The 71,402-nt window shown below is 48.7% G+C and overlaps 1 protein-coding gene and 1 long non-coding RNA gene across 3 annotated transcripts; both read right to left on the bottom strand.

Moving 5' to 3' along the window:
- Positions 1-24,300: 24,300 nt before the first annotated feature.
- Positions 24,301-29,468, bottom strand: LOC124238451 (uncharacterized). Of its 2 annotated transcripts, none has more exons than XR_006888314.1 (5): positions 29,354-29,468; positions 27,063-27,215; positions 26,526-26,884; positions 25,665-25,782; positions 24,301-25,028 (listed from the first exon to the last, which is right to left on the bottom strand). It is a non-coding gene; the product is annotated as an uncharacterized LOC124238451 (long non-coding RNA). The 2 variants fall into 2 exon arrangements; XR_006888313.1 differs by having other exon boundaries at positions 25,655-25,782.
- Positions 29,469-48,627: 19,159 nt separating this feature from the next.
- LOC124238641 (palmitoyltransferase ZDHHC19-like) lies at positions 48,628-60,078 on the bottom strand. The gene is given in 9 exon segments (XM_046659824.1): positions 48,628-48,843; positions 52,439-52,643; positions 52,857-52,942; positions 56,045-56,150; positions 56,551-56,723; positions 57,597-57,736; positions 58,275-58,396; positions 58,745-59,107; positions 59,903-60,078. Coding segments are annotated over 9 exon segments (1,587 nt in total).
- Between the last annotated feature and the right edge of the window lie 11,324 nt (positions 60,079-71,402).

A 71,402-nucleotide genomic window follows, 5' to 3' on the forward strand; every position in this document is an offset into this window, starting at 1 on the left:
GAGAACTTAACCACTGTGCCACCGGGCCAGCCCTGTTTTTCATTTTATAGCCTTCTGTAGTATTTGAGATGTTTTCTTCCCCTTTGTGTGTATATTATATACATATATATTATATATGTATATTATACAGATATTTTTTAAGTGCCACTTTTGTTGCATTAGAAGTCTGGCTGCAAACGCCTTCCAGAAGCCTCTGCTTAAACTCTCACAATAGTGACTTTAAAATAAAAGGAATTTTTCATATTGCATGAGAAAGAACTTCCCTAACTACCTCTGTTCTAGAAATTTGAACCTGATGGACTATCAGCTTTGAGTGGTTTTTCTAGACTAGCAATGGTAGGCTTATGGTAAGCCAACTCTTTGGGCCTAATGACCCAAAAGTGGCCCAACTGATTTTAACCATACTTATATCTAGTTTTCGAAGCATTGAGCCACATGGGTACCATACTTGTTCATAAACACCTCTTTCTACTTGTGACAAAGTAGAGGATCATTAGGATCTTAAGAAAAATTTCTGAGGGGCCAGCCTGGTGGCACAAGGGTTAAGTTGGCAATGTTCCGCTTCGGTGGCCTGGGGTTCACCGGTTTGGATCCTGGGTACAGACACAGCACTGCTTGACAAGCCAGGTTGTGGCAGGCATCCCACATATAAAGTAGAGGAAGATGGGCAAGGATGTTAGCTCAGGGCCAGTCTTCCTCAGCAAAAAAGAGGAGGATTGGCAGCAGATGTTAGCTCAGGGCTAATCTTCCTCAAAAAAATTAATTAATTAAAAAAAATTAAAAAAAAAAAGAAAAATTTCTAGACCATAGCATATCTCTGTAACAGAATAGAATGTGAGCAAGAACCCAAGGCTTACCACACCACACCAGTGTTTACCAGACTCATTTCAAAGGAAGTGAGTTTCAGAATTCCCAACAGCCCACAAAAGCCATATAAACCTCTCTTTAGATGTGAAAATAATGAATCAGGAAGCTAGAAAATATGTGGTGTTCTCCTTAACAGTAAATTCCTTATTAATGATTCAAAACTTTGAATTTTTTTCAAAAATTTCCTTTCATTGTTTTTTTTCCTATATAGGACCTACTTCCAGATAGGCCCACAGTAAATACCATATAAAATCTTGTGAAATTGAATTGAAAGAAGTAAGCCTTGTTTGTGTAGTTCCTGTGTGAGTCTAGAAAGCGCACACACCGTGTGTAACTTAGTATTGTGGGAAGAAGCAGCGCCCTACCTTACGTCACGCTCGGGAAAAAAATTCTAGGAGGTTTAAAGACATAAATGTGAACAGCCAAACTAGAAAACAATTCAGAAAAACATCTTTATGACTTTGGAATACAAAATGATTTTTTAAAAAAGATATAAAAAGGGCAAACCATAAAAGAAAATATTGATAAATTCCATTCCGTTAAAAGTAAGAATTTGTTTTTATTCAAAGATCCCGTACAGCAAGAAAAAAACAAGCTACAAACCTATTTCTAACATAGATCCCCAACAAATTATTTGTATATGAGATATATATGACAATTTGTTAAGCGATTTATATATGTTATACATACTTTTTTTGAGAATCTGTTTTACAGTAAAAAAAAAAAAATCAAGAAAGGCAAAATGTGGATTTGGAGGTGGACTGAACTTGGCTCTGTGACTCAGTTACGAATCTCTCCAACCTCAGTTTTGTCATGTTATACATGACCTTAGTAGTAGTTCCTTCCTGGTAGGGCTCTCAAAGGTTTTTTTCGTGTGTGTGTGTGTGTGAGGAAGATTGGCCCTGAGCTAACATTTGTTGCCAATCTTCCTCCTTTTGCTTGAGGAAGATTGTTGCTGAGCTAACATCTGTGCCAATCTTCCTCTATTCTGTGGGACGCTGCCAGAGTGTGGCTTGATAAGTGGTGTGTAGGTCCACACCCAGGATCCAAACCTACAAATCCCAGGCCACCAAAATGGAACATGAGAACCTAATTGCTATGCTACTGGGCTGTCCTCTCTCAGAGTTTTTAAATGATAGTATGGGGGCCGGCCCGGTGGCGTAGCCATTGAGTTTTCGTGCTCTGCTTCAGTGGCCTGGGGTTTGCTGGTTCAGATCCTGGGCACGGACCCAGGCACCACTTATCAAGCCACGCTGTGGGAGGCATCCCACATATAAGATACAGGAAGATGGGCACAGAGGTTAGCTCAGGGCCAATCTTCCTTAGCAAAAAGAGGAGGATTGGTGGCGGATGTTAGCTCAGGGCTCATCTTCCTCAAAAAAAATAAATAAATAATTAAATAAAAATTAAGTGATAGTATGTGGACACACCTGACACACAGCAAGAACACAACAAATGGTTATTGATGACAACTATAGATAAATAATAGTGTCAGAGCAGGAGAGGAATCAAATTCAGCTCCTTCAATCCTCCTGATCTGAAGCAGGATTGTTTCCAGACCATGTGGCTAGAACTAAGTGGAGGCTGTGGAGGGCAGAGGCAAGTAGGTATTGACGGATGGAACTCTCCGTGTCCACTAGGCTGCCTCTTACACAGCTGATGATGTAAGCTCCCAGGTTATTTCTCCTGTTCTTTCTGCTTGCTGGCTCTGAGGCAGGAACTACTTCCTCCAGACAACACCTCGCACAATGAGTCCCTGCAGAGAGCCACCAGTCAAGCCCGGCCTGTGCGGGGCAGCGGCTGGGTTCTGGGGGTAGACACCTAGGAGGAGAGACCATCTCAGCTAAGACACCTTTCTGGAACAAACTTCCATCCCTGAGGCTGTGAGCCTCTCTCATCAGCAAAAACACTCCTTCCTGGGGGATAACCACCTTACATTTTTAAATAGGAGAGACTGGCTTATAAAACTTGCTGGGCCCTGACTCAGCAGCATAGGAAACAAGAACTCTTAATCTGAGTGGGTTTAGCTTCTGAGGGAAATTCCCTCAAATTATTGGCCCATTCTTAAATTGTCTATTTTGTTCATAATTACCCTTAGAAATGTCAAATAAGATAAATATACAAAAATGAAAAATAAGGGATTGACCAAAAAAAAAAAGAATGGTGCGAATGAGGCTGGTTTCATTCCTGATGCCCGCCCAAGACAATCAGGGCTGGGCCAGCTGAAAAAGTCCAGGGCTCCAGGGGCCACTTCTCCATGGATGGCCCAGAACCAGAAGTGCCCCTCCTTGCTGGGCCTGTGGAGCCAGGTGTCCCCTCCTCTTCTTTCTTTTTTAATTCGAGTTCATAATTGTTTACATCATTGTGAAATTTCAGTTGTACATTATTTCTTGACTGTCACCACATAAGTGCTCCACTTCACCCTTTATGCCCACCTCCTACCCCCCTTCCCCTGGTAACCACTGAACTGTTCCCTTGTCCATGTGTTTGTTTATATTCTGCATATGAGTGAAATCAAGTGGTGTTTGTCTTTCTCAGACTGGCTTATTTCACTTAGCCTAATTCCCTCCAGGTCCATCCATGTGGTTGCAAATGGGAGGAATTTGTCTTTTTTCTGGCTGAGTAGCGTTCCATTGTATATATACACCACATCTTCTTTATCCAGTCATCAGTTGATGGGCACTTGTGTTGCTTCTGTGTCTTGGCTATCGTGAATAACGCTGGGATAAACATAGGGGTACATATGTTACTCTGGATTGTTGATTTCAAGTTGTTTGGGTAGATACCCAGTAGTGGGATGGCTGGGTCATATGGTAGTTCTATTTTTAGTTTTTTGAGGAATGTCTAGACTGTTTTCCATAATGGTTGCACCAGTTTGCATTCCACCAGCAGTGTGTGAGGGTTCCCTTCTCTCCACACCCTCTCCTACGTTTGTTATTTTTAGTCTTAGTGATTATAGCCATTTTAACAGGCATAAGGTGGTCAGGTGTCCCCTCCTCTTAATAAAAACCTCAGTGCTCAGTGGCTGGGGCTGGATGGAGAGTGCTGCCCCATGGGGGCCGGAGCAAATGACCTCCATGGAATGAGCAGAGACAGCCCCATTCACACCACAAATAAGCTAGGTCTTATCTGATCCTGTCCGATTTTTTTATTCCAAAAGTATAGTCACCACGTCCCTTTCATTCTAAGGCTTTCTAAGGAGTCGTCTGTTTGTGTAACAAGAGCTTAGGTCAGGGAAGTTTGGTTCCTCTCCAAAACACTGAGGGAAAAATGGGCTTATTGTAAACGGTCCAAGCAACTTTGGCCCCAAGAGCACAGGCCATACAGTCCTAGAGTTCCGTGGCCCCCAGTGTGGACAGTGGCCCTATCCACATTGTCCCACTCTCACAGTCAGGGGCTCAGAGAGCTGGGTGGGATCAGCAGAATTTGGGAGTAGAACCACTTGGCATGGGGTTTCAGCTGGGACCAAATAGTTTCCCTCTCTTGTCCCCTTAACATCTTCACCCTGACTGCCTGCCACCTTGGCTCCCAGCCCTGGCAGGCCCCCAGACAGAGCAAGGATCAGACACGTACAAGGGAGAAGGGGCATCCAGGCTGGGTCTCCCCAGGAGGTCAGGAAGGGGAAGCCCAGTTTCTCAAAATGCACATGGCAAATGCCCGAGGGGCTTCTTCTGGGAATTTCATGAGAGGAAGTTAATCCACTGAGACATGAGTTGGTTAACTTCCTTCCTATGAGCCTCTGCTAGCATTTTGCCACCCTCCCAGTCTTTATCCAAACCACAAAGCATTGCCTTCTATGCCAGGAGAAGAATTCGCTGTATCAGGAAAATTGATTGCAATACCGTTCTCAGCATTAACACATCTCTTTATTTCAGATCTTTCTTTATGTCTCTGCCAGGTTATTAAAGTTGGACCTGAAGAATTATCCTCAAACTCCAGAGACCTGTCCTTGTTTCTCAACCAACTGGCCTTAAAGCAAGCGCTGAGTTGTGCCCCAAAGACAGAACGATAGGTTACGGTTTAAACTCTGACATTTTGGGGAAGTACAGGCAAAATCTGGAACTTTCACTAGAATATGTACAGAATTATCTTTCAAATTCTTCCCAATGGATTCCTTCCTCGATGGTTAAATTTGGAAGTGATCCCACAGGGAACTCTTCAAGGAGAAAGCAGTCTTTAGTTTTATCCCTCTGCCTTTGAGCAGTTAAAGAGCTCTGGAGTGCCGTTGTTCTAGAAGCATAATGCAGTTCACATATGTAATTTCCAATTTCCTCACTGCCACATTTAGAATAAAAAACAAAACAAGAAGAAACAGGTCAAATTAATTTTTCTAAAGTATGTTATTTCATGCAACATATCCAAAATATTATAATTTCAACATGCAATCAATATAATATTAACAAGATGTTTTACATTCTTTTTGCCACATGAAGTCTGAAAATCGGGTGTGTATTTTATACTTGTAGCCTATCTCACTTCCGAGGAGCCACATGTTAAGTGTTCATTGCCACATAAGGCTGGTGGTTACCATATTGGACAGTGCAGGCTTGGAGCATCAAGTCTGAATTTCATAGCTCGGCCTTCCAGGCCTTTCTTACCTTGACGTCTGTTTACCGATTCAGGCTTATTTACCCTTACTCCGAAACAGAGAGAACAGGTTTTAAAGAACTTCCCTCATTTTACATCAAATCCCACGTGAGCCCAGACATGGAGAGTGAACTGCCTGAGGTTACACAAATATTTAGTGGCAACACCAAGGTTTTCCTGACTTCTAGACCAAGTGGTGCCGTTGGAGTCAGGTAAGTAAAGTACAGTCATCTCTAAAAAAATGTTACTGGAGAGAATTACCAAATGAATGGTTCCCTGTCTGCTCGGCTGAGGGTTTTTAGTTGACCCCCAACTTCTTGGAATTAGTCATCCGCACAGCCAGCCCCATGACTGTCCAGTGGCAGGGTGACTGGCCTTGCACGGCTGTTAGGAAAGCAGCCTCGAGTTCTACATGCCACAAGGATTTGTAGAAGGTCACTCCCTGGGCAAAGCTGGAGGCTCCACAGAAGAGGCACCACCAACTCTCTGTCCCAGGCACTCAAGGCGAAGCCAGGGGCTCCTATGTGCTCCAACCTATGGATCCAAAGCAGAGAAAGGGAAACAGAAGTGACATCCAGACCTGCAGAAAGTGGGAGTCAGCGTCAGGCCCCGGGCCAGGCATCTCGAGCAGGCAGGAGGGAGACATGACATGGCAGCTCTGGAAGCCCTGGTCTCAGGACCAGGAGGGCCCGTGGGGTCCTGCCTGCAAAGGGGCCAAAGCCCCTCCACTGGGAGATGCCTTCAATACTCATTTCAGCGGCCTCTCCCAATGCTCCTAAACTTCAGCGCTCACCTGAGTCCCCTGGAGATCTTGTTAAAATGAAGATTCTGCCTCAGTAGGATCAGGGTGGGGCCCCTGATTCAGCCTTCCTGACCATCTCCCAGCTGATGGTTGCTGCTGGTCCAGGGACCACACTTAACCGCAAAGGCCTATCCCACCTACCCACGGGTGGCTGGCTAGTGACTGAGGAGGCCCGGGCAGGCTGGGTACTGCTGGGATGTGTTTCTGCACCGAGACCCACGGAGCTAATAATGAGAGCTAACACCGCCAAAGTGCACCCACCGCTCTAAGCCCTTACAACAACTCATTCAATCTTCACATGGCCTGTGAGCTAGTGACAATGATTATTGTCCCTATTTTCAGATGGGGAAACCAAAGCACAGAGAGGTAGGTGACTTGCCTCCAGCTGGTGAGTGATGGATCTGGGATTTGAACCCGGGCAGTCTGGTCCTTCTGCACATCAGGGCCGTGTAACCGAGCAGCCCTGAAAGACTCCGAGGCTCGGGCACCTTGCCTCAGCAGGGCGGTGACAGAGACATCTGCAGCCCATTGGCAAAATCCTTGTAAAATCCCTGCGAGCCTTCCCTTCACCAGCCTTGGCCCATAAAATACCTTTTATCTTCAAATGACTTCAAAGTTTGTTTGTATTTTTTTAAAAATAGAAGTTTAGTTTTTTAGGAATTCTGGAAGGGTGCTAAAAGCCATCAGTATGGGCTTAAGGAATTTTATCTCTAACTTCCTCACTCTGGGGGACAGGCCCTATTAATATGCTTCAAACATTGTTGCTTTGTCTTCTCTTTGCCGGGAGGCAGGGCTGTGTCATCCTGTTGGGCCCAGAGTTTTCTCGTTTGTTCTCTTTTGATCTATGGGCAGTTGTAGTGATGAGAGGAGCTGAGCGGTGGTGGGGCTGAGTGCTAGTCCAAGGACCAGGCTAACTGGGCTCCAGGCCTGCTCTGCCTCCAGTCAGCTGTTTGGCCCCGTCAGCTCACATCCCTTCTCAGGGCTCAGTTTCCTCTTTTGCGCCATGAAGAGTCTGGCCAGATGCTCTGAAGTGCTAGCACATGGCATCTTCTTTTTGAGGGTTCCTGATCTTTGGTAGCATTTTTCCAGCAGCTGCTGTTTTTTGTGTGATTGACAGTTCCCATCATGAGGGTGACTGGTTCTTGCAAAACAAGGGGTCCCTAGAGAAGGTCAAAAACAAAGGTGAGAACATTTTTGGTGAAAAAGTCTTGATACTGATTCTGGCTCCCTCTCAATGTCTGGGTCACTTTGATTTGTTCCCAACACTCATCCTTCCTCATGGAGCCCAATCGCCTGGATATCTTGTAACCTGCTTGACTTCTTCCAGCTCCCACTTCTATCCCCTTGCCTCAATTCCCTCACTGGCTCCCTATTGCCCACTCAACCAAGTCCACACTTTTCGTCCTGGCTCCAGGGCCCATTGTGTTCTGCTTGTGTTCTTCCAGATGCCTCTCACTTCTCAGCTCTCTGTGAGTGAGCCCTCCAACCTGCATCCTCCTTCTTCCCTCTATGCCTTTTTCATTGCCATCCAACTTCCTGGCATGCCTTTCCTTCCCCTGCCTGTCTAGCAAACTCCTACTCGTCCTGCAAGACCCTCCTCAGGGGCCGGCCTGGTGGCGCAGTAGTTAAGTTCGCACATTCCACTTCAGCAGCCCGGGGTTTGCCGGTTTGGATCCCAGGTGCAGACATGGCTCGGCTTGGCCAGCCATGCTGTGGCAGGCGTCCCACATATAAATTGGAGGAAGATGGACATGGATGTTAGCTCAGGGCCAGTCTTCCTCAGCAAAAAGAGGAGGATTGGCAGCAGATGTTAGCTCAGGGCTGATCTTCCTCAAAAAAAAGGCCCTCCTCAGGGGTATCTTCTGAGAAGCCTTTTAGGATCCAGCTGGGTAAAACAAGTCATCTGCCCTTTGTGCTTCCACTGCATCTCACACTGCTCACTTTCATTTTATCAGTGTGGACCATTCAGCTGCAAGTAACAGAATACCTGATTAACAGTGGCTTAAATAGTAGGAACTTTTCATTATCTCTCAGACAGCTGATGGTGGACTCTTCAGGGTCGGTTGAGCAGCTCAACTCTGTCATCAAGGACCTAGGCCCCTTTCCTTTTGTCATCCTCAGCATGTTGGGTGTGTCATGCCTCAGGGCCACAAGATAGTGGCTGTTGCTCTAAGTGTCACGTTATCACACCTCAGCATCCAAGAAGGAAAAAAGGGAGTAAGAGAAAACGAGCCTTTTTCTCCTACACTTGCTCTTGGCCTCCTGATGGCTGTCCTTTCCTATTCCTGGTCCCCACACTCTATCAGAAGCTCCAGTTTCAACTACTCAACCTGACCAGGCACCTTTAAATATCTATACTCAAGACCTTACCCCTTCAAGTAACTGAGGTCAAAGACCTCTTTTGTTCTTAAAAAACAAAATCACTCCCACGATATGAAAATCTTGAAAGGTTTTGACTGTCTGAGAGTTTTTTTGCTTTCCAATAGTTCTCTTGCATGTATGGCTTTTATTGTGAGCCACCTCAAATATGTTTTGGAAGTAGGTGTGGTATAAATAATAAATAAAGGAATGAATATCTGGAAGTGCGGCTGTTTTTATTTAATCTTGGGAGACTGTGGTTACCTCTATGATAAGCCCCTCCAGGCTGAGAGTAAACAGGATGGTCTGGCCCCTGTCCAGAATCTCAAAGCGACAAGCTGATATAGGGGATAAGGCTGGTAGGGAGAGGAGGTGGAGGGGGAGGGGTATTTGGGACTCGACCTTGCTTTTCTGTGCAGCTTGTTGGATGCATAGTGTGTGAATTTTGAAGAGAGATAAGGTCTGAGGCCTCATTGCTGACTCCCTGTATAATGGAAGCTTCCCTCTCTCTGGGCCTCAGTTTCCCAAGTGTATGACAAGGAGTTTGGGCTAGATAGCTTCACAGGGCCCTTCTAACTTGGGTCATATATATGTATTGGGGGAGGGAGTCTACGAGGTGCTTCCCAGAGGGGTGGGACTGTCCCTCGGGAGGTAGTGGAAACTGGCAATGTGGTTTCCTCTCAACCACTGTGGCCTTGGTCCCCCCAGGAGCTGGGAAGAGGGTCCACTGCCCCCCTGCCCGTCTTGGAAGGAGGGTCCCATTCTTGAGGCTGTTTTCTCCTTGGCAGGAGGCTAAACAACAGAGTCCCTGACACTCCCGCTCTGTGCTTTCAACTTGGGAACTGCCCCCACCATGCTCCAAGTGGCTCAGGGGTCACGCCCTTCCCCACCCAGCCTCAACCAGGACAGGGCAAGCAGAGAGGCAGGGAAAGGGGGCCAAGTGGGGATGCCAGGGTCAGCGGACAATTCCCAGGTGCCTGGGGATCCAAGGGGATACCTTACTACAGAGAGAGCAGCAGGGGAGGCCGGAACCACAGTGCCCTGGTGGAGGCAGGGAGAGCCGCTGTCTTTGCCTCCTCCTCCTGCCTGGCAGGGCTGGCTTTGCTGAACTGAACTGAAGCAGGAAGAGAGGGGAGGGGCTGGGAGGACTGTCTGTCACAAAACTTCTGTCTCCTCACCCTATCCATCTCACCTCAGCTCACTTGGGTGTGGCTACTAGCAGCATGGCTTTTCAGGACTAAGATGGAAGGGCAGCCAGGAGTGGGCTCATCAGCCGCTCTGACACAGGCCATTCCCTTCCCTGCAGCTTTGGCCCCAGTCACTGAGGAAGAGGCCACACTTTGGACTAGCTAGAATCCAAGAATCAGAGCCCTTCACTGCTATTCTTTTCTTTTCTTTTTTGAGGATGATCAGCACTGAGCTAACTTCTGCTGTCAATCCTCTTCTTTTTGCGGAGGAAGCTTGGCCCTGAGCTAACATCTGTGCCCATCTTCCTCTATTTTATATGTGGGACGCCTGCCACAGCATGGCTTGATGAGCAGTGCATAGGTCTGTGCCTGAGGTCCCAACTGGCGAACCCTGGGCCACCAAAGCAGAGTACACAAACTTAACCACTATGCCACTGGGCTGGCCCCGCTTCATCACTATTCTTGAATGTACCTGGAGTTCTGGTCCTTACCACATAACTGGCTAAGCTTCCCTCTCTTTGTCTCTCTCCAGGCTGAGAAATAAGCCTGTGGCTCCTAAGGGGCGGAATCCTCCCAACTTACAACCTTACGTTGTCGAGTACTCTCCAGCTTACACAGCACCTTCTACTTGTTATTTCATTTAGTCGCTGCAGCAAGTCAGCAAGACGGATAGTATGATCATTGTCTCCATTTCACAGCTGAGAAAATCAAGGCTCAAAGAGAATATTCATTTTCTGTTGTTGCTGTAACATATCAACACAAATTTAGCAGCTTAAAACCACACAAACACATCATCTGGATGTTCCGTAGGTCAGATGTCAGGGCACAGCACGGCTCAGCCTGTTCTCTGCCTTGGGTTTCACAAAATTGAAATCAAGGTGTTGGCAGGGCTGTGTTCCTATCTGGGGACTTTGGAGATGAGTCTGCTCCAAACTGATGCCTGGAGTTTGGCAGAATTGAGTTCCACGCAGTGTGGGATGAGGTCCCTGTTGGCTGTCAGCTTGGGTCATCTCAGCTTCTCAAGAGAGCCTGCATTCATTGGCTTGTAGCTCCCTTCCTCCATCTTCAAAGCCAGCAATGATGGCTGAGTTCTTTTCATGTTGGAAATCTCTCTGACCATCTCTTGTGCCTCATCTCTCTTCTGCTTTCAGCCAGAGAAAGTTCTCAGTTTTTGAGGGCTCATGTGATTAGATTGGGCCCACGGGGAATATTCAGGGCAATCTTCCATCTCAAGGTCTGTAATCCTAACCACATCTGCAAAGTCGCCTTTGCCATGTAATGTAACGCATGCACAGTTCTGGGGGTTAGAGTATGGGCATCCTTGGGGACCACTACTCTGCCCACCACAGAGGGTTTCAAAACCTGTTACACAGCTCGTAAGTGGCAGAGGTGGAACCTGAACCCACAACATCTGGCTTCAGAGCTTGTACTTTCCCCACCGCATCCCAGCTGCCTCAGGAACTTTTGGGGCATCATTTAATTCATCCTGTTTCTTTCAAGTAAGACACACACGGCTGGGCCCAGGAAGACAAGCATCACCAGAGAGCGATTCTGCAGGCCCTTGGTCATCTGGACTGCCCCTCACTCCCCGGGGCTGTCCGGGAAGTTATCTGAGGTCAAACCTAATTGGTCCAAGATGGGGCCTAAGGCAGGCCAAGGGCATCTCTGCCTGTTTATCTTAGACGTCTCCAGGAGGGCCTGGCATCGCAGGTAGATAGATGTACAGGGTACACGCAGAGCACACTCCCTCCTCATTCCATGCTGGGCAGAGTGGGAGAACGAGCTGAAGATTCGGAACCACACTGGGAACTCAGGCTGTGATGGACACGTTCCACCCTATTTCCGCCTCTGGCCTGAAGTAAAAGTATGCTTATCCTTCCCCATTGGGAACCTCCTCCCATAAACAGAATTCCAAAGACCTTTTGTTCATTCATTCAACACCTATTCATTGTGCACCTGCTCTCTGCAAGGCACTGTTCTAGACACTGGAGATACATCAGTGAAAAAAGACACAGAGATCCCTGCCCTCAGGAAGCCTCCATTCTGGCTAGTGGGGGCTGGACAGCAAAAAATAAACATAATAAACTAGTTGATTTTGTAGTATGTTAGAAGGTGATAGAACTATTGAAAAAAGAGAGCGGAGCAGAATGAGGGGGGTCGGGGGTGCTGGTGGGACTGCAGACTGCCGTGTTAATGTGGGGACAGGGGGGCCTCGTTGAGAAGGTGAAGTTTGAACAAAGACTTGAGGAGGTGAGAGAAGTGACCAAATGAATACCTGAGGGGAGAGCATTCCAGATAGAGGGGACAGCTGGGCAAAGGCCCTGAGGCAGAAGCATGCCTGATGCATTGGAGGAACAGCCGGGGGCCCAGTGGAGTTGGAGAAGATGGCCTTTATAAGGACTGGATTTAACTTTGAGTGAAATAGAAAACCACTGTGAAGTTTTTGATCAGAGGAACACCTTGTGAAAAGATTCTGAGTTTCCACGGAATGCTGATACAGGGGGCCAGTTAGAAAGTAAAGGTTTGGGGATTGTGATGGCAAACCAGAGGCAAATGGGTGGGCTGGAGTAGAGGCTTTATGCTTTGCATAATGTCGCCTTGGGAGAAGCGTGAGAAGCTGCGGAAGGTGGACCTTGGCCTTGGGCCCACTCAGTGAGATAAAGGGGTGGGTTGCTGGGCCTGCGTAGACTAGGCCGGTGGGGCCCGACTGGGGGTCTGCGTCAGGCTGCACGCCCTGGCAGCATTGAGCTGTCTCAAGCACACTGGATGGGGAGGACAGAGACCATACACTCCAGGGTCTCACAAGCTGAGCAAGCTGCATAAATGGCCCGGCATCCAAGCCAGGAGGCAGGAACCACCTGCTCCCGAGTCAGAGAATCAGGCACGGGTCAAACTTGGTGAGAGGGACCCTCTAGCTTCTCCTATGTGAATTCCCAGCCACAACGCCAAACGAAATGGCCACTGTCGTTGGAACTGTAAGTGAGGGAGATCCCGGGAGTCTGCGTAGAACCAGTTGTGGACAACGGTAATGTTGCGGTGCCCGTTGTGCGAAATGCAGGCCGTGGCAGTGTGATTGGTGTTCCTCTGTGCAGGGTGCTGTCCTGACTTCGTTATAAACCAAACCACACGGTTACAGGGGATTTCACAGTCTTAATCCCAGCTCCACGTCCTTCTGCTCCTAATTCTGCTCCTACTGTTCCTCCCCAGGAGAATTTAGTCTTCAGCGAGGAAGTCTTCTTCCTCAAGGGTCATCAGGACAGCACACACTGAGGGGGAGAGGTACCCACGTCTCCACTGGCAGGCATTCCAGTCAGGGGCCTATCAGCTGCCTGGGGAGCCAGGCCCCAGGGATGAGGCTGTGCAGCCTTTCTCCAGGGACTTGGGGACGCTGCATGCTTGATGGTAAATGAAGAGATCAGGATCCCCCTGGGGGCAACAGGGTGATGCCAATTATGCTTATATATATGAATTGCAGTGTAGAAAGACATCTAAAAAAAACGACTGGTTATATTTCCAGGGCATGGTTTTAGCGGTGATATTTTTTTTCCTTATAATTCATGCATATGCCAAGCACGTATATACGTTTTTATACCCTTCAATTATCCTATAATCAGTGGAAAACAATGAAAATATTGTATTTATAATTATGATGGCAGAAAACTTAATTTGGTTTGGGAAAGAACTCCCTGAATGGCGGTTGAAAGGGGATGGGTCCCCAGGGAGGAGGCTCTGCCCCCTGGGTCCCTGAGAGGGTCAGACACCTCAGGGCCTGGAAGGGCTGGCAGTTGCTCAGAGGCCTGCGGTGGAGCTGTTGATCTCTGCCCCTCACTGCCTGGAAGGGACCTTGTGGTTCTGAAATCAATTTTGCATTTCTAATCTCATTGTCCCTGCACCTGGCAGGCTAAGCCTGGAGTGTATGGAACGAACACTAAGCTGATTAGAGTGAGTTGATTGGGTTTCAATACCTTCCCTGTTCGGGGAGGATTTCATTTCCTCTGAGGATGGACGGGCACTGAGGTTTCTCCCCTGGGGATTCTGCTCCCTGGATCACACATGCTGTTCCCTTCATTCAACCCACACCTGGCAGGTCATACCGCCTCACCCTCATCTCCAGAGGATAGCCTAGATCTTATTTATTTTCTTTTCATTTCTATCATCCAAGTCATTTATATTTAATGCGTAAAATTTAAGACAAAAAAATCAGCAAAAAAGGACAAAAATTACCTATAGGCCCACCAACCAGAGATAACCAATATATTTTTGTCTCATACATAGATAAAAAAAATTGCCAAAATGAAGTAGCATCAAGCACACTGCTTGGGAATGTGGTTTGTCATGAAAGATACATTTTAAGTGCCTTTTCAAAAGTATTCAAGGCCTTTGTAGACGCTGGCATGGGCCAGCTACGTGGCATAAGGGTGTGGGTTACTGGCCTGTGTAGACCAGGCTGGTGGGGTCATGGATCTGTAGGTCTACACATGCATTTTCATGAGCACACACCATTCCATCGCAGGACTCAACCATATTTCCCCATCCCCCTGTGGTTGGATGACGCTTTTACAGCTTTCTGTCATTATCAACAATGCTGTGATGAACATCCCTGGACTCATCTTTGTCCTTTTCTTGTCGTTATTTGCTTAGGCCAAAATATACGAGATAAACTGCCAGTTTGAAGGGAAAGCAATCTTTTTAAGTATTTCTCTGTAAAACAGGTGAACTCTAAAGCCATGGGACACCCACTGCCTCCCCCCACTCCTCCTGCAAAGTCCAGAAGCTGAAGATGTTAAGAGTTGGCCTAGAAGAGCTCTAAGCCCCGCCCCACCCCACTCCTCCCCCACCAGACCCTCTGGTTCTGGTTTCTCTGTGAAGTCAGGGCTGGAGCCAGGATCTCTGGCTGTAAACCCTGTGATTGTTGTTCCATTGCCCCAGTCACCTCTCTTCCGGGTTTGAAGGGTCTTGAGTGTGTTCATGACGGGAGAGTGAATGGCCATGGAGAGGTGCTTTGGATAACAAGGCCCAGCACATGCTCTCTGAGGAGGTGATGTTTGGAGGAAGAAAGTATTTCATTATACTTCTCTGTTGATGTGTATTCCTCCCTTTGTTAGACAAGGACCATGCCTTGTTATGTGTGTCCCAGGGGTAAGTGCCTGCCTCATAGAGTGTTCAGTAGATGTGCATGGAATGAATGAATGAGCAAGTCAACGGAGGTGGTGGTCCCACCATTCTCTGCACTGTTCAGATGCGTGTAGATCTCTGAGCCCAGATCCAGGGAGGTGAGTGTCTCCCCAGGGCACCTCACCTTGTTACCTGAGAGTGAATAGGAGACCAGAGAGGTTAGCGAGCTCGCTCTACTGCAGTGCAAGTCGAGGGGCAGAGCCCGGAGAACCTAGCACAGTGGCTAACAGCAGAGGCCTGAATTTGGCTCTGCTCTTTATCCACTCTGTGACTTTGGGCAAGTTATCCAACTCGCCGTGAGTCTGTTCTGAAATCTAGAAAATGGAGATAATAGCACCTATCTCACTGAGTTGTTGTAAGGGTTAAATTGAGATACGGTGTGTAAAGAGCTTGGCGGGGAGGCGAGCTTGGCAAAGGCAAGCAGCTGCTGGCTGTCCCTGCAGTGCCCTAGGCGCCAGGGCCTGCTACTGGCTGAGAGAAATGGAGCGGCTGGCCGTCCCTTCAGGACTCTCCCAGGGGGTGGGGAGTGAGGGCCCGGCAGGAGGTGGAGATCTGGGCAAGACTTCAAGAGAGGGAGGACACAGCATGTGGGCACAATTCCTGCATCATTCCAGGCTCTCACCCACGTCCTGACTTCTTTCAAAAAGAACTAACGTAAAAACAATATAAAGACATTAAAGGAAATTTTAGAGGAAAAAGAAATCACCAACGATCTCAGCATTCCAGCCCAATGATGTTATTTTTTTCTCTGTCCATTCCTTCCTGTTTGTCCAAATACATATCTATTTGATATCGCTGCACTTACAGTAATCTATTTTATATTTTGCAGGTCACTTAACATTTTTATCCTAGATGCTCCTTCATAATCCTACAGTCTTCATGCATAGAATTTTTAATGGGAGCCTGATCTTCCATCAAGTTGATGAACCATCATTGATTTATTCATTTTTTTATTGCTGAATATTTAGTTTGCTTCTTTTTGCTTTCAAAGATAAACATATAGGGGCCAGCCCAGTGGCGCAGCGGTTAAGTTAGTGTGCTCCACTTCAGCAGCCTGGGGTTCACGGGTTCGGATCCCAGGTGTGGACCTATACACTGCTCATCAAGCCATGCTGTGTCAGCGTCCCACATAGAAAATAAAGGAAGAATGGTGGAGATGTTGGCTCAGGAACAATCTTTCTCAAGCAAAAAGAGGAAGACTGGCAACAGATGTTAGCTCAGGGCCAATCTAGGATAAACACATATTTATTGATAGCTTTTTAATTCCTTATGGCTCTGTTGTTCCCTAGTGGAACAATTTACACTTTTTGAGCAGTGTGTGAGCAGCTCTCATCAATTCTGCAGAGAACTTTGCTGTTTGTTCACGTGGCTGAATCTTGTTAACTAAATCTGGTACCTCATAGTGTTTATTTACTGTTTAGTTTCCTCTTGAAATAAATTGAGTTCATATTCTTTGCTCTTTATCAGTCTCTATTAGCTCTTTATGAACCTAATCTTTTGTCTTATTCGCTGCAAGCTTTTTCTCCAGTCTGTCATCTTTTCTTTTTCTTTTTCAATTTACATTTTTAAAAAATTATAAAAGCAATACGTGTTCATGGTAGGATCTCTGAAAAATAGAGGAAAGTATTAAAATATATGTTACCGCTTAGAATTAACTTTTATTATCCTGTTTCAAAACCAAGTGGAAAAAGATATTTCTGAGTTTATTGGGAAATGAGAATATGGACTGGTTATTAGATGATTTTAAGGGATTATTGTTAATTTTATTGGGTATGTCGTAGCAGGGTAAATATGTAATTTTTAGAATTAGCTTATCAGTTAAGATGCTTACTGGAGCATTTATAGGAAAATTGATGTGAAATCTCGGATTTGCTTTTAAAAACCCTAGGACAAGAAAAACAAGTAAAAGGTTGGGGAAAATTTAGACAAAGCCATATTGGCAAAATGTTAATATTTGTTTAAACTGAGCAATGGATATATAGGTATTCATTTTATTATTCTAACTTTGCATATCTTTGAATTCTTCTGTGATGAAAAGTTTAAAAAGTTAGCTTCCCAGGAGGTCTTCCAGGTGCCCCGACCTAAAATTCCAACCTGTCTCCTTGACTCTCATTTTGTATTTCAAATCCCTGAGTTTTGTTTTTTCCTCAGCATTTTATTACTCCCTCCCCTACTAACTGGGCTCTTGTTTCATCTGCGTAGTTTGGCTTATTATCCCTCCCAGCTAGAAGGAACCTCCATCAGGACTTTGCTCTGTTTTGTTCATCTCGTGGTACAGTGGTTAAGTTCGCATGTTCCGCTTTGGCGGCCCGGGGTTCGCCAGTTCGGATCCTGGGTGCGGACATGGCATCACTGGCACACCATGCTGTGTTAGGCGTCCCATGTATAAAGTAGAGGAAGATGGGCATAGATGTTAGCTCAGGGCCAGTCTTCCTCAGCAAAAAGAGGAGGATTGGCAGCAGTTAGCTCAGGGCTAATCTTCTTCAAAAAAAAGAGTGCCTGGAGACTCAGATAATTTTTGAATGAAAACAAAGTCACTGTTCACATTTTAAAATTACAGGTATTCATTTTAACTTTAAATTTAACCAAAGGAAAAAAGATACTGTAGCAGAAAGAAAGAATTACTGACCATCAGATTACAGTTCCTAAAAGACTCTTCTGAAGTCTAAGAAAACATATATGAAAACCGTGGAGGTTGGAGGCATTTGATTCTTGTCTTTATTTTTTTGCTCATTTCTTAGTCGACGTACGTTTAAGTTTCCAGACAGTGAAAGTTAGAAACTGCTTCATAAACGTCAGCATAAGTATCACTAATATTTAAAGAAACAAACAAACCTTATTTTTTATTTACACATACACCAAGAACAAAGTAGAAAATGTAGGCCTACTTTTAGAATGACTCTCTAGATAAAACAAATAGGCATAGACTGATCTGTGAGCAAAATAGCCTATAAAATATCCTAGCTGAGGAGACAAGCCACCTGTCATGAAGAAATGATTAGAGCTACTGTATTTCCTCTGTGGTTCCTTTTATTTCTTTTTTAAAGAAATCCATCACAGGCCTTCAATCTCCGGCCAGTCTGGAAACAGTTGTATCTCTGTAGACCCCGTCAAGAAGCAGGAGGAAAACTCCTTGCTTCCCAGTCACCAGCTTCTTCCACCTTCTTCCCCTGCCTCCCCGACCTTGGCCCAGCCAAGTTTCCCCAACGGGGGTTCTGGCTTTGTCCTCCCGCCTCCCAGCCCACCCTCGGCTCCTTCCCTCACCAACACACTGGTTTCCAACTCTAAGGGTCGGGCTCACGTGAGAAGCTGTAGAAAGACACTACCCCTGCCTCCCTGGCCGTCTTTGCAGATCCTGACCCTGTAGGTCTGGGCGGAGGTTGGGAGTTTGTCTTTTTTGAATCCCTCTGTGTAATTCTGATAGGAGGTTTAGGAGCCACTCCATAGGTGTCTTCCATTCCTCGTTACATACCTCAGAACTGGCCACAATGTGTGGAAATTATAAGTGTTTAACAAATGAATGACATGAAGGAAAATTTTTTAAATTCCTTGTATATGTGTACAACAGTCAGTGTCACCTCTTTTGAATCTCACAACTATGTTGTGAAGCAGAAGGTGAAGTGGATATTATTGTCTCCATCTCACAGAGGCCCAGAGAGGTGAAGGGACTCCCCCAAGGTGGCAGAAGGAGGGACCAGAGGCTGCCTCCTTCCACTACGCCAACTCCCAGAGGCTTAGGGCGAGGGGAAGAGTTTAAGGACGGGATAAGGAGTTCCCATCCCCATTACTCAGTGGGTAGAGGGGAGTGGAGAAAGGAGGGAAAAAAGAAGAAAAGAAAGAAGGGACCAGAAAAGAAGAAGTAGGGGAAGGTTAGAGGTGCCTAAAAGTGTGGAAAGGGAACAAGATGTCAAAAAAGCAAGACCCCAGTGCAGATGCCGGTGGAGACTAGACGTGATTATGGAGGAGGCAGAGCCAGAGGGGGAGGCAGGGGGAGCAGCACAGGTTCTAGAGAAAACAGTTCAGAGGGTGTTAGGCACAAAACCTGTTTCTGGGGAGCAGGCTTGTGCCACTGGTCCCTGAGTTTGATGTTCCCTTGGTGTCACAGCGCTGGGCCCAAGTCCCTGCAGAAAACACATCTGTCTGCTGCGCGTGGCCTCGGCCCCTGGCCTCCTGCCCTAGGACTGTGTGTTTGGGCAGCAGCACTGCATTTTTAAAACAATTTTTAACTTGCACACTCTACCTGCAGAACCAGAATGTCTGGTCAAGACCAGTTACATAACATCCTCCACCTTCTGCGTGCCAAGGGCAACTGGAACTCTGTCCTCAGGCAGGTGTGGATTAAGCCTAGCCAGAGAGGGCAGGAGATAAAAAGATGGGGTCCCCTTCCTATCTGGAGGCCTGAGCCCCCACTTCAGGAGGGGGAAAGCTGAAGCTGAGTAGGGCAGGACCCACCCTGGGTCTTCTATCCAGGAGCCCTTAGAATGTAGCTTTGTTCTGTTTTAAGGATTCCTGAAGGATTTAGGCTAGAAGGAAGAAAGAACTCACATTGAGGATCTGCAAAATATGAACACGTTACCACGAAGGTGTAAAGTTTTCTTCCCTATTTATTTAAAGATTATCTCTGATGAATAATGTAGTCCTGCCCAGGGCAGGCGGATGGACTATATGACTTCTGGAAGGCTCTGTCTGGTTCCTGGCGTGCTGGGCAGGTCCCAGGCCAGGACAGCCTGGTCCTAGTACTGTGCTCTGCTGCGAACAAGACCAAACCTCAAAAAAGTTTTGCAGAGTTAAGATGAGGAGCTGAGCTCATTGCAGTCTCCACGGCTCCCCGGGGGCAGGCCTGAGCAGACAGAAGGAGGGAATGCAGACAGCCATCAGGGTGGCTGGAATGCATGTAACAGAAACAGCCCAGAGCCCACACAACCCAGAGCGGTGGGTGGGAGATGGAATCCCAGCAAGCCAGCGCGGGCAGGGACAGCGGGGAGCAGCTGGTCCCACTCTCTCATTTTATAGACGGAAGCTGAGAAGTGACTCACCTGCTCACAGTCACGTAGAGAAGGGGTGGGGTGATGAGGCTGGTAGATTAGCGACAGGAAGTTAGTTCAAGTTCTTAAGGTCTTCCATGAGCTTCAGAATGGCGAAGGTGGGCCTAGCTCTGAAGGCTGCTAGGATGGGTTTGAGGGAGGGTTCGAGAAGTGCCTGCAGAGTTCTAAGCCCCGGGTCTGAAGCTAAGCCTTGGCTGCACGCCACAGATGGGAGGGCCTCTAAGAGGTGTGGAGGAAGAGTAATCAACGAGACTTAGAGATGGACCTCCTGGGGCCAAACCAGGGACCCAAAATGGCGGCTGAGATCTCCACCTCGACCTTTCTTCCCAGTCTCCCAAGGTTACCACCCAACCCTGCCAACTTTTCCATAATGCAGGAGCAAGACCCTGCCTGCTCGCCATTTGCCTCACCAGTCAACATGCAACCCTGGAGGCCGCTCTGGGCTGCGCCGGACCTCCTTCCATTCATACCTGTTTCTTCCTCCCTCCCTCCCTTCTTTCCATTCACCTGGCTCCCAGACAGGCTGGATGCCTTTTCAGTGACAGTGTAAAAGTCCCATTGGTCACCTTTACCTTGCCGTAGATCAGCCCCCCACATTCACTTGGACACCTGCCACAGCCTCCTCCCTGGTCCCCTGCCTCCCACCTCTGCTCCTCCAGTTCTCCTTCACTTAGCTGGCAACTACGGAGTGTACTAAACCACAAACCTGGCCATCTCACTCCCCTGAAAGCTAGTCATGGCTCCCCAGAGCCTCCAAGATAAAGCACCAACTTCTGGGGAGAGCAAGCGAGTCCCTCAGGAGCTGGCCTTGCCCACTCCAGCGTCACATCTCCCCCCCCCCCCCCTCCCCCCGCCGCTCCGTGCTTTGCTGTGCTGCTCCAGAGCCCACCAAGCCTTGTCCGCCTCTGGCTTTTGCACATACTTTTTCTTTGCCTGGGATGCTCTTCTACCCCCAGGTCCACGTGGGATATCTCCTACTCAGTCAAGTCTCAACCCGAAGCTGCTGCTTCTGGGAAGCCCTCTCTGATCTCCTCAGGCAGAAGCTGGCGTTTCTTTTCCTGAGCTCCTGCAACAGCCTGCACTTTCCTCTCTTGGCGCTCTCCATTCGCTAATCCCATTCGCCTGTTGGGCTAGGCAACCTCTAATAGGATGGTTCTCAATGATCCCTATCTCTTGGTATTTCTCCTGCGTAATGCCCTCCCCTTGAGGGTGAGTTGGGCTCATTGACTCCCTTCTAATGACAAGAATATGGTAGAAGTTAAGGGATGTCACTTCTAAGATTGGTTACAAAAAGACTGTGGCTTCTGATTCAGTTCCTCCCTCTCTCTCCCCCTCACTCTGAAGGAAGCAAACCACCATTTTGGAGTAGTTCTTTGGAGGGGCTCATGTGGCAGGGACCAGATGTCTCTAGCCAACAGTCAGCAAGGACTTGAGATAAGTCAGCTGCCACATGAGTGACTTGCAAGCAAATGCTCCCCAGTCAAGCCTCTGAGGTGACTGCCGGCCCAGTCACCACTTGGTTGGTTTTGTCATGGGACACTCTGAGTTAGAGGCCCCTGGATAAATGCACCCAGATTCCTGACCTGTAGAAGCCGTGAGATAACAAATGTTTGTTCTTTTCAGCCTCTAACTTTTGGGGTAATTTGTTACATGGCAACAGATAACCAGTCCACCTCTTCTCCATTGGCCTTGGAGCTCCTTGGGGACTGACTCGGTCATCTTTAGATCTGCTGGAGCAGCTCTCTGGGGACAAGGAGAAGATCCTATAAGTTTTGAGGAAGCAAAACCAAACAAAAGCAGAATGACAGGTTTCATACAACGGATCCAGAATCAGAATGACACCAGGCTTCTCAACAGCTGCCCTGGAAGCGAGAACACAATGGAACAAGATCTTCAAAATACTGAGGGAAAATGATATCCAGCCTCCAGCAATTACGAGTGAGAGCGAAACATTTTTGAGAGGATCTCAAAAATTTACCTCCCATGAACCACTTTCTCAGGAAGCTGCTTGAGGATGTGCACTGTCAAAACAAGAGAGTAAACCAAGAAAGAAGAAGGAACAGGATCCAGAAACCAAGAGCCAATAAAAGAAGGAGCAAAGGGACTGTCTAGTTGATGGTGAGGGGAGACCCCAGGATAACAGCTGGGGCCAAGGCCTGGAGGGGGCTCTGTCCAGGCTGGAGCAGACGCGAGGCTCTGGGACAGGCTGTTCAGGAAGATGCAACTGACAAGCCACCTAAGGTTTTGAACATATTGACCGGAGATTTACACACACGAGGGAGATTTTGGGGTTGAATTAGTAGCAAATACATAGAATACTTAGCAAATGAAAAAAGTAGGACAATTATTAACTCTAGCAAAAACAAAGTGTTGTGCAGGAAGAGTAGTTGTAGTATCCTGCACGAGCTGTGAATAGAGTTTACAAAGTCGAAAATATAAATAGTGAATATTGATCCAAACAAAATTACAACATAATTAAATGAGGAGGAAGGGGGTTGGGAAGTGTGCTGTGTGGTGGGGACACAGAGAGCGAAAATGAGCTAAATCCTAATCTTTCACAGTGAGAAGTCAATAGGTAAAGAACAAGCTGAAAATGTTGTAAGTAATTGCCTCAGGAGTGGGAAATGGGGTCTGAGTTGCAAAAGACAGTTGTTCTACATAACAAGTCTTACAGAACTATGTAACTCATTAAACGATGTGCAAGTATAACTTTATTAAAAATTAAACTTAAAAATCTACCACGATTTCTACATATAGAAGGTGCCCAGTGGGGCTGGCCCGGTGGTGTAATGGTTAAGTTTGCGTGTTCTGCTTCGGCAGCGCGGGGGTCCACCAGTTCGCATCCTGGGCGTAGCCCTACACACCGCTCATCAGACCATGCTATGGCAGCATCCCAAATAGAAGAAGAACTAGAAGGACTTGCAACTAGGATGTACAACTATGTACTGGGGCTTTGGGGAGAAAAAAAAGATGAAGATTGGCAACAGATGTTAGCTCAGGGCCAATCTTCCTCAAATATGAAAAAGGAAGTTTCTCAGTAAATGTTAACTATTACAGATCCTTCTGGATGACATTATCAGACAGCTTGCTATTCTTACAGGTGGGTGTGATGTCTTAGGACAGTTGATTGCAAATGACAAAGCCTCACCTCAAACTAGTAAAAGCATAAAAGGAGATTGTACTGTGTCCTGTCACAAACAAGTTTCAGTCATGGCTGGATCCAGGTGTTCACAAGGTGCCAGTAGAGATCTTTCTGCCTCCATTTCTTGGCTCTATTTCCTGTGTTGACTTCATTCTCAAGCAGGTTCATCTCACTTGTTGGCAAGCTGGCCTCCAGCACCTCCAGGTTTCTATCCTACCAGCTTTGTGATCCTAATGAAAGGAGACAGTCTCTGCCTGGTAATTATGACAAAATGCCCGGGATAGACACTCATTGATCTGGCTTGGGCCGTGTGCCCATCCCTGAACAGGTTGGTGTGGGCAAAGGGATAGAGCACTCTGAGGGGCTAAGTCTGAGTCATTTGCCCACCCCTGGAACCATGGACAAAGTGGGGGTGGAGTGGTCTCACAAAGGAAATCTGGGTGCTGTTATTAGAAAAAGAGAGAATTAATGCTGCAAAATCAACAGTGTCCCCTCTACTGAAGAATGAGACTGCTGCTTGCCATCATCAGTGCAGGAGCCACTGGTTAGGAATCTTCTGGAACACTATACAATTGGCCTATTTCCTCTCCTTCATGAGAGCCATTCAGCATTTAAAGACATGTCCCAGGTTCCCATGTCTTCTCATCTCCAGGGGAAATAAGCCTAGATCCCCTGATTTCCTTTCTTTCTTTCTTTTTTGTGAGAAAGATTGGCCCTGAGCTAACATCTGTGCCAATCTTCCTCGATTTTTTATGTGGGACACTGCCACAACATAGCTTGATGAGTGGTGTGTAGGTCCATGCCTGGGATCTGAACCTGTGAACCCTGGGCTGCTGAAGCAGAGTGTGCAAACTTAACCACTACTCCTCAGGGCCGCCCCCCACCCACCCCGATTTTCTTTGCATGACAGTTTCTGGACCCCTCACTTTCCTGGCTCTCTTTCTCTGGATGCTGAGTAGTGTCAAAACTCTAAAATGAGGTACTCAGAGCTGATTGAAGCTCCAGATGTGGCCTGACCAGCTCAGAGACCTATGGGGTGCTGGTCTCATTTCTCCTTGTCAGTGGAGCACCTTAAATGTGCACTAGCTTTTTTTAATGACTGCAATGCATTGTTGGCTCGTACTCAGCTGTGGCCAACACCTTTTATTATATGAGCTGTCATTAAGCCAGAGGTTCCCCATTCCACATTCATGCAGTTAGTTCTTTGAACCTAAATTAAAAACTTTGTCCTAGTTAAGTTTCAGTTTATAAAATGTGACCCATTATTGCAGTTCATTGAGATGTTTTTGAATATAGAGCCTGTCTTCAGTACTCACCATCTCTCCAGGTTTTGAATAATCCACGTATTTGATTGGCAGACACTCTCTTTATTTTTATCCAAGAGGATAATAAAATAAATTAGGGTCAAGGACGAAGCCCTCTGTCCCACTGCGCAAGCCCACAGGTCATGCCGGGATTGCCCAATCAGCCGTGGAGCAACCGGGCTGTGTTAGTTTCCTAGGGCCGCCAGAACATATTGCCACACATGGGTGGCTTGAAACAACAAAAATTCATTCTCTCCCAGTTCTGGAGGCCAGAAGTCCTAAGTCAAGGTATCGGCTGGGCCACACTCCCTCCAAAGACTCTAGGGAAGAATCCTTCCTGGCGTCTCCCTAACTGTTGTTGGTGGCCGGCAATCCTTGGCATCCTTGGCTTGTAGCTGCATCACTCCACGTCTGCCTCCATCTTCGCATGGCCTTCTTCTCTGTGTGTGTGTGTCTTCATTGTGTCTCTGTGCCCAAATTTCCCTCTTCTTATAAGGACGCCAGTCACTGGATTTAGGGCTCACCTTGATCCAGTAGGAGTTCGCCGTAACTAGATTACACCTGCAAAGACCCCATTTCCAAATAAGGTCACATTCGTAGGTACCGGGGTGAGGACTTGAACACATCTTTTTGGCGGACACAATTCAACCCACTAAACAAGCAGTATCAGTTTTCATCTCCCATGTCTCCTTCCTGACCTCCTGGCCCTGAAGAGCATCTCGCTCAGAAACCTGGCTGCAATCCAGGTGCCCACAGGATTCCGCATGCCCCGCCCCCAGCGTCAGTCAACCTGATCCACTAACCCAGTCTAGAGAGGTGGTTGCCACTTTTCAGAGCTTCTGACAGAATCTCCCCGTGAGGAGGAGGCCAGAGCCTCCCTGGTGTGGGGCGGGTGTAGGTGGAAGAGAGAGGCCATAGGGTGGCATGGTTAAGACCTCGGATTTGGGGACAAGACAGACCTGTGACTTTGGGCTGGCCTACTTAACCTTTCTTGCCGTCTCATTTTCTTCACTTGTAAAATGTGAGTAATAAAATTTACCATCCTTGTGAGGATCAAATGACAGCCCAGGGTGGCAGCAGCTGTTGTCCTTGCTGCTGCTGCTGCTCCGGCCCTTAGCTGCCTGGGATCATTTGAATCTAGATCTGAACCCACATCCCCAGCGTCCCCCGGAGGCGAGTTTCCTAACCTCACCAAACCTGGTTCAGGTTGCCCCGAGAAACCTCTCGGGGTGGTGGGAACTCTGAGGACACCCAGCACAGAGCTGGAGTCACTGGAAAGCCATCATAAGTGTTTGCTTCTTGCCCTTCCCTCCTCCTGTGAACAGAGGAAGTAACGTTAGTCTGACATGACCTGCTCTCAGTAGACTCAAGGCGGCTCCTTCGTGGCCACTCTCTTTTTTCTGTCCTTGGGGAGAGACATTGGATTTTATTTTGAGTCTGTCTTTATAGAGACTCTAAATTGTTTTTAAACACAAAATGCTACTTATAACTAGCATATGTATATCTCCGTCCACCAGGCCACTTAGTTCTTTGGGAAGCCCTCTGGAGTCACTATGTTTTTATGCCCATTTCACCCAGGCAATAACCAAAGGCAGGCAGTTAAAGAACAGCCCTACGGGCATGGAGTATCGAGGACTGGAGCAGGGCTTCGTTCTCCTCAAACTCTAACCCTATGCTTTGCCTTTACACCAACGGTTAGAGTTTTAAAAATAAGTTTAATTACATACATAAGTGAACTTTCTTTAAAAAATTAAAATATTACTGATAAATCTCAAGTTTCTTTCCCTGTCACCTTCACTCCCTGTCTCCCTCTCCACTCCCCAGGGGTAACTACTCTTTAGGGTTTGATACATATGCTCCAGAACTTTTAAGAATGTAGACATTTCCATTCCTTTATTTATATGTACACCTACACAAAACGGATTGTATTGTTTCTGTGGAAATGTTTTCGCATAGTTGGCATCCTGCACCACACGTGGTTTGGCAATTTGCACTTTTTTACTCCACAGCACATTTTGAGAGTCCTCCCTGTTTAAAACACATAAATCTGGTTTGTACCTTTGTTCCACTATCGATGCCATGCTTGACTGATCCCGCCCGGTCGAGAGCCCTGGGCACTTGCCCATTTCCCTCTGCTCCTGGGGGCTGGCGCCTTTGTTGAACAGGTGCTGAGCAGCCTTCCGGAAGCCTCCTGGACTCACAGACTTCCTCAGCTGGAAAGGCCAGAATCATGGGGAGTTCACTTTGAAAGCAGGGCCACCTGCAGACTCCAACTGTCTGGGTTCAAGATCAAGGACTTCCCCCAGGCCGCCTGCCCCCAGAGCAGGAAAAGTCCCCGCAGAGCCCCAGGAGCTTGCTGGGGCTCTCAGTTCCTCCCTGCTGGGTCAGCCTTCCTCACCTCTGCCTGTCAAGAGGATCTGTTAACAGAAAAGGATAAAAAGAGAAGTAAAATAAACACGACAGATAGGCTATAGGTCATTGACTAAAATGGCAGCAATAAAACAAGAAAGACAAACAACTGGCTACAGTGTAAATACAAAAACAGAGAGAGATTAAACCTTTTTTGACTAGGCCTTGATCTAAATTAAGACTCACCAAGAACAAGGCCTGAGGCTGGAGGCGGGGAGCACTTCCCTGAGGGAGCACCTGGGCTGGGTTCCTCTTCAGCCGTAGTCCCTGTCAGGGCCCGTCTCAGTGGACTCCCAGCCCTGAACTTCTTCCCGGTCAGCGGCTACCCATTTGAACCACCTGCGAAGATTTAAAAGAAACAAACAATTTCCCAGTGGTTGGGGGTAAATCAGTTGCGGGCTGGGGAGCTGTGAATTAACACTACATTGATCTGAAGGGTGTGCCGATTTCCATGGTGTAAATGCTCCCGCCATGGCCCATTTTAAGATGCTAACGGTTTACCAACTGGCTTGCAAATTAATTTATTCAGTACTCAAGACTGTAGTTTCGAAACGGCACTACCTTTAGAAACTCTTTGTAGCTTTTCTCACTTTCTAAGAATTTCCAATACACACCATGATCACTGAAAAACAGCCAATCAAAATTCAATGTTATTTATAGCCAGATAATTTATAAAGCAACTTTCTTTCAAAAAGTTTACAGCAAAAACACACAGCCACAGCGGGCTGTGGGAGTGTATTACTATGTTCGATGTGATGCGCAGGAAGCTTCCCGAGGAAGTATGCCCAGGGCCTACAGAGGGAAGAGAAGAGGAGGGGAGTCCAGCTTGTGGGGAGGTGGAGAGAGAAGCACCTGCTGACCGCAGGACTAGCGTTCACAGAGCACTTTCAGAGGGAATGAAGGAAGCTGAGATTCCGAGAGGTAAAGCAACTTGCTCAAGGTCACACAGCCAGGTCTCCACTCAGGACAACTGAAACCAGAACTATGCCTCTTTCCAAAACATACTGGAGGCCCTCTAGTGAAATCTGAGAGCCAGGCTCAGCTCTGGAACCTTTAAAGGTGGGGTCCATCCTCCCTTCGCCCTTTTCTTGACCCTCAGCCATGCCCTGCAGGGCCGACCTGACCCACCACAGGTTGATCCCACCTGAGCCGTGAGTACCCAAGGGGTGGGGAGAGTCTGAGCCTGCAGCCTCTTGACACGCAGGAGAAAGGCTTAATTCCCCATCTCTCTGCCATCCCCGGCAAGGCTCCCCAGGACGGGAGAGATGCAGGCAGGGTGGGGGGACAGGGGTAGGGAAGGCAGGAAAGCTGTCAGACTTTGTGCTGAGGGCTTGTGTGCTTTAGGACCCAGAGCTGCTGATCGTCAGGGCAGGCCCACACGGAGGAGCTGCTCCTTGCAGCCCAGGTTGTATAAACTATGAAGTCGCCAGGCAAGGTGGCAGTTCTCCTGGTGTAAGCAGTCTCACAGGGAGGAGGGCCATTCCCCCCCCCCCAACCCCTGCAGTGAGCCATGCACCCAGGGGCTCCCTACAGCTCACCCCTTCAGTAGCAAAGCTACCGTCCCCCTTTCCTGCACTGGGGAGTGTTGAGCACAGTTACTCTCTCCAGTCTTAGCTACTCTGGCTGGCTCTGGGCCTGCTCTGGTAGGGGGGGCTGGGACGGGGGGTGTGGGGTGGGGTGTATCCCCAAATAGCACTCAGCGTGGCCTGGGAGTTCTGACCTCCAAGGTCAGCACTGAGGCTGAGAATCCTGGAAAGGCTGTGCTCTGTACTCTCCTTGGCATGTCTCCTCCGGCAGGCCAGCTCTGGCCATAGCTGGGAGGAAGGAAGGGCAGGCTCCCTGTCCGCTGGTGAGGGGTGCCCGGTCCCTGTGGCAGCCTCTCCTGTCTCTAAAATTATATGTGGATTAAGAACACTCCATCTGGCAAGAGCAGATGGAATCAGGCAGAGGCATAATCAGGACACTGGGTTTTAGGTCTGTGGCTCTCAATATATCAAGAAGACAAAAATGAAAGACAAAGAGGCCAGGAGAGAGGTGTGTGACGTGGGGGGTTGTGTGTGTGGCGTTTATGTGTCATGTGATGTGGGGAGCAGACACTGACTCAGTGTGTGAGACAGGAAGGTGATTTTGCGGGGAGGAGATTAACCAAAAGAAATGGAAAATCGAGGTCAGCCTAGATGAGAGAACTGGAAAGTGGGGCAAACAGTGGGTGGTCAGAGAAAGCCAAGGACGCCCCCAAGGCTCCGAGAGCACACAAAGGTCTGACAAAGTCTGAACAGGGAGAGGAGAGAAGCCTGCAGCAGGGAGTTGCTGGAGGGCCTAGGGGCATCCCTCCCACCGGAGACCAGCATGCAAGAGGGAGAGCAGAAGAAAGTGCCACGGGTCAGTGAAGAATAAACACGGCTTCAAGCAACAGAAAACCTGACTTGCAGGCACTTAAACAAATAGTGGTATCTTTGTCTCACATCATAAAATACCTGCAAGGGGGTGGGGGTTGGTGCTCAGCACTGCCACGGCTGGCATCTCTGTGCTTCTCTTGGCCTTTCCTGTGGAAATATAGTTACTGCACTTTCAAAGATCAGGAACTTTCTCAAAGCAGGAAGAGAAGGGAACTGTGCCAGGCAGCCTGTCCTAGGAGCGCTCCTTCCATTGAAGTCCCATTGGCCAGAGCTGGTCACATGGTCTCCCCCAGCCAAGAGGCAGCCTGGAAAGCACAGGGCAGCCGGGACTGTGGCTCAGCCTTGCTGGCCACTCTGTTGCCCCAGGCAAAATCAGAGTTCTGTTAGCAAGGAAGAAGGGGAAATGGATGTCAGGGAGGCAACCAAGCCCAGAGGTGAGACCCTGAGTGGCAAACATTTTTGATAAAGACTAAATTAATATTCCAATGTTGAGCTAAAAGTCTCCAGAAAGAGCGAGGTCCGGCTTTGGGAAGGGCCATTCAAGACCCCACAGCCTGGCGCCTTGATGCAATCAGGTCAATCATCACTAAATGTCTTAATTACTCTTCACAGCAACCCCGTGAGGTAGATGCTATTATTTCTCCCACACTGCAGACAGGAAAGGAGAGCTCCACCCTTCGCAGGAACACATCTGAGTCAAGATTTTTTAGGCTCTAATCCAGACACTCAGCTTTTTGGTCCTAAACTCTGCCTGCTCCTCATAGGAAGCTGGCCTGCCCCTCCTTCCTCGAGTTCCCGATCCCTGGCCCCTCTCCTTCCACCAGTAAGGAGGCCTTTGAAGTCAGACAGACCTGTCTTCAAATCCCCATTCTTCTCCTTGTTAGTGTGTGGGCTTGGGCAAGCTGCCTGGCTCTCTGCGCCTCCTCAACCTCAAGAGGTTGTTGGATTAAATAGGAGACGATGGATTCGAGTGCCCAGCAGGGTGCCGAGAAAGAGCAGGTGTTTGATGATATCGGTGACTTCTAGATGTGCAGCAATGTGGAAATTCAGCCACAGACCGTCTCTGGTTTTGCATAAACAAGATCACATTATTTCCCACATGCTTTCCTGACAAAACCTAACTCTTTATAATCAGGAGTCAAGAAGGTTTGTTTTCCTTTGCCATTAAAAAACTGACTTGGTCCGAAGTCTTCAGTAGTTACTTCAGTGAACATTTATCGAGCATCACCAAGTACCAGGCGGTCTGCTGCCAGGAGGCCTCGTCCTCGCCCTCTGGGAGCTTCCAGCCTAGCTGCAGAATGGCACGTGCTGGTAAATAACCCTAGAGCAAGGTGCGGCGCAGTGAGACAGCTGCTGTGAGAATTCAAAGTGTTGGGACTCCGGAGGTGGCGGAGGTTCTGGGTGTGACATGGTGTGGTCATTCCTTCCTTGGGGAGCAGCCCTCCAAGGCTGCCGTGGAAGAGGTGCTGCCAGGTCGCATGCCCACGCAGCTGGCCCTGGGTGCCGCCATTCTGTGACCCCCTCACTGGCCCCTCAGATCCTGCGGGGAATGCAGCTGCTGCCTCTGGGAGATTCGAGCACGGCGTAGACCCTGTGGGAGATAGCCTGACAGGCCTCCTCCAAGCTAGTGACTGTGTGTCATGGCTCCCTACTTCCACCTGAGGAGAGTCAGTTCTGTCAGGTGAGAGTCACCAGGGGTGACTGTGGGTTTCCACAAGCTGAAATGGATGGCAATTTCCCCAGTGTGAGAAAGAGCCACCCTGGGATAGTCTTGAGGGGGTTGATAACAGCCTGTCCCTCAGTGTGTCTTCTGCCTCACCACAAGCCACCAGCAGAAGGTTCAGGGGCTAGGTGAAGGGGTGGGAACCACAGTTTGCTAACAATCCCAAATAAGGGAGTTCCAAGGACCCTCTGGTCTCAGAGACAGGCGCCATGGACAGGAACCAAAATGAGATATATAATAAACTGTATTGTACACAGAAATATTTATGCTGGGCACCAGCATGAACGTGAGACATTGAGTGACATCCTTGGGCGGGTTGGGCCCTCCAGAGGTCACTTAGGCCATCTCTCTGCCTCTAACTATTTCAAAGCAAATGCAGAAAGTTCTGGGGCGTGGGGCATCACTGGACATCAATCGTCTGGGAAGCCACCTCGCAGGTCTGGCTGGAGATGTGCAGGGCTGACATTGCTGCTTCCCGCCTGCCGCTTCGCTGCCTGATGACAACTTATTTTGACCTTCCTCAGAGCCTAAGAACGGATCTGTGCCAATGCCCCTGTTTGGTTGGAGGCCTCCATTTCTGTGCGCTGCCTTTGGGAGCAGATCTGACTGGGGGCAACTCAGCCCCACTTCTTCTGCTTCGGCCCCACCGACCAGGCCAGAAAGATATAAGGCCAGACATGAGATTCTGCTGGCAGCGGTGCCAGAAGTCAGGAAGCTGTAATTGTGCCGTGGTTAACCCTGCTGCCCTTGCCAGGCCAGACCTGAATGTACCCCTTTACAGCCCATGGTCACAGGGTGGGTCACAAACCCTCCTCTGGAGCTCAGGCTCTGGCACGAGGCCTTCTCGAAAGCCCCTCCTTTGAAATGAGTTTAAAGTGTGTGTCCAGGTCCCTCCAGTGGGGTCCTGAGCAATGAGTTGCAGCTAGAGCCGGTCTCCTGGCTTGTCCATAAGCTCCAGGGAGGCTGGAACTTTGCAATGAGCCTCTGTGCACCCTCTTTGCACAGAGCCCAGGAATTAGGCATTCAGAGGGTATGGGCAAAATTTCAGCTTGGCCTGTCCTCTTTTAAAAATGACATTTTTTGGCTACTATCAGAAAAATGGAAAATAACAATATTAGCCAGAGGAACTGGAACCCTAGTGCACTGTTGGTGGAATGTAAAATCGTGCAGCTGCTATGGAAAACAGTATGGTGGTTCCTCAAAACGTTAAAAATAGAATTATCGTATGATCCAGCAATTCCACTTCTGGGTATATACCCAAAAGAATTGAAAGTAGGGTCTTAAAAAGATATTTGTGCACTCGTGTTCATCGCAGCAAGATTCACAATAGCCAAAAGGTGGAAGCAGCCTGTGTCCACTGACAGATGAATGAACAAAATGCGGTCTATACAGACAACAGAATATTATTTAGCCTTAAAAAGGAAGGAAATCTGACACGTGCTACAACATGGATGAACCTTAGGGACATTATGCTAGGTGAAATAAGCCAGTCACAAGAGGACAAACACTGTATGAGTCCAACTATATGAAGTACCCAGTGTAGTCAAATTCACCGAGGCAAAAAGTAGAATGGTGGTTGCCAGGAGCTGGTGGGAGGGGGAATAGAGAGTTGCTGTTCAATGGTGATAGAGTTTCAGTTTTACACGATGAAAAGAGTTCTGGAGATTGACTACATAACAGTGTAAATGTACTTAACACTACTCAACTGTACACTTAAAAATGGTTAAGATGGCAAATTTTATGTTACGTGTATTTTACCACTATTAAAAATGTTACCACTACCTTTTTTAGAAAGATTAGCCCTGGGCTAACATCTGCTGCCAATTCTCTTCTTTTTTGCTGAAGAAGACTGGCCCTGAGCTAACATCTGTGCCCATCTTCCTCTACTTTGTATGTGGGATGCCTGCCATAGCATGGCTTGACAAGCGGTGGGTAGGTCTGCACCTCAGATCTGAACTGGTGAACCCCGGGCCACCGAAGCAGAACATGTGAACTTAACTGCTGTGCCAGCAGGCCAGCCCCCCAAATTTTACCGTTATTAAAAATAAAAATTTCTAGAGACATTTTTGTTGTTTTTCTGCATATAAAAGAAACATTTATTAAAAATCTTGAACTTATAGAAAAGTGTAAAGAGGTAAAGATGTAATAAATCTCATAAAGAATAAAGAAATACAAACTCATAAAGAAATAAAAATTACCCATAAACCCCACTACCCAGAGACAACAGCTGCTAATAACATGATAGATCCTTCTGTATTTTGAACATGTGTGTACATCTATCTATCCATCTATAATTTATATCATTCAATATATACAATTATATACACTACTTTTTTCACTCAATGTATTATAGTATGTTCAAAATCTCCTATAATAATATGATTTTTAGTTGCTTCCTGGTATTTGATCATATGGACATGACATAATTTATTTAACTAGTCTCCTATTTCTGAATATTTAGGTTATTTAAAGTTTTTCAATATTTTAAGCAATGCTGTGATGAACATTCTTATGTATATATGTAATCCATATTTCTGATCATTGCCTTAGGATAACTTCCCAGAAGTGAAGTTGCTGAGTCAATGACTGAGAATTTTGAGGAGGATGGCTCACACTGACTGGGGCCTCATCTAACGACCCAGTCTTATTCACAGGGCGTGGCTCACCCCATGCTCTATGCTTTGTCCCTTCCAGTGCTCATAAGACCTCAGACTTTCTCTCCTTTGACTTCGGTTAGATTTGACTCCTGCAGGTGCTGGGGAACTAAATGCTCTGGAATTTAAGCAAAGAAAAACAGGGTCCCTGTGCCCTATGGGCAAGCTCTGTGGGTTCAAGCGACATCTTACAAAAAGTCCAGAATCTCCGCTGTTGAAAGGGACTTAGAGATGGCCTCATCCAGCTTGTCATTTTACAGAGCAGAAAAATGAAGTGTACAAGAGTACGATATTCCCTTTTCTTGGTGGATGGACTGAGCTAAAACTGAGCTTGGTCCATCACCCCAGGGATTGCTGGGTCGCGGCCCAGAGCAAATTCCCCAGCTCACTGCACGAAGCACCATGTCCCACAGCAGCTGTGGGGTAAGTTGGGGCCATCTTTTGACTCAGCCTGAGTGACAACCTCCTCATGACCACATGCTGGCACTCAGGAGCAGCCAGTAAAACTCTTGCTCCAGGCCAGCAGCTCAGAGCCTTCTCCTACAGTAAACTCAGAGACCCAGGTCTTAGATTTACAGCAGAGGCATCTCCTCCTGGGCGGGCACGTGGGTGGGTGGTCTGCACGTGGCCAGAGAGAGGCAGAGAAGACCCAGAGATGCCCTGTGCAAGAAATGGAGTCGGGGAGGGACAGGGATGGCATCCTACCTTCACTGAGCGCCTACCCTGTGCTGTGCACACACCTGATTTCCTCAGAACCACCCTAGGATGTAGGCATCAGCCCCCTTTTGCAGATGAGGCTGAGGAAAGGTAAAGAACTTGGCCAAAGGTCAAACTGATAGCAAATGGCAGTCAGGATTTCAGCCCAAGTTGACCGGCCAACAGCTGCAGTGTTCTTACCACAGGGCTCGTTCCCCGTGAGGACTCTGAACACGCTTCAGCATACATAACAAAGAGATACACGTCATGCACAAGTGTGGAAACTGTTTCACGTCACAGTGAGAGGGAAGCTGAGTCAAGTGTGTCAAGAGGCAGCAGTGTGGTCCCTTCTAGCTCCAAGGCTCCATGAATCCTGGAATTCTGGTAGGAGTAGGAGGACCAATCCGAGGGCCAGTGTTCCAGGACCCTGATGATGAGCACAGCAGCTGTGGTGGGGGAAAGGGCATTGCCCCGGGGGTCAGGGACCTTGGTGCCACTCTCAACTGAGTCAGGCCTGTCGTGTAAACCCCTTTACCTCTCCTCAACTCTCCTCCCTCACCCTCCTCTGGCCATCACACTACTCACTCATTCCCTCTACAGCAAAACTCCTCCAAGTTTTGTCTACACTTGTCTCCAAGTCTTTTTTCTGATTCTTTTTAAAAATTTGCACTTATGAATTACTTCTTAATAAAAATGACGCGGGCCGGCCCGGTGGTGCAGGGGTTATGTTCGCACGTTCTGCTTCGGCGGCCCAGGGAGCAGACATGGCACTGCTTGGCAAGCCATGCTGTGGTGGGCGTCCCACATATAAAGTAGAGGAAGATGGGCATGGATGTTAGCTCAGGGCCAGTCTTCCTCAGCAAAAAGAGGAGGATTGGCAGCAGATGTTAGCTCAGGACTAATCTTCCTCAAAAAAAAAAATGTATGTTACATGTTATAAAGAATCTTAAAGCAAACCTATGTACCTGCCAGTTTAAGAAATAGATAATACCGAGACGTCTGAAGTCCCCACTCACATCCCTCTCCCCTACATCCAAGAGTAACCACTATTCCAAATTCAGTGTTTATCATTCCCTTCCTTTTCATTAAACTTTTAAGTATTTATTTATTCCTAAACTTTATATAAATGGTATCTCCTCATATGTGTTCTGCCACTTTTTAAAACTTGTTATGGATAGAATTGTGTCCCCTCCCAAAAAAATGATGTTATGAGTCCTTACCCCCACTATTTCAGAATGTGACCTTTGTTAGAGAGGGTCTACACAGAGGTAGTCAAGTTAAAACGAGGTCATAGACTGGACCCTAATCCAATATGACCGGTGTCCTTATAAAAAGGGGAAAATTCGGGCACAGAGACACACACACATGGAGAATGCCATGTGAAGGTTGGATCACGCTGCCAACAAGCCACGGAACTCCCAGAAACGAGGAGAGAGGCTTGGAACAGATCCTCCCTGGCTCCTTCCAAGGGAGTGTGGCCCTGCCGACGCCTTGATCTTGGACTTCCAGCTTCCAGAACTGTGAGAGAATATCTTTCTGTTGTTTAAGCCCCTGAGTCTGTGGTATTATGGCGGCCCCAGGAAAGGAATGCATCATTCAATACTATATTCTTGAAATGCACCTGTTAATGAATGAATCTGAGGTTTATTCATTTTCTCTGCCATGTTCCTTTATATGATATACCACAATTTATCCATTTTACTCTGAAAAGCTATAGGGCTTGCTTACAGGTTTCTTGACATTGCAGCCACACTGTCCTGAGCCTCCCACACAGCATATCCTCCAGGAGCTGCAGCCCGGCCCAGCGTGCAAATCCAAGTCTTGACTGGTAGCAACCATCAGGGCAATAACCTACCCTCAAGATAACCCTAACTGCTCTCCCCTTTCCATCCGCTGGATGTAAAGTGGTATTTCCTAGTGTCTTCAATTTGCATTTTCCTGATTCCTAATGCAGTTAAGCATCTTTTTATGCATTTACTGATAATGTATGCTTTCTCTCTCTTTTTTATTAAAGATTGGCACCTGAGCTGACATCTGTTGCCAATCTTCTTCTTCTTTCTTTTTTTTTTTTCTTCTTCTTCTCCCCAAAGCCCCTCCCACCCAGTACATAGTTGTATATTCTGGTTGTAGGTCCTTCTGGCTCTGCCATGTGGGATGCTGTCTCAGCATGGCTTGAGGAGCGATGCCAGGTCCGCACCCAGGATCCGAACTGGGGAAACTCTGGGCCGCCAAAGTGGAGCACTTGAACTTAACCACTCGGCCTCGGCGCCAGCCCCTCTCTTTTTTGTTTTTTTGAGAAAGATTAGCCCTGAGCTAACATCCGCTGCCAATCCTCCTCTTTTTGCTGAGGAAGATTGTTGCTGAGGTAACATCCGTGCCCACCTTCCTCTATTTTGCATATGGGACGCTGCCACAGCACAGCTTGATGAGTGGTGTGTAGGTCTGCCCTCAGGATCTGAACTGGTGAACCCCGGGTTGCTGAAGCAGAGCACGCGAACTTAACCACTATGCCACTGGGCCGGCCCCCAGCTTTTCATTTCAATGTAGTAGAATATATTTGTCTTTTTTTTTTTTTAACAGTTAATGCTTTCAAGAAATTCTTTGTGCCCCAAGGTCACAGAGATATTCTCCTGTACTCCCTTCCTAAAGGTTTATGTTCTGTCTGTCACATTGTTAACCGACCTGGAATTGGTTTGGAAACTGCTGTGTAGCCGGGATCTAAAACGGGAAGCAGCACCTGCTCTGCTTTTCTCACAGGGTTGTTGTGAAGATCAGAAGAGAAAATGTGTGTGAAAAGGTTCTGAGGACTGTAAAACAAGATACAAATCCAGGTGTCCATAATGCCAATTTGATGAAGAGTGAGACAGCCGTTTAAGAGAAGGGGGCCCTGGATTTGCTAATAAATTGGTCTCAAGTTAGGCTGTCAATAGGCCAGGCAGAAATACAACCACCATCCCCCTTCTGAGACCAGACGACCCGTTTGACTCTTACAAGAAAGCAAGTTCCAGTGAAACTGCTGGGGCTGGTCTCCCCTCCACCCACACTGCACCCTCCACCTGCTTCCTTACATTAGCAAACGAGGTTGCAAATGTGGCCCTGAGTCATAGAGAAAAGATTAAATTACACTCAGGAAACCCCGCTCACCAAATAGCAAGAATAAAAAGAGGCAGAAAGATGCCTGTCAAAAGCAGCAAAAAGTGAGCGTGGGTGCTTCACAGGGAGCCTGCGGCAGCCTCCCCACAGACTGACGCTCTGCCACAGCGCCTCCTCCACCTGCAGAGGCCACAGCAGCTGCAGACGTGCCTGGCGACACGACTAGGGTCCTCAGCAACCTTCCCAGAGCCCAGGGGGGTGGGGCTAACTTCTGGGAGCTGGAAGATTCCAAGCAGAGGAGGCAGGTTTGAGTGAAGAGGCCTGGTTGGAGGTGAAGGGCCAAGAGCCTGAGGGAGGAGGGGAGCAGGCCCACGGGGGAGCAGAGGAGGAAGCTGACAGAATCAAACATACTGTGGCCTGCAGAAGATGGCATTGTTCATGCTCCCTGAAGCACAACATGACTGAGAGCCAGAGCTTAGGCAAAGTCCCGGGCCAGGTGCCTGCTACCCAGGCCTGTGACGCTGGCCGGATGTACCTGAGTTCCAGGACGTCAGCCTTGGGAAGGGACTGGAAGGAGGGAAGGATACTAAAGGAGCTCCAGGAAATGTCTGGGGGTGACGGATGTGTTCAGTATGTTGACTGTGGTGACGGCACAGGTGTACACATATGTCAAAGCTTATCAAATTGTACACTTTCAGTATGTCTAGTTTAGTCAGTTATATCTCCATAAAGCTGTTAAAAATCACAAAACAGTGTGGTGGTCATTTTTATTACATACACGTGTTGACAGAAGAAAGACTGGAAGGATGTTCCCCCCAAATGTTAATAGCGGTTAGTTCTGGGCTTTGGGATTACAGAGGATTTTAATTTTCCTCTTTGTGTTTTTCTTTACTTTTAAAATTTTCCAAAATAAACATGTTTGACTTTTGTAATCAGAAAAAACAAAAAGTGTTTCCTTCAAAATAAGAGCAATCTCTAAGTCGCAGGGATCTTGCGAGGCCGGGCCACGGGGGAGCCGAAGGGCTCCGGGTGTGGCAGGTCCTCTGCAGGAGGAGCTGCAGTAACCTGCACGACCGGCCTCAGCCTGGAAAAGCCGGCCCTGGGTCAAATCTTAGCTAATTGTGTGCTGAGTGGCCTTGAGCTAGGTACTTGCCGGTTTGGTGCCTCAGTTTCCCCAGTTATAATATGGAGATGATGGTAGAAGCCTCCGAAGGTGGCTGAGAGATTCGGTGAGCCCACACAGGGGCTCTTAGCGTGCCCACCGCACAGTAGACACTGGGTGAGTAGTAGCCGCTCTTCCTTTCCTGTCTTAGCTTCAAAGTATAAAAAGAATAGAATTGACTTGAGAGCTTTATTATTTTTTTTTAAAGATAAAAGTACAGGGAGTTGAGTAATATCTGAAACAGAAAGCCAGTTCTGGAATGGAAGGTTTTTGAGGTTTCTCTTACCAGAGATCTTCATCTCTGGGCCAACTGTAACCACGGCTTATGCCCTCCTTCTGCCCCCACCGAGTGTGCCCCCGTCCACTCCTGCTGCTCGTCCTCCCTTCCCGCCTCCCTCGCCCTCCCTCACCGGATGGTGTGAATTACCCGGGCTCCCTTCTGCTGCCACTGCGTTTTGGAGGCAGAGGCCATACCTCGCTCTTCCCTTCTCTTATTCCTTTCCTGCAGACCCGGGCGTAACCACCCACGCCCTCCGTGCCCCCCATGCCAGGCCAATCTTGGGCTGGGCCTCCCCTGCAGGAGTCTGGATGCTATCCTCAACTGCCTCATCTGGTGCCCTGGGCAGCTTGCTGAACTTCCCTGAGTCTGTTTCCTCATCTGTCTGTGGAGTGATGACTCCAGCCCACCTGGCTCGTGCGGGAATGTGCTTCCTAACGTGTTCAGTAAGCCTCACACGACAGAGGTGAGGCCACGTTATCCTCAGTTGGCACCAGTCCCCGGGGAAGAGGAAACCCCCCTGACGCCCCACCCTCCACGAGAGGGTGGGCTCCAGCCCCTGGGGATGGTCACACACTTCACTGTGACCACCCTTCAAGTCTTACTGAAGTCTCCTGCGGGCTGGTCATTTCAGCTTTCTCAAGCAAGCTCCCTCTCCCGCCCCTCAGGGGGCCGCAAGTTCCTCGAGGCCAAGGCCACCTCATGCATCTTTCGGTGTCTCTCCCTTTCCTTTTCACCTCACAAATCCACGCCCAGCGTGGAGCTGGCTCGTCATGCGCTCATTGCTTGTTGGTTCGTTTTATTTGAACCAGCATTTGCGTCTCTGGCAACCCAGGCACGAGGCGCGGCTGTTAAACTTTACGGTGACAACAGAACAAAGGCCAAGGGACAGGCCAGCAACAGGTCATTGCAAAGGTGAAAGCACGCGCTAGGGGCTTTAAAAGAGGCACCAGGGCGAAAGATCTGCGATGGCCGCTTAAGTCCGAAGGGCCCCTGAGCTGGCGACCCCGCGTCACTCATGCTGTTTGTTGGGGGCTGCGGCAAGGACACAGACGGACGGTCGGTGTCGGTGTGTCTGGGTGAGTGGGTGTGGATGCACTTGAGGAGTTTATAGCTTTCCTTTGACTCAAATCCTTCTCACCTACTCCCAGATTGGGTGTTAAAGGCCGGTAGGAGGCCAATTTGAGGCCAGACCAGTGGTTAGAAGAACCTCAGGGTAGGAGTTATGTAGCTCCTTGTCCACGTTCTGGATCCCCGTGGTGGCGGGCCTGGCAGGCCTCTGCCTGTGTTTCCTCTCTGCCTGGTTCTCCTTCTCCCCATCCTCCCTCCCTAATCCCCAGTCGGTCTCGCTATCTGCCCTGCCACAGGCATGAGGTCAGCCAGTCTGATGCAACCGTTTCTGGTCCGAGGATAACCCCTGCCTGGCACAGCCCACCAGTGGGGAGGTGAGCTCTGAACCGTCAGCCCAGGGCCCTGTGGCCCCGTGGCTCAGCGGTCCTGCGAGGAGCGCTCTCTCTAGGCCCCAGGGCCCCACTGGAGATGGGTCACGGCCATTGATTAGCTCCTCCGCTGCCCCTCCGAGTGGCCCTGTGCCTGTTTCCGCCTCCATAAAGCGAGACAATAGCACCTGCTCTCAGGATTGTCGTGAGCATTAGGTGGCAAACATCATTTCCCGAACTCGGTCATTCCATTTCCTGTCACAACTTTTACTGTACCTGCACATCACTCGCTCTATTTCTTACTTAGTTTTGGTCACTAAATCAACTTTGAATCACCTCACTTTGTAAAAAAAGACTTTGCTGACGAACATAGAGCCCATGCTGTTGCAACACGCTTTCGGAGAGCCTGTGGTAACAGATGGGTGGCCTGAGCCCACGCCCGTGCCCGCGAGGCAGGTGTGCAGTGGCTGTGGGCCCTGGGGAAACTGCTGCCTTGGGGAGTCACGGGCCACCTGGAGAGCCAGGACGAGGGCCCTCTAGCCCCTGGCCAGGAAGCAGAGGGACACAGGAGACAAGGAGCCCTAGGCCTGACTGTGAAGTGAGATGTCGTCTCACCCTGGGAGTCCCACCATCGTGCCACTGTCATAGCACAGACCTCCCGCCAGCCGATGCCGGAGGACTGAGTGCTGGGAGGCCTGAGGCCCAGCGAGGGAGTGAGGGCAGACTCGCTCTTCATCACAGCTCAGGCCTCTAGAGCTGTGAGGCCAGGCAGGGCCTGACTCCATGAGCTCCGAGTGGCCCATCCTAAGGAGGACTTAAGGGCTTGGGGACTGGAGCTTTATCTCTTCCAAAACAAGTCAGTTAAGAGGTGCAGTGGGGTCTGCATATAGCAACCCCTCACCGTGCTCTGCACCTCAGCACAGAAAGCAGTTCACACCATCCGCTTGGCACCTCACAGCTGCCCTGTGAAGCAGGCAGGGCAGCTCCGGGATGGTTACTCCACAGAGGAGGAAACTCGGGTTCGGACAGGCTAAGACGTGACCCCAGGACAGTATGGGGTGGGAGGCAGTGTGGGATATTTTCTGAGCACCTACTGTGTGCTGGCAGATTCCTATACCTTCCCACATGTAATCCTTGGGGCAGTCCTGTGAGGTACGGACTATTAGCCAAGGAAGCAAGGTTAAGAACCCTATCAAGGTGTAGCAGCTTTGAATTTGTGAAGAATTACAGGCGACCTCCAACTTCTAACTGGGTTATATTCCAAGATGTGGTCAAAAGACATTTGCCCCCTGAAAGGGTGTTATTATAGTATTTAGGGAGGGCCGGTTAACAAATAGTATTCCAGAATCCTTAATGTGTGCAATGAACATTAGAACAATACCATTGTAATGCCAGTAGTCAAAACAGAAAAGCATTTGATAAAAAATTACTTTTTTATTTATTTTGACTGCCTGCCTGAAAATCTGAGGCCAGACAGAAGAATGGACATAATTTCCCCTGCCCTCCTATTTTAGAGTTTAAAGAAGAAGGGGGTGGGGGGAAGGTGATATGCGGGGCAGCATGCTGTGGGGAGCAGGCTGGGGGAAAACGGACAGAGTTAGTTGACCAAATTGGGAAGTTGTGATGGGAAGAAGCGGGTCCCCAGGAGCCAGCTCAGCATGAAGGTGACAGCAGGATGACTGGGGACCATAAATTCTCTCCCCTTCAATGAGCTGCTTCCCACGAGAACAAGAGCTCCAGCCTCCACGGAAAGATGACAGAAGGTACTGGGTCTGCTGACTGCGGTGGAGTCAGGGTGACTCAGAGGCCTCAGGACAAGGAAGGGAGAAGCAGCAGTTCTGCCAGTGGGATTTTCTAGGGAGGAGAAATGTGTTTTCAATGGGGAGAATCAGAAATGGGTTTAAGCCCCGGCACCTCCTACAAAATTCTGGTGGGGGTGGCAGGAGTGGGGTCTGCCAGCAGCTGGAAATCCCGCTCAGTCCTCGGAAGAGCAGCCCAGAGCTCTGCCTGCTTTCAGCTCTGATGCCGAGCCAGCCGGCTCCACTAACTGCAGCCCCACTAACCAGCTGTGCGACTGGGCACGGTGCTTAACCTCTCTGAGCCTTACCTCCTCCTCCATGAGACAAAGGTGACAAACTTTCCAACCAGGGCCATTGTGGAGAACGGACAAGCTAACACCCACAGAGCAACCCACATGGCGTCTGGCCCACGCGGGGGCCTGTAATCAATGCCTGCCTGGCTCCCTTACTTCCTGACTGAAGCTTCAGGGCCATCAAGGTGTGGGGGCAGCAGCTCTGGCCAGAGCCCCCTTTGTTCCTGGTCACGAGGCTGCAGCTGAAGGGTGGAGGAGGTCTTTCATGACGCGAAGCGGGCGTAAAGAGATGAGAGGAGTGACCCTAATTTGAGGTCAGGGCCCAACGGCAGGTCAGGCTGCGGGCGGCCTCTTCCTCCCTTTTGTGTAGCGCTCCACAGGGCGGGGGTGGGGGGTGGGGGGGGGCCTGCGGGGGGGGGGGCACAGCTTCCAGGGCAAAGCAGAGCAGCCCCGCCGCACCAGTGAAACTGCCATAAACCCTAGTCCCGGGTGTTCTCAGGTCACATCAGAGCTGGAGGGAGCCGTGGATCCTCTGGTTCCACACTCTCATTGCACAGATGAGGAAACAGATCCAGAGAGGAAAAGGGCTTTTCATAGTCACACAGCCAGGCAGAGGGGGAGCTGGACCTAGAAACCAGGTGTCCTAACACCCAGACCAGAGTCCCCCCAGTTAGCAGACATTTGCTCCTCCATGAGCTTTTGATAAATCTTCCAGTCTTTTAAAAATACATATATATAATTTTAAATTAACACAATTATACTATACATGAACACTTTTTTTTTTTTTAAGGACTTTATTCAGGGGCCAACCCAGTGGCTCAGTGGTTAAGTGCGCACGTTCTGCTTCGGCAGCCTGGGGTTTGCTGGTTCGGATCCCGGGTGAGGACATGGCACTGCTTGGCAAAAGCTATGCTGTGGTAGGCATCCCACGTATAAAGTAGAGGAAGATGGGCACGGATGTCGCTCAGGACCAGTCTTCCTCAGCAAAAAGAGGAGGATTGGCAGCAGATGTTAGCTCAGGGATAATCTTCCTCCAAAAAAAAAAAAAGGACCTTATTCATCAGCAGTATGGATTCTGGAAGCCAGATTACTTATTTATTTATTTATGTTAATATTTCTTTCTTCTCCCCAAAGGCCCCCAGTACATAGTTGATATTTTAGTTGAGGGTCCCTCTGGTTGTGCTATGTGGGACGCCGCCTCAGCATGGCTTGATGAGCGGTGCTAGGTCCAAGCCCAGAATCTGAACCAGTGAAACTCTTCTGGGCTGCCAAGGCAGAGTGCGGACCTAACCACATGGCCACGGGGCCGGTCCCATGAACACATTCTTTATAAAAATTAATTTCATTACCTCCTAGACACATTGTGATTATTCAGTGTTAGTTGAATGACTGAGTGAATGGATGGATGAACTCTTATTCCCAGTATCCCAGTTCAGGTCTCAGTCATTTTATCAGCTCCTCCCTGGATGCTGGCAGTAAGCCCTTGATTGATTCGCTCTCTAGACGCCCCGTCACCCAGTGCCCTCCCTCCCCAACCCCACGCAGCCCTACCATGGCCCCCACAGAAGGACGCAGGGGCAAGGAGGGCAAACAATGCTGCTCAGGGATCCCTTCAGTCTTGCTCCTCTCTTGGTCAAGGCCAGCTTTGGGACATCCTTTGGACTAGGCTTGGGACAGGTCAGGGACATCCAGATGCGTTTTCCTCTGCATCCAGGCCCTGGTGCCCCGCTCAGCTGCACCTTCACACTAACCAGTGGGCCTCTCACTCCACGGCTGCTTTTGCCTCTGCTTTTTTCCTCCTCCCCTGCAGTGCTGGGACTTGGAAAGACCCCGAGCCTCTGGTGGGACTTCCAATAATTCTATCATCAAAACTCAGGGCCAACTGGATGGGAGAGCCCTTTCATAATGCACACGTATACCAAATCATGACGTTGTACACTTTAAATATCTTACAATTTTATTTCTCAATTATACCTCAACAAAGCTGAAAAAAAGAAGAAAATTAACACCAGAGCCTGGGGCACTGTAGGGCCAGAGGTCATGTAGATGGAGGCTCAGCCGGGCCCAGCACTCCTGAAGGCAAGGGAACAAGTGAGTTCTCCAAGAAGGGGTGCGCCCGAGGATGGGACCTGGAAGCCTTCCTGGTAGGAGGTGAGAGGAAGAGTCTAGACAGAATGTCCTGGAGTCAGGACAAGAGTCAGAAGTGTGTCTGATCCCTGAGGTCACGGGAAAAGAGAGTTTTCAAGAATGAGGGTGTGGTCAACAGCGCCAGTGCAGCTGAGGCTGGAGGAAAAGAGACCTCTATTTCCTGAGGTGGATGTGCCCAGACCCTCTCAGGACCAAGCGCAGGGCCAGCTGTGAGCAGAGGCCCTCAGGCTGGATCTGGTGCTGAGGAAAGCTCCCGCTGAGGCTGCAGGGGTGAGCCTGGGGGGGTGTGGACCCTCCTCCAGACCCCGGGGACAAGTGCCCGAGACCCCACTGAGCAGAAGCAGGGTGGGATGGAAACCAAACACATGCTCCTTTAAAGCCACCTGAAATCCTCATGTCAGGAAAGTTTGATTTCTGGCTTCTCTTTCCTGCAGCAGGATATTTAAAGAAAACAAATCTTTAAAAGCTTCAACTCCAAAGCACAGAGCCCTCTGTGTGCCTATTTCTGGTCTCTGCTTCAGGAAGAAACCTCCCTTACTCTTTGGTCTAGACTGTGTCCAAGGAAGATTGAACCTCTTGGTCGGGACAGGGGAAGCCCCCATCCCTGCTGGGGGGTCAGAGGGAGCCAGCCACAACCAGACCTTGAGGCCTTCCAGAGGCTTCCACTTGAGCACACCCTGAGGCCAGGGGACTGGGGAGAATGACAGATGGTGGTGCCAGCTGGGAGCAGAGAGGGCCACCTCCCTGCCCCAAAGCCAAGTCTGGCCAGCTCTTCCCCTAGGGACAGATACTTAGTGGGGAGGAGAGGGAGCTGAGAAGCACGCAAGGAAAGTGATCCAGGCTCTGTCTGTCTAGGATTTAAAATGAGATGGCCTGCTTCGGCCTTGGCTGCTTCCAAATGATCCAAAACATTTGGCCCAAGGAGGGGACATGGAGATAAAAGACAAAGGGAGTTACTCCTGCCAGGTCCTGGAGCCCGAGTCTGGCTCCCCCCAAGGATCCCTTTACAGCAGCCCCACAGCCTCGCCAGCCGCCCTGTGCAAAGAAGTGAAAGTGCACAGCCTGTTTTCCCGGCACGCGCCCAGCGGCCCACCGCCCCACCGCCCTGCCCTGTAGCCCGGCAGGGGCTTTCACTTCCCTTTTGCAGATGCAGGAACAGCGGCTCTGAGAGGGCAGGGGCTTCTCGTGCCCACCCTGCCAGGAAGCAGCAGAGCCTGCCTCCCCACCAGGCCTCCTGGTGCTGGCTGCGGTCTCCACAGAGCCCCACTGCCCCAGCCAGGAAATGGGCAGGCGGCAGTGTCTTTCCATTTCTGTTAGTGGCTGAGGCACAGACATCTAGGAACTCCTGGGTGGGGGAATTTCTCAGCCCAGATGGCCAAGGGTCCTGCCCAGGTGTCAGTACCTTTGCCTGGTGACCTAATGCGCCCCCTGCTACAGATGAGCTTCAGGTGAAGGACCCCAATGGGCCATGGAATAAGCCCTGCCTGGGGCCCTGTCCACCTCAGGGTTTTTCCCCAGACCAAGGACCCTTCTCCCTGGTGGCTGAGTCATGGACTCCCAGGAGGTCAGGGCAGGAGTAGGACTCTCCAGAAAACTCTGTCCTTGCAGATAGGGCCATGGAGACCTGAGCACTGTCCAGGTCACACCCACAATACCAACAGCAGCACCTTCCTCAAAAGTCGTTTTGAGGACTCAGTGAGATAATGTGAGCAAAGTCCTCAGCCCACGGGTAGCGATCCGACTGGCCCTGGCATCACCGTTGTCAGGGTTGAGAGGCGCCCACCAGCGCCAAGCCACCAGGCCTCCAGGAGAAGTCAGAGGGCCCTTCCCATGGCCAGTTGGTGGCCAGGCTGGGGCAGAGGTCGGGACCGCCCCGCCTGGCCTCTCCCTGGCCGCGTGTTCAGGGGGAAGCCCCGCTGAATCTCGCCCCCACCATCGTGGTTTCCTTACTGAGAAATAAGCTAGATATTCAGGAGGCCCCTTTCGGTTTGGGAATCTCCGATTTCAACAGCAAAACTGCCTGGACCCAATAGCAGCTGGGAAAGTGCGTGCCCAGCCCACGGAGGAAGTCCCAGTGGGAGGCAGACAAGGGTGCCCTGTGCGAGCCCTGGCTTGGCCCGGCCCAGAGCTCTGTGGGCTTCCACGCCAGGCCCAGGGGCTTCCAAGAATCATAGTTAAAAGTCATTACGTGAAGGTTGTCAGACAGCTTACTTTGTGTTCCTGGAAGCTGTAGTCCAGGAAAGGAGGGGGAGGGCGCGGGGGGAGAGACGGGTGGAAAGGTGAGAAGAGGTGAGGCTAAGACAGAGGCGGGGTGGGACCTGGCCTGGAGCTGTCCAGAGGCCACAGGGACAGGGACCCAGGGCAGGCAGGGCTCTGAGTGAGGCCGACACAGGCCCAGAATGACCATAGCGTTTGACTTCCTTCAGCCTGGGACACTGCCTGACCACAAAACAGAAGCAACAGGGTGCTTTCTTCACGGGAAACTCCCTCCCCCCACAGGAGAGCAGAGCCATGGGTGGTCATCTCGCTGCTCCCTGAAGACTCTCAGCCCACGCCTCCATCCCCCTCTGGCCTGGAGACACCAACATTGGCTGATTTTCTGTAAAACACCACCACAGGCTTCCCCTCTGGGGCAGCACCCTTCACCTTTGCTGCCTGGCCACTAGGGAACCCACACCACACTGAACAGGAACGGGCTGCTGCTGCTGCGGTGACTGGCCTCCTGAAGCCCCCCACAGTGACAAAGTCCTGACTTGGGCATTACCTCCATTGTATTGTGGTGACAATCACTACCATTGATTAAGCACCTGGCACGTGCCGATGCCTGCACCACCCTCCCCATGTGCACCGCAGTGAAACTTCGTGACAGTGCAATGAGATGTGAGTATTAATCCCGCTTTACAGCAGCGGCACCAGGCAGGCTGGCTTCAGAGCCCACGTCTTAACCACTGCTAATACCATAGAGCTGCCTAGGAAGCACCGTGTAAGGGTACAGGCCGAAGGAGTTTGGGCTCTGCCACTTGGAAGCTGTGTGACCTTGGGGAAGTGGCCTGTTTGCTCAGCGCTGGTTTCCTCGTCTCTAAAACAAGAACAACTTCAGAGGGTTGTCGTGAGGGTTAGAGATTATATGAACCACTCAGCACAGGCCCTGACCTGGGTGGCGCTCGGTAAAGGTTGTTACCCAGAAGGGGGCCCTGGCAAACCTTCAGCCCCAGGCCACTTCACTCTAGCCCCACTCTGTGTGCAGGAACAAAAGAGGACGTGGTGCTGATGAAGCGTCCCCTGGGTGCCAGGCACTGTGCCCAGATGCCCAGGAGGGTCAGTCACCAACGGCCTGCGCCCTGTGAGCTGTTAGGATTCTGGCCCCTGATCCCACCCAGCAGCAACCTCCTCTGCCCTATCTATCCTGGCCCCGTCCCACCCTTAGTCCAGCAGGGCCTCCTTGGGTGGGGTGGGCAAGGCAGGGCCGAGTGGCAGGCAGCAGGGCATCCTTATCGCTCCCAGCACAGGGCTGGAGAGAGTTAAGCCCGGCCTTCTTATCAGCTCCCCAGGCCTCCATGCTGAAAGGCGCTGCCTGGCCTGGCTCTGAGGCAGGGGGGCCAGAGGGCCAGGCTCTGTGGTGCGTGCCCAGGTCCTTCCTCCTCTGGAATGGACCCCAAGCAGGAACAGGAGAGGCAGCCTGAGAAATAGAGAGAATGCTGCCTGGCTTTGATATCGTGTCATCCTACGCAATCCCCTCCCTCTCTAGTGCCCATCTGTGAAATTGGGGATGAAAGGGCAGCTGGATATGGTGACCCCTGAGTCCCTTCCAGCTCTGAACAGTTAGCATCCTGTGACCACCTGGGAGGTAGCCATGATGATCACCCCCGTTTACAGATGAGGAACCTGAGGCCAAACAGAGGGAAGAGACTTGCTCCCATAGCACACTAGTTGATAGCCGAGCTGACACTTCAGCCTCCTGATTCCCAGTACAGTGCTCTGCCTACCCTACACACCTGACCTTCTAGAAGGCCCACAGAAGAAAGGTCTGGAGATGACGGAGAAGGGGTGGCTGTTTCTGGGCTCCCATCAGAGGTCCAAGCCCTCCCCAGGCACAGGCTGGGGACCTCTTAAAGGGGCTCCAGACGTGGCCACCAGGCAGCCCTGCAGGGTTGGGAGTGACTCCTTGGTAGTGGGCCAAGGGAAGGCAGGGTGGCAGGGCTTCCTGGGTGTGGAGAGCAGGCCCTCTCGCTGGGCCCTGATAACACCCTTCCTCTTATCAGTGGGTGAAGGACCTTGAGGGGGCTGTGTGGGAATCAGAGGGCAGGTTCAGCATGAGCAGGGAGGAGGAGGAAAGGGGAGGTGGGGGAAGCTTGGCTGAGGCCTCCAGCCTGGCAGGAGAGAACCTCTGGGGAGGGGGCCGGCCCAGTGCTCAGGGGAGAGCATGTGGGGGAGTCAGAGGAAGGGGTGGGCTAGGGCCCTCATAGCCCTCGAGGGGCAGAGAAGCCTGATCCAAGGGACTTTCCTAAAGAAATCCTAGAAATCTCTGGTGGGAGGGACCAGAAAGAGCCAGAATCCCAGAGCAGGAGGGGTCAGGGCCGCCTATCAGTGTCAGAGGAAAGTTATGTCTTTGCCCAGTGGGGAAACTGAGACCCAGGCTGTTGGGGGACATGACTGACACGTGGCTGAGGACTTGGAAGGCCTGGCCTGAGACTGGGGGAGTCCCCCGTATAGCAGGGGGCAGGGAAGCTGTCGATGCCATCCTGATGACCAGGCACCCGGCTCTGAACCAGGCAGGGCAGTGGAGGGACAGGCAGCAAGGCAGGGCGGGACTAGGGGTCCCAGACCCTGGGGGACCCTGGGTTTCTCAGCCTCCTGCAGAGCAGGGCCTCCAGCAGGTGCCACTCCGACACCAAGCCTGTTCCATGAACATCCCCCTCCAAGCCTTGGCCCAGGTTCCTGGGTCCTCTTCCCATGAGGCCCCGGCACAGACACCCACAGGACACCATTTGGGAGTGGGCCTGTGGGCTTCTGCTCAGTGCTGGGCAGCCTGGGCTGAGCTGTGCCTTGGAACACACACACACGGGAGACCCACACAGATTCGGGTGCCACACACACACCTGGGGTCAGGGGCTCAAAACATCTCATGCCCTCCACCCCTGACAAGCGATCATGGACTGCGAGCTTCCCAGACAGATGAGGCTGCTTCAGCTTTCCTCATAAATGCAGGTCCCAAGAAGTTTATTTAATTTAATTAATTAATTAATTTATTTATTTTGAGGAAGATTAGCCCTGAGCTAACTGCTGCCAATCCTCCTCTGTTTTTTTTTTTTTTTTTTTTTTGCTGAGGAAGACTGGCCCTGAGCTAACATCCACACCCATCTTCCACTACTTTATATGTGGAACGCCTATCATAGCATGGTGTGCTAAGTGGTGCCATGTCTACACCCGGAATCCGAACAGGCAAACTCCTGGCTGCCAAAGCAGAATGTGTGAACTTAACCACTGCGCCACCGGGCTGGCCCCCCAAGAAGTGTAAATGTGGCCACGGAATCCAATGAAAGCAAGTCCACAACTTGACTGCCTTTTCGTATGTCAACGAACACACTGCACCCCTCCCCAGAACCTAAGGTCAACCCTGAGGTAAGCAAGATGAGAGCTGAAGAAATGCTTGCAGCCCAAGGGAACTTGGAACAGGGGAGGCTAGCACCAGGGCAAAGTGGACACAGGGGAGCTGGAGTCCCTGGGGTTGAGCAAGGCTGCCCAGGAGCCCAGAGAGCCAGAGCCAGAGCCACGGGTGAGGCAGGGTCCAAACACAGAGGGCCCGAGGCCACCACGATCAGGGTGGGAGAGGAGGGGGGGCGGCCTGCAGGGGAACTCAGTGTGTAGAGACCTGGAGCCATGTCCTGCACAGAGGTCACCCACCTCCCCAGGTGGGGCTGACACTCCCCAAGGATGAGCTCCTGCCCCAACACACAAGCACGGGTGTGCACACACAGGCGCACACACCTCCACGTGTCCTGGGGTGTTGATCTGCCCTGTGGTGACATCCTTCCTTCTTACCCTCACCATTTCCCAATTTCTCCTGGGTACAGGGTGCCAGGAAGCAGTGTCCTGGTGCCCGTTCTCCTCTCCTAAGGAGGCAGTTCTGAAACTTCAAGGTGGCAGGATCACACCGGGCACCTGACAAAAACTCAGATTCAGATTACTGCCCTCCCCCACCCAGAGATTCTGAGTCGGTGGTCTGGGGCCCTGGAATTCTGAGAATTCCTTGGAGGAACACTGGGTGGTCTGTTAGCTGTGTGATGGAGAAAATGATTATCATCATACTGGCTGCTTTCAGTGTGTCCCTACTGTGCGCCTCGTGTTTGCATGAACCACCTCATTTCATCCTCTGACGAGCTTCCAGGAAGGTGCCATTATTTCCCATAACCAAGGTTACACGCTGGCCACTACAGGCGCCAAGTTTGATGTACTGCCCTCTCCCTGCCCACCAAGGCCTGCAGACACACATAGCCTAGGGCCCCTCCACAAGGACAGGACATGAAACAGCATCTGACTCCTCAACAGGAGGGAGTGACGTGGGTGAGAATGGCTCAGAGGAAAGATGCAGGGTGGACTGTGATGGGGAACACGCGCACTCCACCTCCCTGGGATGAGGCCACGGGAGGGCCCCCTCCTCACCTGAGGGCCAGCCCCAAACTACCCAGGAGGCTCCCATGCTGTACTGCCAGAGCAGGCCACTCTGGGTGAATTCCTGGGCAGCATGCGCCCCCTTCAGGCAGACAGGGGAGCTGCAGGGCAGAGGTTAGGACTTTCCTGGGAGGACATTCAGGCACTGCTGGGTTTTCTCTTCCATCATCTCCAGCTCTGCTGTGGTTGTTATGGTTGCCCCATTTTAAGGATGATAGAAATGTTGAGTATCTTGCCCAAGGTTGCAAAGCCAGCCAATATTGGACATTGGTCCCTCCTCTCAGGGTCTTTGTCTCAGCCCCCAGAATGCCCCAGATCCCCCATCTCCGTGGAAACTGGGACAGACAAAGCCCCAAGGCAGTTGGAGGAGGCAGGCAAAGGGTATTTAATGGGCTTTCGGGGGATCCAGGCACTCCCGCCAGGGGAGAAGGCAGGGACAAGGCACAGAGAGCCTCCACGCGGGATAGAGGAGTGAGGTTCAGGTGTCGAGGCTCCTGGCATCTCCAGGGGCAAAGGGGCGAGAGGAGACCAAGGCTGATATGCGGCCTCATGCAGCAGGGGCAGCACTGGGCCAGCAGGCGTGGACCTAAATGCAGAGCGGAGGATGGGGGCTGTCCCCAAGGGCCCACCCTACAGAGCATGGCCCACCAGCTGGGGAGGAAGACGCTGTCCAAGCCTCCACCCCCCACACGCAGAGCATGGGCGTGTGGTGGCACCACAGAATGCCACTGCAGGGGCGCTTGGGCGGGGCTTGTGAATTACCTACCCCTGCTTCATTCCTAATGGTCCACTTCCACACGGTTCATACACTCAGCTCCAGATTAAAAGTTGCCTTTAAATAAAGGAATCGGTCCCCCCAAATTAGAAACCACTGGACTACCTTCAGTCCTAATCTGGACACTGAGGCCCAGAAAGCAAGTGATGGGGTGAAGGCCAACTAGCAAGGTTGTGGTGTGGTCTTTTCCCTTTGTGTCTCCAGGATCCCCTGGTGTATTCTGGAGGCCTGTGACTCTACTTCCAACACTCCTGGGGCCTATCATCCCCCTCCCTCGAGCTCTCAGTGCTCCAGCTTCAGGACCACCGCACCACGGGGGAGCTTCCCCCCACACTTGCACAATCTGGAGATGCCCATTCCCAACACCACAGGCACAGGCAGCTGCACTTGTGCATGTGAACACACACACACACACACACACACATCCCTTACCTTCTGGAGGAGTGCAGGATCGCCGCTGCCTGGGGGACCCTGTCCCAGTGTGTAGAGACCCAGAGGTTGTACCTGGGGTCCAGATCCTGGCCCAGGAACGGCTAGGGGACTGGGTGTGGAGGGGCCCATCGAGCAGTGCAGGGTCTGCATGGGCACCCAGTCTGGCCCCACCACTCTCTGCAGCCCGACAGCTTCGGCCATGTACCTGGGGAGCATAAGCCAGATGGAAGGGGTCGCAGTCCTCCAGGCCTGGTCCCCCTCAGCATGGGGAAGACAAAGTACCAGCTCGTCCATAAAGGGAGCTGGGGCCAGTCGCATCCAGGCTGCCGGGCCCTCTGCCGCATTTCTTGTATGAGAACCCCAGCTTCACCCCACCAGCCCCAGGGTCACCACTCGGGCCTCTGGTTTGCCAACTCACCTGGGTCCTTGCGGCAGAAAAAGTGTGAAATACTAGTTTCTGGCACAGCCAAGGTCGAAAGGGTTGTTTACATGCAGGTACCGGTACTGGAAGGGGCAAGGGCAGGAAGAAGAGCTCAGATCCAGCAGGACTGGGACAGCCACCACTGCTCCCTACCCTGAGCCCGTCAGCTCAGCCCAGGGCTGCAGCAAGACCCCAAGGGACAGAAGCCACGAGCGTCAGCCAAGGCCTCCCCCAACCCACCTCTGAGTAGCTCTCTCCAGGCCACCCCTGGCCCTGCACGCCCTCTCCTGCCGTCTCAGGGGTCCTCCCCTCACCCGGCACCCCCTTGGCAGCATCCTCCCCTCTCTGTCTCCTTTGGCCACACACATCCTCCTGCTGCCTCTTTCCAAACACACTATCACATTGGCCTTTTGCTACGAAACTGCTCCAAAGGCACTTCCACCCACCTCTCCCCATTCTCTGCTTTCCCAGCTCTCAGTTTTTCTACACTTGTTGCAAGATGCAAGAACAATATATAAAACCCCATTATGTCTTCTTATAATAATAAACAAATGGAAATCAAATTTTGAAAAATTTATAAAAGCAGAAAAACACATGAACTACTTAGAAATAAGCTAACACAATATGTGCAAGCTCTATACACTGAAAACTACAAAATGCTAATGAAAGAAATCAGGGATGACCTAAATAAACAGAGAAGAATCCCATACACACTGATTCAAAACTCAATATTGTTAAAATGTCAAATTGGTCTTTGCACTCAATGCAATGCAAATGAAAATCTCAGCAAAGATTTTTGTAGAAATTCACAAGCTGATGCTAAAATTTATATGGAAAGTCAAAGGATCTAGGACAGCCAAATGAACTTTGAAAATAAAGAGCACAGTTAGAGATCTCACATTGTGTGATTTCAAGACTTAATAGACAGCTACTAAGGAAGACAGTGTGGCACTGGCAAGAATAGAGAGTTCAGAAATACAGCCACATCTATACAGTCAGTTGATTTTTGATAAATGTGCAAAGGCAACACAATGGAGAAGGATGGTCTTTCCAACAAATGGTGTTGGCACAACCCACTTGCAAAATAATAAATCTTGACCCATGCCTTGCATCACATACAAAATTTGACTCAAAATGAATCAGAAGCGTAAACAGAAAATCTAAAATTATAAAACTTTTAGAAGAAAACACACGAGAAAATCTTGGCGACCACGAGTTAGGCAAAGACTGCTTAACTACAACACCAAAAACACAATCCATAATAGAAAAAACTGATATGGCACTTCATGAAAGTATAAAACTTCTGATCTTTGAAAGACATTGTCAGGAAAATGAGAGGACAAGCCATAGCCTGGGGAAAAATATTTGCAAAACACATATCCGAATCCAGAATATATACAAAACACTTCAAACTCTACAAGAAGAAAACAACTCAAGTTTTTTGAATGGGCAAAAGATTACAACAGACATTTAATCACAGACATACACATGGCTAATAAGAACATGAAAACATGCTCAACGTCATTAGTCATTAGGAAGATGCAAATTAAAACCCCGATGAGATACCAGCATACACATTTTTTTTTTTTTTTGAGGAAGATTAGCCCTGAGCTAACTACTGCCAGTCCTCCTCTTTTTGCTGAGGAAGCCTGGCCCTGAGCTGACATCGTGCCCATCTTCCTCTACTTTATATATGAGACGCCTACCACAGCATGGTGTGCCAAGCGGTACCATGTCCGCACCCGGGATCCGAACCAGTGAACCCTGGGCCGCCGAGAAGTGGAACGGGCGAACTAAACCGCTGCGCCACCGGGCGGGGCCCAGCACACATTTCTTAGACTAGCTAAAATGGAAAAAAAAAAAAAACCTGACAACGCCAAATGTCAGTGAGGATGCAGAAGCAACTGGAATTCTCATAGGTTGCTTGTGGGAATGCAAAATGGTGCAGGCATTTTGGAAGACAATTTGGCAGTTGCTTACAAAATGAAAAATTCAGTTACCATAGAACCCAGCAAGGCCACTCTTACCTATTTACCAAAAATAAATGAAAACTTATCTTCACGGAACTGTACACAAATGTTTATGGCCGCGTTTTTATGATTACCAAAAACTGGAAACAACTCAAATATCCTTCAGTTGGCAAATGGATAAACAAGCTGTGGTAGATCCATAGGACGGAACAGTGACCAGCAGTAAAAGGAAGACACTACTCATTTAGGCAACAACATGAATGAATCTCAGGTCAATTATGCGATGTGAAAGACACCAGACTCAAAAGGCTGTGAATTCCATTTATAGGAGGTTCTGGAAAGAGAAAATCTGTGGGGATAGTACAACGCAGTGGTTGCCAGGGGCAGCAGGTATGGGACAAACTGACTACAAAGGACCATCAGAGAATTTCGGGGCTGATGGAAGTGTTCTGAATTTTAATTATGGTGGTAGCTACAGGACTGTCCATGCTTGTCCACACTCATAGAACTGGGTGCTTAAAAAGGGTGAATTTTACTGTATGTAAAAACAAAAAAAAAGATCCTGCCGTGGCTCCCAGGTTTCCAGGTCCCAAGACTAAACTCTCCAGCTGACGTTCTCAGCCTTTCCCACCTGCCCAATGCCAAGCAGGCCACTTCGTTTCCCATCCACTCTCTGCTGCAATGACAACCGTCTCCTCACCGTCTTGTCAACAGTCCGCAGCCTTTCGGGCATCCCTGCCTTTTTGCAAGCTGTGCCCCTCACCTGCACCGCCCTCCCCTCTGCCCTCCGCCCACCCAAAACCCTCTCCACCGCGGTCCTCTCTGAACTCTCCGTTCCCTCTCTCAGTCTGTGTTGCACAGCGTGGGCGGGCCCCTCTCTCAGTGTTGACCGGCGTCTGGCGGGAGTTATTCTGACTTCAGGCTCCTCCTCAACACCAGCGCAGGATGGAGCCTTACTCACCACTCCGCGCAGCGTGAAAATAATGCACGCGCCGCCTGGCACACAGAAGGCCCTGGACGCAGGGCACCCAGGAGAGAGACTGACACCGAGCCCCAGTGGAGGCGACAGGGGAGCTGAATCAGGATCTTAAGGCTAACGAGGTACCTTCGAGGGAGTTCAGGCCATGAGGACCAGGGCGGTGGAGAAACAGCAGAAAGGGGAGGGACAAGGGGACCGTCCTAGCCTGGTGTCGTGGCTCCCCCGGGCCCACGTACCTTGCCCTCGTGGCAGCGCTCGGCCGCGCTCACCGACCTGGCCTTGATGAGCAGCGGCACGAAGAGAGACTCCAGGAAGCCGGCGGCGGGTAAGGCCACGACGTTGCTGCCCACGAGCTAAGGAGCTGTGCCCTCAAGTGTCCTCGTTGGCCCCGCCCCTCACCCAGGCTACGCCCCAACGGCCCCGCCCACAACCCGAGGGTCCATCCTCTCCCTCCGCTCCAGCCCCGGGTAAACCTCACCCCACCCTGCTGTCCAGGCCCCGGGCCAACTTCTGCCCACCTCCATCCACCTCGCTGCTAGATTCTCAACTCTCCGCAGAGCCTCCGAGACCCGCCCATCTCCCCGACCCTACCGCCCTCACCTCATCCCAGACTGATCCTCCCAAACGGCTCCTCTCTCGGACCCCGCCCACCGCTCGCCCCGCCCCTGTGACCTGGTCTGTCCCTTGGCTGTCCCTGCCCTCCCCACTGCTCCCCTGGAGGGCGCCACAGCCTGGCGGATACGCGACGATCTCGTCCATAGAGAAGGGAAGCTGAGTCCTGTACACTGGGAACATCAGGACGGTGACCAGCATGGCGCCCGAGTATAGGCATAGCGACAGGACCAACAGCATGAAGACACGGAAATTGCAGTGACAGACGCAGTTGTTCACCCACTTGCAGTGGTAGTCAAAGTCCTGGGCGAGAGGAAGAGGGGCTCCCCTCCAGGACCCAATCTCTGGCCTGGCCTCCATAGCCCCCAAACCTGAGCCTTACCCTAGACCCCTAGGCTAGCTGGTCCCTGGCACTGGCTCTGTTTCCTGGGAGAAACGAAGCCACAAAGTCCCAATTGCTGGCTTTTCTGTGGTTAGAACACTTCAGGCCTCTGTGGCTCAAGGTCACCTGTCAAGAGGCCTCTAGAGACTAGGCCTGCCTGGCCTTCTGTGGGAACATCCTGGTGTAACCTTGGGCAGGACAGAGAATATCTTGGGGCCTCTCTTTCCTCATCCACTGAATGAGAGTAAGGTTAACATCCCCCCACCAGCCTCCCAGGGTTGTAAGTAGCAGATAAGACAGCACATTTGTAAACCTTGGCAGGCCATGCACAAGAGAGAGACAAGCTCTCAGAACACAGTTGATTGTCTGGCATGGAGCCCCAGAAGAGGACAGGAAATCCTCCCAGGCCGGGCCTGCAGCTGGCCATAGGGCCCTGGGGCATCTAGTGTCAGCGAGGCCTGGGGTGGGACAGGGGTGCCTTTCCTCCTCCTGGTCTGACCAGGCCAAGCAAAGACATGGATGCACCTGTGCCTGTCAGCACCTGGCTAGGGCAGGGCCAGCCTCCCAGGACAGCTGCAGGCACAGATGCAGTGACCTGCATGAGTGACCAAGAGTGGCTGGGAGTGACTGCCACTCTTGGACTTTAGCAGTCTTGGAAGTGTTTTCATGCCTGCCATGCCCTCCGCCTCCTCCCCCCAACCCCAGCCTCGGTATAAGTGAGCCTTCTAGTCCCGGCCACGTGCTAGGTGGGGCAGAGGGTGGGGGGCAGGGGGGCAGATGAGAGGGGTGCTCACCTCCACACAAATGTTGCACCATGGGCAGTGGTGGGTCCGGGGCGGGTGGTGGAAGCAGCACCTTGGGCACCACTGCAGGCGGAAGGCCCTGTGGTTCACCCACACCACAGGCACCATCATGGGGCCCAGTTCATTGGAGCCTGGCATGGGAAGAGGATTGGGCAGCAGCAGGAGCCTTTCCATCACTCTGCTGCTGGCAGGGGTGGGGGCAGCCCCGCAGCATCACAGGGCTCCAGGAAGGGTGGGGAGCAGGTGGGCATGGGAATTCCCGGTCCCCACTCAGCTGCCTGACCAAACTGGGAGAGGCTGGCAGCCCAAGGGAAGGTAATTTCCAGCCAGAGGAGCTCTGTGACGACACAGGCCTTTGGAACTGGGATTGATGCTTTAAGGAGTGGGTGCAGTGGGAAGGAGGAGAGAACTGAGTGGTTGTCAATACCTGGCTTCTCTCCCTGGCCTGCCCCGCCCTCCCCTCCAAGGCAACTGGAAACCTCCGGAATTCTGTTTTCCACATCCCGGTGGATTGGGAAATGAAGCACAGAAGCAGGGCCCAAGCAGAGGAGGATGTGGGGAGAAGGGGTCTTGAGGCCAAGAAGGGGAGTGGGGAGCACGTTAGGAATCATCTTTGCAGGCAGGAGCCTTTAGGCTGCTACCTCCTTCTCCCAGGGGCTGAGAACTCACCTTGATGCAAGATGCCAGGGTCTGACACATTGAGGGAAACGAGACTGAAGAAGGTCAGGATGAAGAGGGGGCCTGTGACAACGGGATCGACCCACTCCCTGTTCTGGACCAGCCATCTGCAACTGAGACCAGAGCAGGACTCAGCCCTGATCTGCGGGAGGTCCTGAGCTCCCCCCAGGACTCAGTCCACCTGGTCAGGACTCATAGACCTTAAAGCCTGCCATAAATATCCAGGCTAGTGACAGATCCACAGAGGCTCCACCAGCTGTCACCCAACACTACCCACCACCACCAGCTCCCAGGGGCACCAAGCACTCTATGCCTCAGTGCCTTTGCACATTCAGGGCCCTCTGTCTAGAATATCCTCCCTTCCCTGACCCCTCTTCTGCACTTCCCCTGCTCCATGCTATCATCATCTCTTTTTCTTTCTGTGTCTGTCAGAAACCTGCTGGCCTGGGTGGGAGACTCACGGGAATGCAAAGAAGAGGCCACTAAGGACGAGCAGCAGCTCGACACTGAAGGCAGCGAACAGGCTCAGGAGCATCCAGGGAAGTGGGTCCTGAGGTCTGCCACCCCGCAAGAGAGCGGCATGGCGGCACCTCCAGTGCCCACAGGCGCCCTCGCCGATACTGGCTCCAGGAGCCCTATGTCGACAGCGACTGTTGAAGACATATTGAGCGCCCAAGCCACAGCCCAGGGTGGAAGGCAGAAGTCCCAGTGTGACATCACCGAGGCTGAGGAGAATGTGGGCTAGGGGCTCTGCAGCCTGTGACCAGCACTTCCAACGGCAACGCCCGCCACCCCCACTGGCTGGGGACTGAGAGGTCCTGCCCCTGCCAGGTTGGCTTCACTCCACAGGGTAGAGAAGCACATGGGGAGAAGGGGTGATTCCAATCGCCCTTTCAGGGGAAGTGCTGATCGAAGCAAACCGTGCTCACTGCTCACTCTGTCTTCAGCTTTTCCTTTTTGCTATCACAAAAGTCCACTTTGCAGGAGGGGGCAGCAAAATAATTTCACAGCTTCCCTTGTTTCCTGGCTTTTCTTGATGAAATTCTGGTCAACGAGATGTAAGCGGATGTCTTTCGAGGGTTTCTAGAAAAGCTTTTGCCTTCCTGATAAAAGGGGAAAAGGACACAGTTGGCACAACTCTGTTCCTTCTTCCTGTCTTGAACCTAGATGTGCTGGCCACGGGCGCACCCTTGGACCCATTAGGCAACAAGTCAACATGCCATGCAGACAACATTTGATGATAGTCTTGAGTCACTGCCCCAGCCTTGAACTGCCTCCCTCTGAGCCACTTATGATGTGAGCCCGTAACTGGCTTCACTGTGACATGCAGCTGACAGTTGTCATTTGTTTTAGCCACTGAGCATCTGAACCCTTCTGTCTGTGGAAGTTTCCAGCTGTGACTCACAGCTCCAACGGGCCCGTGACTCAGGCGCCACCAGTCAGCCTCAGAGCTGCTACCACCAACCCACTGGGGAGTGTTTGCTGAGAGGCGGCCACTGCACACATCTTCAAGCTCCTTCGTGTTGAAGTGTAGTTGCCATTTTGAAGGTCTCTTTAATTTCAACAGTGATTGTATTATTCTTGAACATGGATAAAATATGTAATTCCAAGATTCCTACTTTGCTTTAAAAACTTGGGCTGCTATCAAATGGGAGTTATCGACTTGGAACATTCTGAGGACATAAATCTGAGTAGAAACAGAGGGGGCTGGCCCCGTCGCCAGGTGCTTAAGTTCACAGTCCGATTTGGCTGCCCAGTGTTCACCGGTTTGGATCCTTGGCGCAGACTTACCCATCGCTCAGCAAGCCATGCTGTGGCAGCATCCCATATAGAAGAACGAGAATGTCCTGCAGCTAGGATATACAGCTATGTATTGGGATTTTGAGGAGAGGAAAAAAAAAGAGCAAGATTGGCAGCAGATGTTAGCTTAGGGCCAATCTTCCTCACCAAAAAGTATACTTAAAAAAAATGGGGGCCAGCCCTGTGGCCAAGTGATTTATGTTTGCATGCTCTGCTTCAGTGGCCCAGGGTTCGCCAGTTAGGATCCCTGGTGTGGACTTATGCGCCTCTCGTCAAGCCATGCTGTGGGGGCATCCCACGTGGAGGTGCTGGAATGACTTACAAGTAGGGACAGAACTTTGTACTGGGCTTTGAGGAGAAAAAAGAAAGAGGAACATTGGCAACAGATGTTAGCTCAGGGCCAGTCTTCCTCAACAAAAAGTATACCTTAAAAAAAGAAAAAACAGGAGAAAAACTAAACAGTACCTTTGGGCCAAATGCAGCCTGCCTGACCCTGGGTTTTTTAATAAAAAGAAAAACAGAGAACAAAAGTCCCTCATCAGTGCACAATTATTGTTACTTTTATTCTCCTGTCTATAGAAACGTATTTTTTCTTTGTGACATTCAAATTAAGATGTTAAAATCTATGTTCTAAGAATATTGTCTTATACTTGATGAGATTATATTTTAAATACTAAAGTTGAAAGCTTTAGATATTCTCATTTGTTACAAGTTCATATAACTGTAAATATGTATGCACATTTAAAATATCTACACACTGAAATATATTAAAATTAATTAATTTTTTAAAAGTGTGTGTATCATAGAGAGGAAGAACTGCTAGCTTGGAAGAGAAATGATGTTTGGATCACAGTCTCTTTTCCACCTGATGCGCTAAAATGTTATTATTTTACCTCTGTCTATTCTACCCGATGGCAGAGAGTTATTATCTCACTTAACATAAATGAATAGTCTTAATTTTAAGCAAATCAATAGAATGATAAGATAGAATTAATAGAACGATAGGAGATTCCTGACTTCTGAAAATGCTGGGAGTTTGTTATGTTACCTTCTGCTGTGACATCTACAAGACTGTTAGTCTGATTAATATCATGCCAACACTATGACCTTTCTTCTCCTCAGACACCTGTACTCACATAGAGCAACAACTCTTGCATGTTGCTATTTTCTGATACTGGGCCCCAAATTCAGAAGAATGAAATTGGCCTTGTGTCTTTTTGGCTGCTAGGTATCACCAAAGGCTCACTGCCCACCCCCAAAACCCATGACATGGCACTCTCAAGCATCGAAGGATGTTAAAAACATAGAGATAGGGGCCAGCCTGGTGGCATAACAGTTAAATTTGCACACTCTGCTTCGGCGACCCATGGTTCACAGTTTTGGATCTTGGGTGCAAACCTACACACCGCTCTGTGGGCCATGCTCTGGCAGCATCCCACACATAAAATAGAGGAAGATTGGCACGGATGTTAGCTCAGGGACAATCTTCCTCACCAAAAAATTAAAAAAGAGATAGAATTAACATTCTTCATATTTTATACATCTGCTCAATGATATTGTAAGAGCTGCCCTGTTTATTGGGCCCACGTGAGGTAAACTGATAAATACAAAAGAAGATTTAATCTGGGTTTTGCATGGGTAGGGATTATCAATATGAAACCGAGCATGAAGAAGTTAAAAAATCTTCCCTGGAGCAAAACACTTTGAGAGAAACTTTGCTAACTGCAGCTGTGCACATTCAGCACAATCAATCATTTAACCAGGTCTTTGTGTCCCTTCTTAGTATGTGAGTGAGCTGTCTTTCCCTGAAAGTCAAGGTCCAAACACCAAGATTCAGCCTCACAAGGCCAGACGCAGGCTGAAGATGAAAACTAACCAGAAAAGCCCAGTCAGTCAAGGAGGAAGAAATTTGGTCTTCCAGGCCCAACACAGGCTGCTAGGAAGGCCCTAACTAGCATGGCCACAGGTCCTGCCCACCTACCTAAAACCCCAGCACATGCTCCCCTCACCTACCTAAAACCCCAGGAAAAAACCCTACCTTTTTCCCTTTCAGGACGTGGATCTGAGTTCTCACTCCCATCTCCTCGTCTGGCTGCCTTTCAATAGTCAAGCTCTTTCCTTGCCACAAGCCTGTGTTTCAGTTTTTTTCCCTTTTGGCCCTGGTGTATGATGGGTAAATGAAGCAGTGTTGGATTTGGTAACAATTTGGCAAGGCAGCCAGCAGGCTCTTTGCCCATGGCTCCATGGCCCCTGGCTGAACGGGATTTGCTGGGAAGCGGTTCAGCAGCTGCCCAGGTGATTTGACCTAGGGACTGTCCCCAGTGCTTTCCATCTGACTGGCACCACTGGCCCTAGGCGCATTGTTCTTGTGGCAACAATCAGGCTCTAGATTTGTTTGTCTGTTTTGGCTTCTGGTTGGAACAGATATCCTTTCGGTGCTCCCTCATTAAAACTGACTGAGTTCTATTTTTCCTTTTGTTGGTTTGCCTCTGCTTCAGGGGTTCTGTTCCAGGTTAGTGGAGTTTGCTTGGGGGAGCCCTGATTTGTGGAAAGGACCAATTCCTGGTTCCATCTGTCTGGATACTTGTGTGGCTATGTGTGAATGTATATCGTGTGTGTGTGTGTGAGCGGTGCCATAATGGGGGACTCAGATTTGACTCCCAGTGGTGGCCCTCTGGGTTGTACATTGAAAACTTGGGATGTTTTCAGTTATAAACCCATGAAAAAGAAAAAGATGAGACAATCAAATTTGGGGTCTCAGCTTCCTCTCATAGCCTTACAGATGCTAATGAAAACAAGTTAATAAAAGAATAAAAAGAAGCTAAAAAAAAAAATAAAGGGACTCTTCTCAACAAGTTGGAAATTCTTAAAGGATTTTTTTCTTTAACAACAAAAACACTAAGGTAGGGGCCAGCCCAGTGGCACAGTGGCTGAGTTTGCCCGCTCTGCTTCAGTGGCCTGGGTTTTGTAGGTTTGGATGTGGGGCATGGACCTACATACCACTCATCAAGCCAGGCTGTGGCGAAATCTCACACATGACATAGAGGAAGATTGGCACAGATGTTAGCTCAGGGCCAGTATTCCTCATCAAAACAACTAAGGTAAATAAGACAATGGGGTAAATAAGACAAATATTACAAGGGGGGAGAACAAAGAAGAATCAGAAAAGGGAAGAGTCATAGGATTTGTCTCAGCAGGAGGGAAATCTTTAGCTAGTTATTAAAAAGAAAAATGGGATAAATAAAATGGACATAAATGAGGTTAAAACAAAGGTTTTAATAAAACACTGCCTAAAATTGGGTGGGCTAAAAGGACCCTCTACTGCCCCCCAACATTGATGGGCCTCAATGTTCTATTCACCCCAGTTTGCGAAAAACAATTTTTTAAGCCAGAAGGCAGGAATCACAATGAGAAACCTGACCAACAATTATTTGGGGCAACAGTTAGGCTGCCAAGGGTGATAAGATTATAAAGATTAAAATGTTGGAGCTAATATTATCTGAAGAGGTCAAGGCAACTTTACCTGGATGTTCTTTTTGCAAATGGATGTTATGTCTGGCTGGAAATGCTTCCCCTACACAATGTTATAACACCAAGACTTACTGATGGAATCCTTGAAAGCTACGATTAGAGGTATAAAAATTGATAAAATTTTGTAAAAACATTAGTATATCTAAATGGATTTTGTGTAAAATGAATGGGGCTCTTTTGCCTGAGTGTGTCATAGATTATGTTATGGGGATAGACATTGTGTCTCACTGGGGGATGTTTCCCCTGCCTGATATTGTAAGAGCATATAAATCCACCCTTCAGGCAGTGTTAATTAAACACGCTAAAGGAGATCTCACTTTAAAAGCCAGCTGCAAAGTTAAATAATCAAGGGGAAGCCTCAGGGATATTGTGAGTCCCCCTCAATATTTTCCCAAGTCCTTAAAGCTGACTTGGATTCTGTCGCCTTTACTCAAGGCTCCACTCTTGTTCAATATGTGGATGACCTACTCTGTAATCAAACTGAGCAGGGAGCCCTTACAGTCTCTCATTCTCCTGAAGGCACTAGTTGAACGAGGCCATAAAGCCTCCAGATCTAAACTTCAGTGGGTGCAAATGACTGTTAGCCACTTAGGGCATGAAATATCTTAAGGCATTCCAAAGCTAACCCCCAAAGGCCTTGAGTCAATTTTGTCCATCCCTCTCTCCAAGACGAAAAATCAGTCATGTAAATTTCTAGGGGCAGCTGGTTACCGGCACCAAAGGATTCCTAATTTTGCAGCTCTTGCTAAACCCCTATATACTCTTCCCCCAGATATCACTCCAGAGACTATTTCCTGGCCTTCAGAGGCATTTACCTCCTTTGAAGCCTTAAAATTAGCTTTATCCATGCCTCCGGCTCTTGGCTTACCTAATTTTGACAAACCTTTTCATCTGTACTGCCACAAAAATAATGGAATTGCTGCAGGCATTCTAGGACAATCTTTTGCCTCTCAAATACGTCCTATAGCGTATTTCTCATGCCAACTAGACCCTGTGGCATCAGGTATGCCCCCACGCTTATGTGAGGTGGCCACAGCTGCCACCTTGATTGACAAAGCCAGCACTTTAACATTAGGCTCTCCCATTCATCTCTGTGTTCCCCATGCCGTGTCTGCTATTTTGCAAGTTCACAGGAAACAACACTTCTCTACACAGTGACAGACCATCTATGAGCAGGTTCTCTTAACCAACCCTTCCATCATCTTACATCGTTGTAACACTTTAAATCCAGCTACTTTTCTGCCCGTCTCTGATGATGGAGAGCCCCACTCCATCCCACATGATTGCCTCGCAACTATAGAAATGGTCTCAAAGCCACGAGAGGATCTTTCAGACATCCCTTTAGACAATCCAGACTTACTTCTGTTTTGTGATGGCTCTTGTAAGCGAAATTTCTGGAGAAATATAATAACTGGTTATGCCATAGTTTCCCCACATGAAACGCTTGAAGCTTATTCTTTGCCCAATGTAAAATCAGCCCAAGCTGCTGAACTCACAGCTCTTACTAGAGCTCGCACATTAGCAAAAGGAAAAACTGCCACTATTTACACGGACTCCAGATATACTTTTGGAGTCTGCCCTGCTGTTGGCACAATTTGGAAATCCCATGGATTCTTAACTTCTTCAAGAACTCCTATTGCTAAGGGATGCTTAAAAGCAGCCTTATTACAAGCTATTCACCTGCCTTCCAAAATTGCCATTGTTCATTGTTCAGCCCATACGAAGGAGACTGATGCCATATCTTTAGGAAATGACAGAACTGACAGAGCTGCTAAACGTGCAGCTCACAACGGACCCCCTTATCCTTTTTCCACCCGATTTTTAAACCTGCCTTTACCCCTGACTGATATCATTAACATCAGACAAATGCCCCACAATCTGAAAAAGATAATTGGATAAAAAGGGTGCCAAACAATTATCAGACGGATTATATATTGGGCCAAATGGACTTCCTGTAGCTCCTTTTCCTTTAACTTTTTGGCTTGCACTTATCTCCCACCAAATGGGACATATGTGCAAACAGGGGGTAGTTAAGGAGCTAAAAGGTAACTGATTTTTCCCTGACATCCATAAAATTTCTGACCAAATTATTTACTAGTGCACCACTTGCAAATCTTACCAAATTTCTGGGAGAAATCAGCATACCCCAGGAAGCCCTCCCAGACCCTCACTGCCCTTTGTGGGGCTCCAAATGGACTTTATAGACTTGCCCCCAGCTTTGGGCTACTCTCACTGTTTGGTTATCATCTGCATGTTTAGTGGATGGACTGAATGCTATCCAACTAGACATAACAGATGCCACAACAGTGGTAAAGAAATTAATAACTGAAGTTATTCCTCATTTTGACATTCCTTTATGGATTCAATTAAAATTTCATACCCCATATCACCCCAGTCATCAGGGCAAGTGGAATGTAAAAATCTACACATAAAAAGGACTTTAGGAAAGGTCTGTCAAGAAACTGGACTTAAATGGCCAGAAACTCTGCCCTCAGCCCTCATAAAGATTTGAAGTACTCCAAATAGGAGATATTGATTGACTACTTTTGAAATAGTTTTTGGATGCCTGATGCCTACTGGCATTTCTAAACCTTTAATTCCTGGAGTAAGTGAATATTATGGGAACTTAAAGTGAATAATTTGATGCTATGACTAGCTATATACAGAAATTAACTAGCATACTTGAAGCATATCGTCAACAGGTAAAAGATGCGTGGCCCCCATCTTCTGACAAGGCTTGCCTTCCCTTTCCACCAGGAGATTGGGTGTACATCAAGGTCTTTAGAAGAAAAAATGCACTGTCACCTCACTGGGAAGGACCTTATGAAGTCCTTCTGACCACCTACACTACCATCAAAATAAAGGAACAATCTTCCCGGATCCATGCAAGCCATGCCAAAATAGACCCAGAATGTCACTCTCAAGACAACTGAGAGACAGTCCCCACAGGCGATCTTAAACTAAGGATTTCAGGGCCAATTCCCAGGCCCCAGAGGTAGCCAACATCACGAAGTAGACAGCTCTCGCGAGATCATAGATCAGGAAATCTTGTTTTCACCTATTTTCTCCCCTTTGCATTTAAAAGCTCCCTACACACGCGCGCGCACACACCCATACACACATTAAAGAAAACTATTAGCAAATATATATTTCTTTAATCATTTATTAAAAGCTGACTGGAGAGTGCTGGTCTCTATCTATCCTACTTCCCCTCTCTAAGTCTTCACTATGGGCTCTTTTCCAACCTGTCTTGCTTTTACTAACCCTTTCTTTTTCAACAACTCAAGCACAGACCAAACACCCTCTTATGCCAGTTTACCAAGCCTTGACCATGCTAACTAACCAATCTGACAGCTGGTTATGTCAACAGCTAGATAGCCCAAAAGAACCTGAACTAGTCTTTGTTTCTGTGGAAGTGAACACCTGGTGGACTAAGTATGGAAGACTGATGAACAACAGGGTATGGTATCCATGACAAGGAAAACTTCACTCTGCCTCTTCTCCTGGTGAGTTATTGGGCCCCAACATGCACCACTCTGGTATGTGGCTTATTTTGAGCTAACGACAATAAAGGCTCAGACTCAGAAAGAACATTTGACCTTTCCCCCGTAACTGCCTAAAAGAAATTTAAAGTAAAGACCTGTCCCCAGGACACGCCATCACCATAGATAACTCAGGGTTTCAGTAGACTGGGAGGATCTTTGCTAAGCCCACTTTTATCAAAGTTCTAGTTACCAAACATTTGCTTTTCCATTTCCATGTGGGTTGCCTTCCTCCCCTTTGAAGCCCCAAATCTCTACCCCAACGTCCTCCTTGTTTGTAGCTGAAGATACTTAAATAGGCAGCCTTGGCCAGTTGGCTGAGTTCCTCAGTTTGCCTGAGCCTCTCCCATGTATACATGCTATTAAACTTTGTTTGATTTTCCCCTGCTAACCTGCCATTTTAATTATTTGACCAGCCATAAGAACCTTAAGGAAAAGGGAGGGGTTCTCCCACTTCCCAGACATAGGAAATATAAACATAACTATTAAGAACAAGTAAACTAAGTAGATGTGAAAAGGATAAATGTTTTGAGGGGAACTTTTTAACAGTAATCCCATTATGGTGTATATACTTCAAACAACTTAAGATGATGGCTAACTGCTTTAATGTCACACAAAGTTTCTGTGAGCAATCTAAACATAACTGATGGGAATAAATAATTTAGGTAGACAAAAACGAGTAAGAGCTTTTGGATGCAATAGTTACATTTTATCATATATATGCTTGAAAAACAGCTTCCAAACTCTTTTTTGGTAACTTAAAATTGAAGAGTTTTGCTAAAGTAAAGTTATAAAATTTGTTGAGTATCCAGGTCATTTCCACATAAGATAAAATATTAGAAATTGATTACTAAGCATAGATTTGTCTGCCTTTGGCTTCTTATCTCAGGGAAACTAAAAGATGCTTAAGTTTATTAATAAACATGTTTCATGTATGCTGAAAAATTTTCTACAAGAAAGTAAGTACTTCTAGAAATTCTGTATACAAGGAAAGTAAAATGAATGTTTTCAGTAAAGAAGATATAATGAATAAAGATATTTTTGTTTGCTTTGTTAGGAAAGATAAATTTGTCCTAAAGTACTAGGAAAGAAAAAAAGAAAAGAAGGCAGGGGACAAATGCTGAATGTAAAAAGTAAGTGACAGAAAGTTTGTGAAAGTAAAACCCTGAGGAGTTCTGTGTATGGTCAAGATAGCTGGGATTGAAATGAATTCAATTAAGTAAATAAGTTTCAAAAACAAAAGTAAGCTGTTGCAAGACTAGAATTTGGCTTTCTCTCTTAAAAAAGTAATTCTCTCAAACTTCCTGTTTGCTCTTGATAAAGAGGTTATAAAAGATTTTTCTTCACTTTTGAGAAAGTTTACCTAAAAGACAGAAAATCTGTTTTCTTAAAATACTTTCCTATGTTCAAAAAACTGAAGTGTCTCTATTAAGGTCTTCTGACATTTTTAACTCCGTCGCCTTTGACTGATTCTGTCATCACCTCAATTGAATGGATAACTAAGCATTGTTTCCTATGTGATCAAGTGTTTTAAAACTTTCTGATATTTTTGATGAACTTTCTCCAAAATTAAAGTCTTTCTTTTGACCTAAAAAGAAAACTTTGAGACTTTGAATCAGCCCCAAGACTTCTCAATGAATTTGTTCTCTTTTCTGTAAAGAGGAAAATATTAAACTAGCTAAACTTACTTGTTATGTTAAATTACATGGGAAGCATTATCAAATAAATGATCATATGTCTTCCTAGGTTACATGTGGGGGTAAATGTTATCAATGTTAAGTGCTTCTTTTAAAAAAATAACACAACGTTCCAAAAATTCTGATCTGTCCTGGTTGTCAGTCAGAATTCCAGGTATTATCTTAAAGTGTTGTATGTTATAAAAAATAGCCAAGTTTTTAAGTCAATTGCCAGTTTTGAATGTTTTGTCATTTGCAGACAGTTGTTGTTTTACTCTGAGGTTTTTGCAAACGTGTTTCATCTTCAGAGAGACTCATGGAAAGGGCTTTGACACTTGCTCTGAAATACAGTTTTCTGATCAACTTTCAGATTATGAAACTGATCTCAGTAAGAAATTACAGAACTGTAGTGGAGAAACTGATGGCCTCATGAAACTGCTAACAGAAACTCAAAAGTTAATATCATGAGACTGAATAAACTGATGAGGACAATTATAATTTTTATGAATTTTTGTTCGAAATATTGCTGATATTTTAATGTTTTGTTTTTCCAGGTTACAGGAAAACTTCTTCTCTTAAGCTAACTATGACTTGTAGCAATTTGTAAGCAAAATTGAAGCATTTATCTTTTTCTCACTTTCTCATCCCTCCAGAATTTAAAAACTCTTGATTCATATTGTTATTTTCATGGGAATATAGCTATTTACATAAGTTCAATAAGAATCTGTTCTACTTATAGTAGTACACATTGGAAGTGGTCATATTACCAAGGCTTTGACTGGAATGCCGTATTTGAGAGAAACATACATATACTCGGATATGACCATACAGCTTTGAGAGGCAAAGATTGGGCTTTATGGAATAAAGCCACTTAAAAATATTGGCCTTGTACCTTGCTTACAGGATTCTCAACAAGCTTACCAGGTAAGCAAAGGAGGTTACTTCCCTGGCAGGTGCAAGGACCTTCAGATATTTTGGGGGTCCTCAATAGAAGAAAGGAATTCACCCAGATCTGTAGGTATTGCAGGCCGAATCTGATGACAAGTCCTTGGCTTGACTTTCCTGGCCACGAGAGGCCTCTAAAGTTCCATCTGAGATTCTTTATAAAAACTTCCAGGAATGCAGATTTTTTTATATGAATTTTTTTATTGAGTTCATAATAGTTTACATCAATGTGAGATTTCAGTTGTGTATTATTTCTTGACTGTCACCACATAAGTGCTCCACTTCACCCTTTGTGCCCACCCTCCCCCGCCCCCCTTCCCCTGGTAACCACTGAACTGTTTTCTTTGTACATGTACTTGTTTATATTCCACATATGAGTGAAATTATCTGGTGTTTGTCTTTCTCAGACTGGCTTATTTCACTTAGCATAATTCCCTCTAGGTCCTTCCATGTTATTGCACAAGGGATGAATTTGTCTTTTTTTCTGGTTGAGTAGTATTCCATTGTATATATATACCACGTCTTCTTTATCCAATCATCGGTCAATGGGCACTTGGGTTGCTTCCATGTCTTAGCCATTGTGAATAGTGCTGCAATGAACATAGGGGTGTATATGTTACTTTGGATTGTTGATTTCAAATTGTTTGGGTAGATACCCAGCAGTGGGATAGCTGGGTCATATGCTAGTTCTATTTTTAGTTTTTTGAGGAATGTCCACATTGTTTTCCATAGTGGCTGCACCAGTTTGCATTCCTACCAGCAGTGTATCAGGGTTCCCTTCTCTCTACACCCTCTCCAAAATTTTGTTATGTTTAGTCTTAGTGATTATAGCCATTTTAACAAGCATAAGGTGGTATCTTAGTGTAGTTTTGATTTGCATTTCCCTGATGATTAGTGATGTTGAACATTTTTTCATGTGTTTATTGGCCATCTGTATATCTGCTTTGGAAAAATGTCTGTTCATCTCCTCTGCCCATTTTTTGATTGGGTTGTTTGCTTTCTTATTGTTCAGCTGTGTGAGTTCCTTATATATTATGGAGATTAACCACTTGTCTGATATGTGATTTGCAAATATTTTCTCCCAATTGGTGGGTTGTCTCTTTGTTTTGATTCTAGTTTCTTTGCCTTGCAGAAGCTCTTCAGTCTGATGAATTCCCACTTGTTTATTTTTTTCTTTTGTTTCCCTTGTCTGAGAGGACATGATATTTGAAAAGATCCTTTTTAGTTCGATGTCAAAGAGTGTACTACCAATATCATCTTCCAAGAGTTTTAGAGTTTCAGGACATATCTTCAAGTGTTTGATCCATTTTGGGTTTATTTTTGTGTATGGTGTGAGATAATGGTCTACCTTCATTCTTTTGCACGTGGCCGTCCAGTTCTCCCAACACCATTTATTGAAGAGACTATCTTTGCTCCATTGTAGGTTCTTGGCACCTTTGTCAAAGATTAGCTGTCCGTAAATGAGTGGTTTTATTTCTGGGCTTTCAGTTCTGTTCCGATGAAATGTGTGCCTGTTTTTGTAACAATCCCATGCTGTTTTGATCACTATGACTTTGTAATACATTTTGAAGTCAGGGATTGTGATGCCTCCAGCTTTCTTCTTTTTTCTCAGGATTGCCTTAGCA

This window comes from Equus quagga, chromosome 4, assembly GCF_021613505.1.
Source record: "Equus quagga isolate Etosha38 chromosome 4, UCLA_HA_Equagga_1.0, whole genome shotgun sequence".
Classification (NCBI taxonomy): Eukaryota; Metazoa; Chordata; class Mammalia; order Perissodactyla; family Equidae; genus Equus; species Equus quagga.